General features: G+C 36.2%; 2 protein-coding genes and 1 non-coding gene across 4 annotated transcripts; 2 read left to right on the top strand and 1 right to left on the bottom strand.

Annotated features, from left to right (window-relative positions):
• The first annotated feature begins 44,497 nt into the window (after nt 1-44,497).
• On the top strand, nt 44,498-55,261 carry LOC131033652 (probable receptor-like protein kinase At1g49730). Of its 2 annotated transcripts, none has more exons than XM_057964919.2 (9): nt 44,498-44,904; nt 48,672-49,229; nt 52,205-52,516; nt 52,641-52,902; nt 53,059-53,111; nt 53,207-53,277; nt 53,380-53,469; nt 53,934-54,018; nt 54,118-55,261. In XM_057964919.2, the coding sequence occupies exons 1-9, from the start codon at nt 44,829-44,831 to the stop codon at nt 54,648-54,650; spliced, it is 2,040 nt and encodes a 679-aa protein (XP_057820902.1). In that variant the 5' UTR covers nt 44,498-44,828; the 3' UTR covers nt 54,651-55,261. The 2 variants fall into 2 exon arrangements, with proteins under 2 accessions (XP_057820902.1, XP_057820903.1); XM_057964920.2 differs by having other exon boundaries at nt 44,499-44,904; nt 53,210-53,277.
• Nucleotides 55,262-57,786: 2,525 nt separating this feature from the next.
• On the bottom strand, nt 57,787-66,949 carry LOC131033671 (neutral ceramidase 2). Its single transcript, XM_057964940.2, has 9 exons — nt 66,569-66,949; nt 62,464-62,672; nt 61,555-61,914; nt 60,755-60,983; nt 60,144-60,408; nt 59,544-59,669; nt 59,089-59,152; nt 58,693-58,862; nt 57,787-58,517 (listed from the first exon to the last, which is right to left on the bottom strand). The coding sequence occupies exons 1-9, from the start codon at nt 66,910-66,912 to the stop codon at nt 57,963-57,965; spliced, it is 2,322 nt and encodes a 773-aa protein (XP_057820923.2). The 5' UTR covers nt 66,913-66,949; the 3' UTR covers nt 57,787-57,962.
• LOC131033708 (U6 spliceosomal RNA) lies at nt 59,769-59,874 on the top strand. The gene has a single exon (XR_009103655.2). It is a non-coding gene; the product is annotated as a U6 spliceosomal RNA (small nuclear RNA).
• Nucleotides 66,950-72,089: the final 5,140 nt, after the last annotated feature.

Raw genomic sequence — 72,089 nt, 5'->3', positions numbered from 1 at the left:
ACGTATTGCCAACATTGCAGTCAGCAATACAGTTGGGCTCGACCTCAGACCCATGTCAGCACTTGAAGAGTAATACATTAAATATGTAAAACATTAAAAAAGCAAGTTCACAAGTCCAAAGGAGTGGTTTTAATATATAGAACATGGTCATCACCTGAACTACTCGCAATACCCTGATCATCGCCACCAAGATGATGAGGCCCTATAAATTTTTGTAAAAACAACACATACATATTTTAGTTAATGACATAAAAGAGAAAAAAATATAAACCATTATTGAACTTTTGTTATGACTAAAGCTTTCGTTACTGCTTACTTGCAAGTTTTCCATTGTCGTCAACAATAGTTGCACCCTCTTTGTTATCTCATCAGTCTGAGGGCTTATGGTTGCCAAATCAACAATCTCTTGCCTAATTTTTCTAATATTCTTTTGTACAAATTGCATAGAGTTTGCGCTAAGTGCAATGTCATCAGTGCATAACACTGTCGAGTGCCCCACATCCCTATGGAGGTGCTGAGGTACTGCAGGTTCCTTTCCCTTATCCTGAACATCCGTCTATGAAAAGAATATAATTAACACTATCAAAATTACTTCAAAACACTCAAGAAAATATCATAATGTAACAGTTTGCTTCTATCTAATTTGTACAATTACAATGAGGTTTACCTGCTCCGTAGAAGTGTTGGGACCTACACCCCTATCTGTGCTATGTGGTGGATCCATGTGGCCCTGTGACAAAGAAAAAATATAAAAATGTTAGCGAAATGAAACCAATAGACTTAGCAAAAAAACTTAATAATACAATGGTTTATTGGATTCATTAATTGGAAGTTGGCTTAAATGGTATATATATAGTACGTACCACCCCCATGATAGTAACTTTGTTTGTATCTATACAATTCAAATTATAATCGATTAGCAACTCTTCCCCTACACTTATTGATTTTATCGCACATACAAACACACAATTTCCCTCACGTGCCTCAAATATGCAATTGGGTTGCTTATTAGTTGACCCAGGTCGTGTACTATTTATAAAACCTGCAATATTCCTTGTTGCTTTTGGCCTTCCATCAATGTATACAGCCACTCGTTTACTTTGATCATTATCTTTTTGTTGTATATAATTGGCTGACAGTGCATACCTACACATACTTTTTTTATATCGAACAATCTGCATCCAATCATTATAATTGTAACAAGGTCCAACAAACTCCATCAATTCAGCAACTTTGTTGTAACAGATTTTTATGTTGTCCATGGAAAATAGGCCCAAACCATGTAATGACGAAGGTGCTATGCGATATATCCTCTCATTAACACAAAAATCAGTGTTTATTGGAGGAAGTTCCTGGGGTACACATTGTTTCAGTATATGTTTGTACCTCAAGGGCACCTCAATGTCACCTTTGGTCTCATCATCATAAGAACATGACCCCCCTTGAGCAAGAAAAAATTCCATGCGTTTATTGAATTTTCTTCTAATCTTTTGACCTCTAGTTGATCTCCCTATTTGAGATCTACTACATGTATCACTTTCCTCTTCTATTCCTGCATTTCCCTCACTCGAGGAAGACACATCTGACAAATACCTATTTGGTGATACCTGTGCACCATCAAATGAGAGAGTTAGTTGGTAATGAGAGAGATATTTTGCAAATGAGGGTAATATTGATGAAGAAGTCGGCCATAAAGTTGATGTTGAGATTAAAATTTGAGTAAGTCCAACTGGGGCCTCAAGTGTTGATAACTGTATTAGATTTGTTGCTAATGTTGAGGTTTGAAAAACTGAGGAAGTTTGTTTTTCTTGTAATTTAAAAAATATATATTATTTCTATAAGGTGTATTGACTTATACCTGTCGATCCATGAGACTGTGCAGGATCCTCGTCAAAGGGGTTCAGGATCCTGCACCAACAATTGAGCATCATAAGCATTACATTTGTAATTTGATAAACAATAAATACTACAGTATCATAAGCATCATAAGCATCACATATGTATCATCATATATGTAATTGAGCATCATAAGAATCACATATATATCATCATAAACATGTAATCCATCACATACGTATCATAAATCACCATCCATCACATAGCTAATAAGTAGTCCACGTTCCATAAATAAACACAAAGTTCAAAAAATGTCACATGTATCATCATAAGCATGTAATCCATCACATATGTATTTTAAATCACCATCTATCACATAGCTAGAGGTGCATCATGAATTAATTAAGTAATGGCATTAGAATTCAAAACATATGAATTATTTATGTAACCATATAAGTCAAATCAATTTCTATCAAGATATCAATATTAAATAGATAATATAATAATCGCATCTCATACATTTCATTCATGTCATTGATCTTCTTCTTCATCCAACTCATCATCATGACCATCATGATGATCATCATCATCGTCGTCGTCGTCATCATCTTCGTCATCGTCGTCATCGTCATCACCATCACCGACACCATCACCATCACCATCACCATCACCATCACCATCATCATCATCATCAGCAGCACCATCATCATCATCAGCTTCTTCTTCGTGTACATTTCTGTCAGGAACATCATCGAGTAACTGTCGTTCGTGATCATCATCTATATCATCTTCTACTTCTTCGGTATCTTCTTCTTCCATCACATTATACATTATCAACCTTCCTCTTGGATCATGTCTAACAACAAATGACCAACCCGGTTTATGTGGAACCTCCGAGTAAAATACCTGCTCACATTGACTTGGAAGAACATAGGGCTCATCCCCAACTCGTTCAAATGACATTGTATTAACCATTGTAAATCCATTATCATGTTCGATAACAGTTCTATCAGGATCATTTTTCTTCAGTCGTAGCCTATACCATTTGACGATGAACAAAACTAACTTGAAGGAATTAAAGTCACACTCAAGTATATCATCCAAAATGCCATAGTATCGATTTTAAGACACTTGAGGATGTATGTCGTTTCTAGATGAAATATTGGTCACCTCAAAGACTGCAGTTATCCCAGAATCACAAGTTTTCTTCGTGTCATCCAATTGTTTGATGCGAAATTTATGACCATTGCAGCACATAGCCTTGTGGTGTTTGACCTGCAATATGTCTAACATATTAAAATTATTGCATCATGAGTTGATAAACATACGGGTGATTAATAAAATTATACGTACCTGTTGATCTCTTAAACCATATACTAAATCAATTTCCCTTTGTGTAACATTGGAATCTCCATTACGATGAGCTTCTTTAACCAATGAAGCGACACCATCCCATGTTAATGTGCGACTAGAATGTTGACATCGTTCAATCCACACCATCATCCAATCAAGATTGTTTGCAATATACAAATGTAGCGCATCCCACTCCCGACCAACTGTACAAATAATTAATAGACCACTTACAACTAATTTATTTAGATGAAGAATTAATTTACTACAATAACATCTTATAATTAGCTCTCACTTTCTTCAATCTACCTTTCCCCATCAAGTGCTCCCCTTTGAATTTATTAATGGGGTTGGGATCCCAAATGCGATCTACATGGATTTTTGCTGCAAACTTAGGAAGATATTCAGTAATGTACACCATAATTTGGTATACCATATATCCCTCCACCATAGAACCCTCAGGATGTGCTCTTTGTCGAACCAAAGCCTTCAAAAATTTTAAGTGCCTCTCAACCATCCACATTGACCTAGTGTGTACAGGTCCACACAATTCGATCTCCTCAACTAGGTGTATGAGGTAGTGTTCTTGTGCATTGAAAAAAGTTGAAGGTAGACACTTTTGCATTTCACACAATAGATGAGGGATTTTTCTCTTCCAATATTTTATATCTTCCTTGTGGGTTTCTTTAGATGACAACCACCTAAAAGAGATTGAAGACGCAAAAATATATAAATGAGACTTTACAAAATAATATACAATATATTGCATAACAAGTAAAACAAATGGCAAATATAATATCTATACAACAAATTGAACAAACATCACTACTTACCTCATGTATTTTCCAAGATCATATATGACTTGCTTGATATTATTGTCGAAGTGGTCTGGGAGAGATAGAGGTAGACCATATTGCAACAATTATAAAATGATCTTTTCATTGTTTTCTAACATAATACAATGAAAAGTACATGTGCAGTATACAAATATATAGTAAATACACAAGAACGTGAATTACCTTAATGAAGGTATGCCAATCATGCATTTTCATCCCTGGCCCAAATTCACTCTTCTTTGATATGAGATTGTTTATGTTCGCAGCAAATCCTGTGGGAAATCGAATTTTTCATATGACTTCTTTTATAGAATTGCTTTGCTGCTTCGTTAATAACCAAGGAAGGGCACTTATATTAATCTGATCTCCATTGCTATTTGATTGAATGACATTTTTCATTGCATGATTGGATTCCACAATGTCACTACAAATTTTGACAATTTTTTCTTTGTCATGCCTTCCATCCAATATTTTCCATAATGTCTCTGTTATATTCTTTCCAATATGCATTGTATCAAACAAATGCGCAATTTGTAGCTGCTCGTAGTAAGGCAACCTACTTAATTATTTGGGATAACTTTTTAGTCCCTTTGGAAGGTGGTCATCCATGCCTTGACGAGCTTCAGTGTCATCAATTACATCATCAGTAAACAAAACACGATAGAAAAATTCAAATTCCAAACATAAACCATTAGATGGAATGGCATTACCTTGACGATTAATTCTATTATATTCCAACTTCCATAAGTGAGGAGTCATTCTTCGTGGCTTTGATGTAGTCTCTTCTTTCCCATTGAAAAGATGTTTTTCAGTATTCTGGTACTTATGATTTTTGTGAAGGAAGTGCCTATACTCATCAAACACCTGCTTTCCTAAACTTTTTGAATGACGAGATTTCATCTTTGGACCATAAACTGGACATGCAAATTTTCCCTTTGTTTGAAGACCTACAAGATAATGTATAATTCTATTAAATTTGTTAATTTTTATAATTATAATTATCATGCGCAACTTGAACACTATAACGTACCACAAAAATGTGTTAGCCCTGGGGCATCATGTATTGTCCATACAAGCATTGCATGGAATTGAAATTGTCTTTGTCCTATTGGTCTAGAGATGTCATACATGGTCACACCATTCCATAACTCCAGCAACTCTTCGATAAGAGGCTCAATATATACATTCATATCTTTAACTTGGTACTTGCCTAGTGGAATGAACAAAAACATTACATAATTATTATGACCATTTTACTGCAATATTTATAATTAAATGTAGATGACTATTAAATGATAAAATACCTAGAACAATCATTGCCAACATTATGTGCTCCCTCTTTATTGACATCCATGGAGGAATATTATTGTTGATAACAAAAATAGGCCACACCGAGTAAACAGATCTCAACTCTCCAAATGGATTGACACCGTCCGCTGCCAATGAAAGCCTGAGATTACGAGGTTCTTCTTTAAAGTGTGGCCACTTTTCCTCTATGTCCATAAATGCTAAACCATCCGTAGACATTCGAATAATGTCATCTCGACTTCTATTGTGTGCATGGTAATCCATAAATTGTGTCAAGCTAGTGCACCTGAATAATCGTTGCATACGTGGAATAATGGGAATATAACGAAGAACCTTGCGAGGCACCTTTTTTGTTATTTGATCTGTTCGATATCTACTGATATGACATTCAGGGCATTCTGTTCCAAATTCATGTTGTTTATGATATATAATATGATCATTGGGACAAGCATCTATTATTTGATACTCCATTCCAATATCTTTCATAATGGCAGATAATTCTCGGTATGAGCGAGGTAGAATATTTGATGGTGGTAAGAAAAACTCACCTATCAATCTACAGCAAAAAAAGAAGTTTGAGTTGTTAATATAACGAATATTAATGGTACATGATTCACCATTTATTAATTGTAATGACATGTATGACACACCTTAACATACGTGAGATTGTTATGTTGGATAAACCATTCATAACCTTCAAGTTCACCAACAACAATACATCAAAGAGAAGAGTTGTTTGGGAGCCTTTGTAAAGGGGCTCATATGCCTTCTCAAGAAGAGGTAAATCATGAACATCAAGGTCATCCTGATCATCATGATCAGTTGTGCCAGTACTAAATGTGTCATGGATCAATGTATTTGTACCATCATCTTCAATTGTGTTTTCTAGTGCATGATCGTCATCTTCCATGGGATCATTATCTTCAGCTTTGATATTCACACCTCCATGTTCCTCCACTTGGAAAACCATATTCTTAGGGTTTTGTTGATCCATAACATGTGCTCCAGGGTGCTCCACCTATATAAAATTGATATACATAAATAAACCATGATCATGATCTCATTATCAAGTGATTTCTTATGTATATAAATTGTTAAAACGATATAATGAACAACTTACCAATGGATGATAATCATGTCCCCCTTCAATGTGACCATGCTGCCTACAATGTTTCTTAGTTGTTTTGATTAGAAGTCTTCTAGTCTTTAAGCCCTTACAAATTTTGTAGGGACAATAACATTTCCCATCACCTTTTCTTTTCAAGTTAGACCATAATCTAGCAATTGTCTCCTTATTTTGTTCTTCATTGATATTATCTGACATGGTCTTTCTTCACAGGCAAAAAAATCAGGCTATGGAAACTTCAGTGCAAAAGCTTCACAAAAATTGCAAATCAAACCAAAACCATTTAACTCTTCTTTTTCATCTTAAAATATTGAACTTAATAGAGAACGTATTTAATGTAGCTGATTGTGTGAATTTTTGAGCATTGTGTCTGCAAATTCTTACTAAAAGTTTGCCTGTTGCAGACTTTCTGAGAGACATTTTTGAGTATTCTAAGCAAAGAATTTATTTTAACATACACTTATTCATCCACATTGCAGGGATAACAATACAAGGCTCACATATTGGTCTAAGAGGATGTCATGGTCTCACAAAGTAACCAAGAACCATATGAAATGATGGTCTTGAATCCACACACAACTAGGGAGGATCCATATGATTATGTATGACTTCCCCCTTGTTTGTTTAATGGGATTAGCCTCCAAGACATAGCCGTCAATAATCACTAAGAATGTACAAGTGGAACGTAGCTACCCATACAACAAACACTTACCCCTATCCTCAAATTTTCCCATTGTTTGATTCCTTATATACACTCATCCAAGGTTATCTACGTCGATCTTGGTGAGGAATCACATCACAACAAAGAAGGCAACATTTAAAAATAGCAAGAGTTTCACTAAACTACCAAAGATCATAAATATTGAAAGAAAGAAAAAATAGTACCAACAATAAGTCAAATAAATGTGTTCAATTCCAATAGCAAATCAAACATAGTCACAATAACTACACAATATAGAAAACTCACAATAGTGATTAAACTAATTAAAACAAGATAAAATAAAATTGTTGGCCCATGCAACAAAGATGAGAGATCATCAATAATTGAAGGAAACTTCACAATCCTATTTGCATAATGTCAAAACACATGCAAACATGAAAATCATCATAGCATGACAAAAATCAATCTCCACATGTTGGAACAAAGATATAAATAAGATAATAGGGTAAGAGGAAACCCGTACCAAGAACCACATACCAACTATCGGCAATGCCATCAAGATAAATGTAGGATAGGATACCACTACGAGCCATCCAATGGTCCATTCTATGAGGAGAACTAGGGGATACTATCTTTGAAAGGTGTGGTCAATAGAGATAATCCCTACTAATTCCACAATATGTCACCATAGCTTCTTGAGTTTTCCATTCTTTTGATGAAAATCTCTCAATACAATGTCACTTTGGCGAGGGTGTCGAACCTTCTCTTTCATTTATGAGATGCTTTCTATTATAAAGATATCAACAATGTTATTTGTTATTTTCTGAAGGTAGATTCCACAACCTTTGATACCAACCACTCTACTTTTGCCTATATCTTGGTGGACATTGACATTTCCAAGACTCTAATTGATGCAGAGCCCCAGGCAAGGTGTGGAATAGGTTCTTCTACTCAAACCTCCAACCAAGGACCCTAGCACTTCAAACTGACTTCATGGGGTGTTCAAGACTTGGATATATAGGTTCCATATCACTTCCAACTTGTTTGCTTCTATGCAGGGTTCTATCCCCCCAACACTCCCAATGGCTGCAGGAGACTCACTAGGCCAAATTGGTCCAACTATGGTTGGAACTCTTCCCAATGAAAATGTGACTAAAAATGGTATGATTTGAAGGTTTCAAGGTCAGAGAGACCTTATCCCAGGCTTGGATTGATTTTCTTAAGGTAATTTTGCAAAGTTGTTGTTTTAGAGGCTTACAAGCCCTTGTAGCCCTGCTAGACCAGAATTGTTGTTTTTCTCCCAATCATGACAAAGGAAACATAAGGATTAAAATGGATTTAGACCCCTACCATGGAGTACTAACACATATCCCAAGGGTTCAAGCTGATCAATTATGCAAAGGACCTAACCCTACCCTTGTCTAGTAGGCCTAATAGCCCCAATTAGGTCTATTTTACAAAGAAAGTACCCTTCAAAAGTGTTACCCAAGAAAATTAATGGTATTTAACTCTCAATTACATGGAAAAACTACAAACTACCAAGTTTTAGACCTTGGTGACACCCCAAACTCCAAATATGGAACCTTCTTGTATGCCTTCACTAGGTGGCCACATAGAGTTGCCCACCTTAGTGCATCAAACCCTTGCTCATTTCCACTCCAAACCTGAAAAATTATTTCAAAATATTAAATTAAATTGTTAAACCCTGCTTCTCCTCCAGGGCCATTGAGTGACTAAGAAGGATTAGCAAGTTTTCACCATTTTAATGCCAAAACCTAGGGAACGTTGTCCTAACCCAGCAACTTCTAGTAAATTGCAGATATCTCCACTTCAAGAATGAATAAAGACCTTAGAATAGTATCATTTGAAAGGTGATTCACTCCTCTAACAAATCCCATAATTTTTATGCTTCCATCAGGTCCGTACAGTATGGTACAATGATTATAGCAGCAAAATTGTAGGAAAATCATAGAATTTTATTGCTTTTTTGATGCCAAATCATTACAAACGAGTCAAAAACCCCCAAACGGTTGTTGGAATCATGATTTATATCCTTCCCATCAGTTATCAACCACTTTTTTAACTATGGGAACCATTTGGAAAGAAGTTGCACTTTTTAACCAAAAATGGTTATTAGCAACTTTGACAATTTTTACAATTTTGACATATTTTAACCAAATTTGACACCTATTGAATCCAATGGTATTAGTGTCATTAAAACATGTATAAAACATCCTAAGACACCTAAAAACACCTAAAATACTCAATTCAATACCCCTAGGCCCATATGCCTATGGTGGCTTATCATCCTGCCAAATCCATGACATTGGGTAACAAGGTGGGGTTTATTACCAAAATCAACAAAACAACCCATCTTATTGCAAATATGGATGAATCACATCATTATTCCTTTAAAACTTCATGGTCTTTTTCATGATTGCCTTGGTCATGAGGTGCCCCTACACCACTAATGAGGATGTTGTCTTGATGGTTGAGGATGGGTAGTGGACTTAATCGAAGAGCTATTACCATGGTAGAAGAGTGTGCAAGGAGTCATGCACTCACCTAGTCTATGGAATTGATACAACATACAACATTTTTGGGTAGGCATTCTTCCTCATTGCATGAAGTGACTTTGGTTGAGGATTCCCTCCAGTCTCCTTGATCAAAGGAACTTGGAAATGGTGTCTTGGATGGTTGTTCAAAGAGTTGTTTCAAAATCCCATTGTCAAGCTAAGGGTGTGCGTATTGAAAAAAAGGAAATGACATTGTTTAGGTTGGAAATGACATTGACAAGACTCTAGGCCCTTTCAAATCATCTAGTTTGATCTTTTGCTATTGGTTAGTGGCTATTTTATTGATATTTTGATTAAATTGGGTTTTAGGAGTCTATAACCTAAAACCTATTTACCTTTAATAAAAATCATGAGATCCTAAACACAAATACTTTTCACTTCCCTTCTCTTTCCTGAGCCCCACAATATATAACACTCAAATAACTAACACTACCATTACCGCTTCCCCCACACGTGGGATACACAGTTTTAATCTAATTTGCTAGTGGGATGACTTACAAAGCATAAGAATATAACTACCTTGGGGGATGTGTACCACATGTTAGCATATATATCAACCATTATACATTATAATTGTAACACCCCATTTCTATTGTTGAGATGTAGATCTCAACATCACTAGACTTCAACTATGTATTAGGGGATGCATATGTTGTTCTTGTGTTTTTTGTCTTGGGTGTTGAACAATGTTTTAGCTTCATTGTTTTTTGTGAGTTTTAGTTGTGGTTGTTGTCCTTGCTTTGAATGGTGTGTTTGGACCATCCCCATGTTTCAAGATGAGGTTCCTTAACATGTTGATTGTTGGTGTTCAATATGATTTGAGGTGGCTATGTTATGTTTATATGCCTCGTTTATTTGAATGCTTTAGTTCATAAATGTGCATAAAATTATTTATGTTTTACTAAATGTGTTCGTTGATTATATGATATCTTGATGCATTGAATTATATTTTTATGATGTTGGTCTTGTTGGGTGTTTATGATGTGCTTCAACTATATATGTATTGAATAGGTATTCTTGACATGTGCATTGAGTAGTTATAGGTACATGGTTATTTCTCCACTTGGCTATAGAGGTTTTAAAGAAAAATGCTCTTCAAAAGCGTTCTTTTGAAAATTTAAAATTTTGAGAGATTTGACTCAATTCAATTGTAAAAGCTTGGGAGTGAATTGGATTGAGGATGACAAAGGATTGCTTGATATGTGCGTGGATTCAACTTCATTCATTTTGAGGAAATTACAAGAAAGCCATTTTTTCAAATTTGAAAATGAAGGTAATTGTATTCTTTATCTTTGTATTTGAGTCCTTTTGCATAATGGATGCCATGCTCACCCTTAAGGAAACATTGGAATTCTTTCTTAGAATGAAATTTGAAGCAAATAGAGTAGGATTTAATTTATTTAAAATTTAAAAAAATGACATTTTGTGCCCTCACCATGACAATTTTTTGTTTATTGCTTGAATTAGATGTTCAAATTTTAACCAAAGGGACACTTTGTATTTCTAATTTCAAAATTTCAGAAAATTTGACCTTCATTAATAAAGTTTGCATAAAATTTTTGGTTTTTATGTTTGGAAAAAATCTAAGAAAATTTGAATTTTGCAATTGAATTTGAATGTTGTAGAATGGAAGATTTGAAGACTCCATGATTTTTCATAATATGCCTTTTAAGACTATTGAAAAAATTATTGATCCAAATTTGTGCCACACTTGATGTATTTTAATTCTTGCCTTGTTTTTTGTGCCACACTTGATGTTGTGAGTATGAAGTAAGGACATAGGTGTTAGAGAGAAGTATGTAATAGCTTCCTACATTTGCTAGGGCATAAAGGGGCCTAAGGATATCTTGTGCAGAAATCTCTTAACTAAGTGATAACTAAAGAAAGACATGAGAAATTAAAATGAACCAAGATAACGATGCACTATTATATTTGGAGTGCTCGTATGGACTTGGTATGAGTGTGGAAGACATGCTCGCTCTTGGAGCACTAAGACTTGTATGGTTGAGTAACCTCATCTTCTTTGAGGGGTGTAATTGATTCATCTTGGACAATACTTTAGGCCATTGCAATAAAACTCTTTACCACCTCTCTGGAATCTAGTCCTCTTTCCCATTGAGTTGCATTTGATGAGATATGGTACTCCATCCTTTTTGAGTGACCTTTACATGTAGTGTATGTTGCATGTTTACTCTGTGAAAGATGTGCATATAAGCACTTCAAGATGCAACTTTAATCAAAATTAAGTTGAAACCAGAGTATTATACCCCAATGCAGGAGAATGAGGAGATCGTAGAAGTTCATGATACGATCAAAGCTAAAAGGACAAAATGCCTTTAATGGCCTTTATCCTTCGAACACCCTGCTTGATGAAATCAACATTTAATGATAGATTGCTGTCAGTTTAACTACCTCTACTCCTTTGTGTTCTTTATGTTCTAGGAAAGTGGACCACTGAGTATCAAAGCCGAAAGACGTCCATTTTAAATGTTACTCAAGTCCTAATGACAGGACACAAGGAAACTTGTGACAAATTGAAATATGTAGAGGAGTTTTTAATATAGATAGCTTCACTGCAGAAACTTCAATACAAGCACAAAAATCATCTACAGATAGAGAGGAAGAAACTCAGGAAGAAACAGACGCTTCATACAAGTTTCTATAACCTCCATTACAACTTATACAAGTATTCAACGTGCCCTTTGCATGCAAATCGAAGACGATTTACCAAACAAAATTGAGAATTGATCGCTCTACTGCAGCCAAAAACATTCTAAACCCTTGATAGAAAATTCACCTGGACAAAAGCGAGCCAAAAACCTTACCTTGCTTGTGCAGAGATCGCTTCGACGGGGGGGGGGGGGCAGGGAGGCAAGACGGTCGCCGCTTGCTTCGGTTTGCTTTCAAAATGAAAATGCGTTGTGCTTTTTTTTTAATAAAATGCCCATGGTCGTCGGAATTCCAAAGAACACGGGCATTTAAAAAATAAATAAAAAATCAAATTTTCACACAATGCTCCTTGTCTGTCGGAAACCTCCGTCGGAATTTGACCCCAAATGTATTAGTGTTACAATATTCGCACAATACATTCCATGGCCATGACCTTTTCAATAACCATGATACATTACAAAGAGTTTCTACCTCTTATTTATACAAACCCTAAGGCCTAAACCGATTAGGTCGGCCACCTAAAATATATTACAATAAGATCATTACATAATTCCTTATTACAATGATACACCATGTCATCTTAAGACCAAAACAATAATAACAAATTCATAAATCAGCTTGAAACATCCCGATAACGTGTAGAGTACACGTTAGCATGATACCGGTCCATAACCTAGATAGGTACTAGACCTATTTTGGGTCCACCACTCCAAAGCAATGTCTTCAATCAGTTGAAGCATGATCAAAGAACACCTTCAACATCCTGAAATCCATGAAGAAGCTGCACCAACACTAATTATGCATCCTGTCATGATTCCTCAAAGCCTTAAACCAATGCCGGTAACGGTTTACCAGAGTGTATGATAGCATCCGATTACCAAGCCAATATCAACTGACCAAAACATGCTTATGGAGCATAAAACATACTTCACTGATCCAAACATGTCGGAAGTGTCCAATAGATAGTCTCTTCTGCCAGTAACACTAGATCTTCTACCGGTAACCAAACCTGCTTATCGATAACCAATCATAACAGCTAGTGTTGACATAAATGACAAAACATCAATGCAACATATAATCAATTCATCCATAATGCCAACAAAATGAACATTTGTATTCTATTGAAAGTCAAGACCAAGACCTTTTTTGATGCAAGCAAGGATGAAGGATGGATGAAAGCCATGAAATAAGAACTTGATCAGATTGAGAAAATCATACGTGGGAACTTGTTCCTAGACATACTGACAAACATATTATTGGAACCAAGTGGGTATTCTAGAATAAATTGAATGAAGGATAAGTGACAAGGAACAAAGCCAAATTGGTATGCCAGGGATATTCTCAAGTAGAAGGTATTGATTTTGAGGAGACTTTTGCTTTGGTGGCTAGAATAAAGGCAATCAGATTGTTTCTAACATTTGCTTCTCACAAGGATTTAAAGGTGTATCAAAGGGATGTCTAGTCAACTTTTTTGAACAGAGAACTAGAATAAGAAGTCTATATAGAACAATCTAATGGGTTTCAGTTGGAAAAATATTTGCACATGGTGTGTAGATTGAAAAAGGCATTATATGGTCTAAAGCAGTCCCCCAGGGCTTGATATGATAGGTTCGACAAATATCTACTGCAACAAGGCTTCAAGAAAGGTATTGCAAATAGCAATCTTTTTTTCAAGATTGAGGATGACAAATTATTGATAGTTGTTGTATATGTTTATGATATTATCTTTGAAAGAAATGATGAGGTATGTAAGAGATTTGTAGAGAAAATGCAAAAGGAATTTGAGATGTCAATGATTGGTGAGTTTTATTTCTTTCTTGGCCTTTAAGTTTCCTAGTTAGATGAGGGAATCTTCATTTCTCAAGCATAGTATGTTAAGGAGATGCTGAAAAGATTTGGTATGGAGAATGCTAAATTAGTTGTACCCCCATGGCTACTAGTTGTCACTTGAGCAGGAATGACAAATATCTAGAAGTTGATCACTCACTATAGATATATGATTGGTGGATTGTTGTATTTGACTTCTTCTGTACTCGATATTATGCATCTAGTATGTTTGGTTGCCAAATATCAAACTAATCCTAAGCAATATCATGATAAGGTTGTCATAAGAATATTCAAATACTTGAAAGGAACTCCAAATTATGATCCATGGTACAAAAAGGACAATGATTTTTCTCTGAAAGCTTATATTGATGTTGATAGGGCTAGTTGTGCTTATGAAAAAAGTACCAGTGGAAGTGCATTTTTCTTGGGAGGCAAATTAGTCTTCCGATTTAGTAAGAAGCAACATTCAGTTTTGTTGTCTATGTGAGAAGTAGAATACATTGTTGCCACATCCTGCTACACTCAAGTGATGTGGATGAAGCAAACATTGAAACATGTTAAGGTGATTTATGATGAACCCATTCTTATCATGTGTGATAATACCAGTGCCATAAACATTTCAAATAATTTGGTGATGCATTCAAGGACCAAGCACATTTTTCTCTAGCATCATTTTCTAAGGGAGAAAGTTGTATAGAATGAAGTCAGATAGGAGTATGTGCCCACCAAGGATTAGATTCCAAATATATTCACCAAGGCACTTGCAAAAGATACATTTGAGTATCTCAGACAAAAACTAGGGGTTATTGCCCCTCCTTGTTCTGACTAGATCCATATGTTGGTGCATCTATCCAGTGAGCAATTTCAAGTTACACCATTTTTCCTTTGGGTTGATGTTGATTGATAATCTTAGGGGATCATATAGTTATTCAATTGTTGTTGAAAGGGAAGAATGTAAATTTGAAACAGTGCAAAATAATATGGATGCAAAATTAGCTAAAGACATGTGCCCTATGTCCTTTATGTCAAAGGGGGAAAGATACTACGTGAAAGAGATACTATATTAAAAGGGGGAGTTTGAGATATGAAAAGAGAGAACATTGCATTGTATATGAATATGCATATGCATATGCATATGTATGTGTATATGTATATATAGATATAAATATATATACACACACATACACATACATATGTATATATACATGTACATATTTATACATATATATACGCATACATGTGTGTGTGTATGCATGTACACACACATATGTAAGTATGCATGCATGCATGCATGTACACACACATATGTAAGTATGCATGCATGCATGCATGTATGTATGTATATGTATATGTGTAGCGTCCTAAAATTGCGACACTTGCAATTTCGACTGCATTTCGGTCTTCACGATGGCGACGCAACACACAACCTGAATGGAGACCCCGAAACTTGCTCATGACACCAAAAACTGCATTTTCTTGCACCCTGGCCTGAACCTCCTTTGCACCCTGCTGTCCCGGGAGGTGGGACCAGAGCGCCCAGCGCCCTGGTCCCTGGGTCCTATTTTGGGCCCGGTCTCCTATGGGGTCTCGGGTCTTTTTGTTTGCAATTTGGAAATAATATTTCTTGGTCGGCCTAAGGTCAGAAAAGTCAGTCTTTTAACCCTAATTGACAAGTATATAAACTACATTTTCTTCTTTCATTCGACATGATGGAAAAAGCGTGGAAATTATACTCAAGCATTCAAGCATTCAAGCATTCCTTCAAGCAATTGATCATTTCAAGTCTCCATTCAAGGCTAAGTGTTGCATTCAAGACAAGGATTCAACCATTGAAGAGGAGATCACTTACAACATACTACTACAACATACAACATACAACATCTATACCTTCGCACATAAGGATACGAACATCCTTACAACAAGGTATTAGTACTTGTTTTACATTACAGACATTTACATTTATAGCATTGCTCATTTCTTGGTTAATTCCAAAACCGGGGTTTGACCTAAAGGCAAACCCCTAATCCCTAACCCCCCAATCGTCTTCGCTTTTCTGTGTGTAGGTTGCAGGTACGTGGCTGAAATTGAAGATCTGGAATCCTTGTGCAGAGACGAACAAATTCCCCTTCGTTTCGCGGATTTTTCGGAGGACCGTGGCGCTCGGGCGCCATCGTCCTGGCAACTTTCGCTCAAATTTGCAGGACAACGCCGTATCGACATTTTACTGCTAATTCTAGGTCCGCAGCTTCATACTGTATTCCTATCTCAGTTTATAAGCGAATCTTCATCACTTTCTATGCATTCCTAGCTTAATTCTTCTATCAACATTCTTTACAAAAGAGGGTAGCCTTGCTTTCTTAACCCTTGAAACACATTTAGCATCCAATCTTGCATTGTGTGGGATTGGATCTTGTGGGTTTCAACCCCTCTTTTGAATGTAAAGTCTCTCCCCTAAGTGAAAACCATCAACCCTAGTGAATCTCCCTTCTCTCTCCTTGGAGTTGGAAGAGGGGAGAGCAACTAGGGTTCGATCACGATTTTCCGCTTTACATTTTGGTGAACCCGACGTGAACATCCTTTCTGATTATTCATGGTTAGATCTGAAAATTGGATTCCTTGATTACATTTCCATGTTGATCTTTTGCAAAATTTTAGAGGTTAATTGCATAAAAACCCTAAATTTTCTTTTTAGTAATTAAGCTTGTGAAATGTCTAAATGTTAATGCTTGTTTCAGATCTACCCTTCTATTACAAATTATCAATTCATATCTATGCTTTAATTTTCAAAATTAAGTGGTTAAGTGTCAAAACCCTAATTTTTGAAACCCTCTTGATTCAACCTTTGTCCGACAATTTCACTGATCAAAACATCTCCAAATTAGCTGTAACTTTGGATTCCGCAATAAAATCACAATATCTTTCATCCCTGAAAATTTGGAAAAAAGTTGTGAGGACCGTGTGCACTCCGAGCGCCATCGTCCCCGACATTTTTTCCGAAATTTTGGGAGCTAGGTCTTACTGTATTTTCCTGCTAAAATCCAGAATTTTGGCTGATTTTATCAAATCTAACACCTTCAAAATTACAGTCAAAGTTGGTCTTGTGATTGCTTGGATTAAGGCCTCTAAACATTCAAAAATTGTTGAAATTGAAATTTGTGTCCCACCACCTTACTCTCTACCTTCTTTCAATAACATAACACCTCCATCACAATCTAACACGTCTAATATGAACTCTTCGACTGAAGCGACCATTAACAATCTTGCACAAACTGTCTCTTCTTTATAGCAACAGATTGCCTCTATGAATCAATCTAAGTTTAGTGTGCCCACATTTGATGTTGCGAGTCCACTTTCTCTTGACATTGTTCGAGCTATTCCCCCTAAACATGTTGAAATTCCACATTTGGAGCTTTATAATGGTAAGGGTGATCCTCTAACACATGTTAAGACTTTTCAAACAATATGTACCGATTTTGCTTATGACCAAAGGTTGCTTGCAAAACTGTTTACTAGAACATTAAGAGATAAAGCCCTACAATGGTATTGCTCGTTGCCTTCTTATTTTATTACTTCTTTCGAACAACTTGCAAATGCTTTCATTCAACAATTTCAAAACAATATAAGTCCTAAAGTTACTTTGATTGATTTAATGCATTGTAAACAAGGTGTTAAGGAAAAAGTGACTGATTTCATTGGTAGATATAAGCATTTGTATGCTCAAATTTCTTTTCCAGTGCCTGACAATGATATTCAAAGAATCTTTATTTCTAATTTACAAAAAGATATTCAAGACAAACTTCTGTTTTCTGAGTTTACTTCTTTCCAACAGTTGTGTGCAACTCTTCACAATTATCAACTGACTGTGAGTGAAATGGAACAATCACATCCTATGGCTCCGAGTGATAAGGGTGATAGCAGTCAACAACCATTTGGGAAGTTTAAACCGAATAGAGATTCCATCAAATTCAATGAAAACATCATCAACAACAATGTGAATGCAGCATCAGGTGTGCCTCCTATTTCTAAATTTTTCAAGAAAGAAAGAAAGTATACTCCTTTAAATGAATCATTGCATAGTATTATGAATAAGTTATTGGAACAAAATGTGCTTACTCTTCCTCCTATAAGGCAAATTGATCCTGCAAAGATTACTTCACCTTATTTTGATAACAAAGCTTTTTGTCAATTTCATCGTCAGCCTGGGCATGATACTAAAAAATGTTTTTCTTTAAAGGGTAAAATTCAAGATTTGATTGATAATAATACTATTTTTGTTTCTGGAGTGAATGATAAAGGCAATACATCTGTAGCTCCTCCTAATCAAAATCTTCAGATTTTCACTGATCCATTACCTTCTCATACCTCTAATGCAATTGAGGCTAATGATTCCTCTCTCTCATCTGATGGTCTTGTGTCTATGACTCCGAATGTGATTAACTTTGTAGAGCAGCAAGAAAACCCTAAAGAACCTTCCATCACATTTGATTCTAGTGAAACCATTAGGGCACCTGGTGGTCCTTTATACATAGTTGCAAAAGTCAAGAATACACCTTGTCGTGGAGTGCTTATTGATCCTTCGTGCATGGTTAATGTTATTACTGAAGAATTTCTTTTTACTTTGCAATTGAATCAAGTGATTTATGACAAAACAGATGTGATTGTGAAACTATTTGATGCATTTTCTTCTCCTGCAATTGGTTCTATTACATTGCCTATTGAGGTCCATAACAAATCCCTTGATGTGAACTTTGCTATTATTCCATCTTCCGAACAATTTCATGTGAAGCTTGGCTATCCTTGGCTATCTTCCATGAAAGCTATTGCTTCTCCTATTCATAAGTGTTTGAAATTTCCCCATAATGGTGAAGTTGTTACTGTCAATCATAGTCTCTTTAAACCAGTTGAAAGAACTTCTAGCATTCCTATTGATTACTTTTGGCCTAAACAATTCCAATCTCTTCCTCCGCGAAGTGATCATCTTTTCAAATCTTATCAAAAGTGGAAAACAGATATGATCCTATCTCTAAGTGAACCTAGAACACCTAAACTTGATATTCCTATCATTCTTGAGAAGGAAGTTCTTCCTTTGAAAGATAAAACTAATGTCTTTCCTCAAGAAGATTCCCAACCCGTTCCCATGGATGTGATTATGTCTATGCCTAATAAACCTTCTAAGAGTAGACCTATACCTCCTCGTCATGATGGACTTGGTCTTCTTCCTAAACCAAATATTCCTCCTTTGTATGGAGCAGTCCCTCCTCCTTCTTTTTATAGAGAGAAGAGACCTTCTTCTTCTCCTATTATCCAGCCTAAGAGACCACAACCTAAACACCCAAGTGATAAGGATGAGAACATTCCTCCTCCTCAATCTTCTCCACTTCCTACTAAGACTAGATGAAATCGTTCTGCACGTGAACGCCGATGAAAGCGTCGTCTTAGAGCTCAAGCAGCTGATTCTCAAACTTTGCAATCTCCAAAAACACCTTCAACAAGCATTATTCCATTTTCTCCAAAATCTCCAAAACATAAGATGCATGATGGTCTTGATCCTGTGCGAATTAAAGACCCTATTTTTATAAATCTTGATGATGCTATAGATGAAAATGTTATTCATGATGAAAATGTTACTCCTCTTGCTTTTGATAGTGAATATGAACTTGTTGATATTGATAACCATTTATCTAATGAATTTTCTAAAGCACTTATCCTAGCTCCTAGACAAGAACAGCGTGGCTTGGAACATGAACATAGCCCTTGTTTGGATCTTGTGATAGCTCCATCTGCTGTGTTGGATGTTCCTCCTCTAGCGTGTTCCCTGCCTTCCCGAAACATTGATCAGCAAGATCGGGGGGTAGATGACGTGCTAGACTAGTTACATTAGCATAGCAGATTCTCTCCTCCTCTCTTGTGTTACTTCTTCTATATGTTATTCTCATTCTTCTATTTGTTGTCCTTAGTGTTGTCTACTTGAGGATGATGCAAAGCATTGAGATCTCTTTTGGTCTCTCTCATGTTGACTCAAAAGACACATGTGTTCCCTTCTTCTAGGTGACCTTCCTTGATTGGGGAATGAAGAACAATTATGCATACATACATATGATATACATGAATTATCATACAGCATACTGACCCCGAGGAAAGCGAAGTTACCTTGTGCTTTGTGTTTTGTGTCTATTATCCTTGGGTTTATCTCACACTTGGGGGCTAAAACCTTGCGATAACGTGCTCCTTTCCTTTCTCATTTCTTATGTGTATCACTACGTTAAAACAATCACCCCCGTTGAGGCGTGTGCGATCGCTTTAACGTAGGGGGGCATACACCCTGTCTATCCCTTCAGGATACATGAAAATTTCTTGGAGAACTCAGCTTTGCCTTGAAAATTTTTGGTATTTCTCTTACATGACTCATAGTGAGGGAACATTACTACTGACAGTCATGGTTCTCCCTCGTGATCTTCCCTTTTACTTTGTCAATCGAAGTCGTAAGATCCTTAGTCCACTGGGGCTTGGTGTGTCTTGCCTCCTTGACGTGGTGAAAGCCTTTCAATATTGTTTCCTTGTACTTTACCGGAAGTATGAGCATACATACTCCCGCTAAAGTGGGGGCTAAATGTAGCGTCCTAAAATTGCGACACTTGCAATTTCGACTGCATTTCGGTCTTCACGATGGCGACGCAACACGCAACCTGAATGGAGATCCCGAAACTTGCTCATGACACCAAAAACTGCATTTTCTTGCACCCTGGCTTGAACCTCCTTTGCACCCTGCTGTCCCGGGAGGTGGGACCAGAGCGCCCAGCGCCCTGGTCCCTAGGTCCTATTTTGGGCCCGGTCTCCTATGGGGTCTCGGGTCTTTTTGTTTGCAATTTGGAAATAATATTTCCTGATCGGCCTAAGGTCGGAAAAGTCAGTCTTTTAACCCTAATTGACAAGTATATAAACTACATTTTCCTCTTTCATTCGACATGATGGAAAAAGCATGGAAATTATACTCAAGCATTCAAGCATTCAAGCATTCCTTCAAGCAATTGATCATTTCAAGTCTCCATTCAAGGCTAAGTGTTGCATTCAAGACAAGGATTCAACCATTGAAGAGGAGATCACTTACTACATACTACTACAACATACAACATACAACATCTATACCTTCGCACATAAGGATACAAACATCCTTACAACAAGGTATTAGTACTTGTTTTACATTACAGACATTTACATTTACAGCATTGCTCATTTCTTGGTTAATTCCAAAACCGGGGTTTGACCTAAAAGCAAACCCCTAATCCCTAACCCCCCAATCGTCTTCACTTTTCTGTGTGTAGGTTGCAGGTACGCGGCTGAAATTGAAGATCTGGAATCCTTGTGCAGAGACGAACAGATTCCCCTTCGTTTCGCAGATTTTTCGGAGGACCGTGGCGCTCGGGCGCCATCGTCCTGGCAACTTTCGCTCAAATTTGCAGGACAGCGCCGTATCGACATTTTACTGCTAATTCTAGGTCCGCAGCTTCATACTGTATTCCTATCTCAGTTTATAAGCGAATCTTCGTCACTTTCTATGCATTCCTAGCTTAATTCTTCTATCAACATTCTTTACAAAAGAGGGTAGCCTTGCTTTCTTAACCCTTGAAACACATTTAGCATCCAATCTTGCATTGTGTGGGATTGGATCTTGTGGGTTTCAACCCCTCTTTTGAATGTAAATTCTCTCCCCTAAGTGAAAACCATCAACCCTAGTGAATCTCCCTTCTCTCTCCTTGGAGTTGGAAGAGGGGAGAGCAACTAGGATTCGATCGCGATTTTCCGCTTTACAATATGTATGTGTATGTGTATGTGTATGTGTATGTGTATGTGTATATACACATACACATACGTATATAGATATATGCATATGTACATGTACATACACGCGCACACACACACACACATATCTGTGTGTATATATTTGTATATGTATATGTATATGTATATACATGTATATATATATGTATGTACATATACATATACATACATATATGTACATAGATACATACATATATATACATATATACATACATATATGTATATATGCATATGTATATGTGCACACACACACACACACACACACACACACACATATATATATATATTGTCACGAAGGATTGCGCTTATGATGCTAATTATGAAACCCAACAATCATTTGAAACATGGGAATACTTTTAGGATTGTGGGTATGCCTATCGTTTCACAAGATTGTTGGATTTCATACTTAGTGTCATAGGCGCAATCCTTCGTGACAACAATACATACACACACATGCATGTATATATGTGTTTCTGTGCGTGCGCACGCACACGCACACACGTAGATATATATATATATATCTGTGTGTGTGTGTGTGTGTGTGTGTGTGTGTGTGTTTGTTGTCATTGATGTCAACCTAGTGTCATCACTTTAATCAATAGAAATGGTCAATGTTGTGTCACACTTTTATAAAGGAAACGGTCAATGTTGATTCAACTTTTTAAATTAAATCAATAGAAAGTGAAACATATGCTTTGAATTTTTAAATGATGTAAACTAATAAAATTTATATTCTTTTATCTATTTTATGTTTGTAATTTTAACAATAATTTAAAAAATTATTTGAATGTAGTTTTTTATAAAGTAAACACTAATTTAGTTGCTGATAAAAAGCTTAAATTGAAGTTACACAAGCCACCACACTTTATTTAGTAAATTTTACCTTTTTTTTTTCCTTTTTATTTTTCTGTAAATTGATAACTTGAAACTTCAATGCATGGATATATTTTTTTACTTTTTTTTTATAAATATGTATTTTCAATAAATTTGAAAAGTTGCGTGTGTTGAAATATAACTCTTTCGAATTCCCACCACCTTTTTTATTAATTATTTATCCAAATTAGAAAATAATTATATCGTGTTGACATAGATTCTTTTCTCTACTGTATCATATTTTTTTCAAATTTTTTAAATAAAGTTCAATATTTTTCCTTGACAAGATAATCAACCTTATATTTTAGTGTTGATGACCTACTTTCAATAAAAAAAAAATATAAACTAATTAAAATATTATAAGATATATATTTTGGAAAATTCACTTATAGATCTATAAAACGGTATTTTTGCATTTCAAAAAAATATATTATTTATAAGAGTAGGAATTGTTGAAACATTGAGGGTATGTGCAGGATCATGGTGTGCCAAAACAGGTCCTTAAGTGGCAATGAAATTTCAGAAAAATCAGAGTTATGCAACTTGACATGAAAATTTGAATAAGTTGTGAACATTATTTTTAAAATATGTAAGAAGAGAATATATAGAAAATTGAATGTAGTTTCTAAGCTACTAGTTTTTTTTTGGAAAAAAAAAATCTTATTTGATGAAAATTTCAAATTTCAATGTAGTGGTACTAAAATTTCAGGAAAAAAATAAGAAGTAGACGTATGTCTGACCACCCTAATCAAAATCAAATCTTAATATTTTTTTATAATATTTATAATATAAGTATTAGACTCATGTCTGGATGTGACACATATTTTTTTTTAATTTTTTATGAATTAAATAATTATTTATGATTTTTTTACTACAGCTTTTCAGAAATTTAGAAACTCCTACGTCTGACCACCTTAACTTGGTCAAAACCTTATGAAATTTAATTTTTTTTAATTTTTCCCTATAGTAGACGAAGCATAGGATGTGACGCATGTTTTGGTTTCAAAAAATGTTATACCGTTTGAAAGTTATTAGTGTTTTTCAATCAATATATCAATCAGGACTATTGTCAGAATTCAATTAGAAAATAAATAATAATTATTTACTAAAGTTGAAGTAAGACAAGCCTTATATTGTTGGAAAGCTGGGAATGTCCTTAAAAAACCCTTTTCGTTTTATCAATTTTGGCTACAAAAAAAGTCGTCAACCACTAGTGTAAAGTCTGGAAAACCAGGGAATACTGAAAAACACGTTTTTTCAGTTGACTTTCCGGGCTTGTAACTTCCAAGCCTAATACCAAAGCATTCCTGAGCCAAAATTTGAAATTTGAAAATTTGAGTACAAAAATTTGCGGTCCCCCATGAATTTCCCTTTGCCGCCATTTATGAAGTAAACTGTCACATGGCAGAAATCTGATATCCGATTAAATCGAATATCGGATTTTATTAGTCATATTTTAAAGAGGGAGAGAGAGAGAGAGAGAGAGAGAGAGAGAGGGGGGGGGGGGAGAGAGGGAGAGGGAGAGGGAGAGAAAGAGAGAGAGAGAGGGAGAGAGAGAGAGAGAGGAGGAGAGGGAGAGAGAGAGAGGGAGGGAGAGAGGTAGAGAGAGAGAGAGAGACCATATGACCCCTAACGACACAATTTGGTGTCTTAAGGGGACCTATGGTGTCGTTAGGGGTCATATGGTGTCTTGGGACACCATAGGACCCCTTAAGACACCAAATCATGTCGTTAGGGGTCATATTGTGTCTTACGACCCATAACTATGACCCCTAATGATAGTTATGTGATATGGTGTCCCATGAACCCTTATGACCTCTCAGGACACCATATGACCCCTAATGACACCATATTGGGTCGCTTTGGGTCATATTATGTCCTAAGGGGTCATATTGTGGTCTATGATCCCTTAGGACACCATATGACCCCTAACGACATGATTTGGTGTCTTAAGGGGTCCTATGGTGTCGTTAGGGGTCCTATGGTATTGTTAGGGGTCATATGGTGTCCGTAGGGGTCATATGGTGTCTTGGGACACCATAGGACCCTTTAGGACACAATATGACCCAAAATGACCCAATATGGTGTCATTAGGGGTCATATGGTGTCCTAAGAGGTCATAAGGGTTCATGGGACACCATATGACCCCTATGGACACCATATGACCCCTAATGACACCATTGGACCCCTTAAGACACCAAATCACGTTGTTAGGGGTCATATTGTGTCCTAAGGGGTCCTATGGTGTCCCAAGACACCATAGGACCCCTATGGACACCATATGACCCCTAACGACACCATAGGACCCCTTAAGACACCAAATCATGTTGTTAGGGGTCATATTGTGTCTTACGGGGTCGTAGGACACAATATGACCCCTAACGACACAATTTGGTGTCTTAAGGGGTCTTATGGTGTCACAAGACACCATATGATCCCTAATGACATCATAGGACCCCTTAAGACACCAAATCATAACATTAGGGGTCATATTGTGTCTTACGGGGTCGTAGGACACAATATGACCCCTAACGACATGATTTGGTGTCTTAAGGGGTCCGATGGTGTTGTCAGGGGTCATATGGTGTCCATAGGGGTCATATGGTGTCCCATGAACCCTTATGACCTCTTAGGACACCATATGACCCCTAATGACACCATATTGGGTCGCTTTGGGTCATATTGTGTCGTTAGTTGTCATATTGTGTCTTAAGGGGTCCTATGGTGTCCCAAGACACCATGACACCTATGGACACCATATGACCCCTAACGACACCATAGGACCCCTTAAGACACCAAATCATGCTGTTAGGGGTCATATTGTGTCCTACGAACCCGTACGACACAATATGATACCTAACAATATTATTTGGTGTCTTGAGGGGTCCTATAGTGTCGTTAGGGGTCATATGGTGTCTTGGGACACCATAGGACCCCTTAAGACAACATATGACCCCTAATGACACCATATTAGGTCGCTTTGGGTCATATTGTGTCGTTAGGGGTCATATTGTGTCTTAAGGGGTCTTATGGTGTCCCAAGACACCATATGACCCCTATGGACACCATATGACCCCTAACGACACCATAGGACCCCTTAAGACACCAAATCATGTCGTTAGGGGTCATATTGTGTCCTACAACCCCCTATGACACAATATGATCCCTAACGATATGATTTGGTGTCTTAAGGGGTCATATGGTGTCGTTAGGGGTCATATGGTGTCCATAGGGGTCATATGGTGTCTTGGGACACCATAGGACCCCATAAGACACCATATGACCCCTAATGACACCATATTGGGTTGCTTTGGGTCATATTGTGTCGTTAGGGGTCATATTGTGTCTTAAGGGGTCCTATGGTGTCCCAAGACACCATATGACCCCTATGGACACCATATGACCCCTAACGACACCATAGAACCCCTTAAGACACCAAATCATGTCGTTAGGGGTCGTATTGTGTCGTACGACCCCGTACGACACAATATGATCCCTAACGATATGATTTGGTGTCTTAAGGGGTCCTATGGTGTCGTTAGGGGTCATATGGTGTCCATAGGGGTCATATGGTGTCTTGGGACACCATAGGACCCCTTAAGACACAATATGACCCCTAATGACACCATATTGGGTCGCTTTGGGTCATATTGTGTCGTTAGGGGTCATATTGTGTCTTAAGGGGTCCCAAGACACTATATGACCCCTAACGACACCATAGGACCCCTTAAGACACCAAATCATGTCGTTAGGGGTCATATTGTGTCCTACGGGTCATAGGACACAATATGACCCCTAACGACATGATTTGGTGTCTTAAGGGGTCCTATGGTGTCGTTAGGGGTCATATAGTGTCCATAGGGGTCATATGGTGTCTTGGGACACTATAGGACCCCTTAAGACACAATATGACCCAAAGCGAACCAATATGGTGTCATTAGGGGTCATATGGTGTCCTAAGAGGTCATAAGGGTTCATGGGACACCATATGACCCCTAACGACACCATCAGACCCTTTAAGACACCAAATCATGTCGTTAGGGGTCATATTGTGTCCTAAGGGGTCCTATGGTATCCCAAGACACCATATGACCCCTATGGACACCATATGACCCCTAACGACACCATAGGACCCCTTAAGACACCAAATCATGTCGTTAGGGGTGGTATTGTGTCTTACGGGGTCATAGGACACAATATGACTCCTAACGACATAATTTGGTGTCTTAAGGGGTCTTATGGTGTCACAAGACACCATATGATCCCTAACGACACCATAGGAACCCTTAAGACACCAAATCATAACATTAGGGGTCATATTGTGTCTTACGGGGTCGTAGGACACAGTATGACCCCTAAAGACATGATTTGGTGTCTTAAGGGGTCCAATGGTGTCGTTAGGGGTCATATGGTGTCCATAGGGGTCATATGGTGTCCCATGAACCCTTATGACCTCTTAGGACACCGTATGACCCCTAATGACACCATATTGGGTCGCTTTGGGTCATATTGTGTCATTATGGGTCGTATTGTGTCTTAAGGGGTCCTATGGTGTCCCAAGACACCATATGACCCCTATGGACACCATATGACCCCTAACGACACCATAGGACCCCTTAAGACACCAAATCATGTCGTTAGGGGTCATATTGTGTCCTACGACCCCGTACGACACAATATGATCCCTAACGATATTATTTGGTGTCTTAAGGGGTCCTATGGTGTCGTTAGGGGTCATATGGTGTCCATAGGGGTCATATGGTGTCTTGGGACACCATAGGACCCCTTAAGACACCATATGACCCCTAATGACACCGTATTGGGTCACTTTGGGTCATAATGTGTCGTTAGGGGTCATATGGTGTCTTGGGACACCATAGGACCCCTTAAGACACAATACGACCCCTAATGACACAATATGACCCAAAGCGACCCAATATGGTGTCATTAGGGGTCATACGGTGTCCTAAGAGGTCATAAGGGTTCATGGGACACCATATGACCCCTATGGACACCATATGACCCCTAACGACACCATTGGACCCCTTAAGACACCAAATCATGTCTTTAGGGGTCATATTGTGTCCTACGACCCCGTAAGACACAATATGACCCCTAATGTTATGATTTGGTGTCTTAAGGGTTCCTATGGTGTCGTTAGGGATCATATGGTGTCCATAGGGGTCATATGGTGTCTTGGGACACCATAGGACCCCTTAAGACACCATATGACCCCTAATGACACCGTATTGGGTCGCTTTGGGTCATAATGTGTCGTTAGGGGTCATATTGTGTCTTAAGGGGTCCTATGGTGTCCCAAGACACCATATGACCCCTATGGACACCATACGACCCCTAACAACACCATAGGACCCCTCAAGACACCAAATCATGTCATTAGGGGTCATATTGTGTCCTACGACCCCGTACGACACAATATAATCCCTAACGATATGATTTGGTATCTTAAGGGGTCATATGGTGTCGTTAGGGGTCATATGGTGTCTAGGGACACCATAGGACCCCTTAAGACACCATATGACCCCTAATGACACCATATTGGGTCCCTTTGGGTCATATTGTGTCATTAGGGGTCATATTGTGTCTTAAGGGGTCCTATGGTGTCCCAAGACACCATATGACCCCTAACGACACCATAGGACCCCTAACAACACCATAGGACCCCTTAAGACACCAAATCATGTCGTTAGGGGTCATATTGTGTCCTACGACCCTGTACGACACAATATGATCCCTAACGATATGATTTGGTGTCTTAAGGGGTCCTATGGTGTCCATAGGGGTCATATGGTGTCTTGGGACACCATAGGACCCCTTAAGACACCATATGACCCCTAATGACACCATATTGGGTCGCTTTGGGTCATATTGTGTCGTTAGGGGTCATATTGTGTCTTAAGGGGTCCTATGGTGTCCCAAGACACTATATGACCCCTAACGACACCATAGGACCCCTTAAGACACCAAATCATGTCGTTAGGGACCATATTGTGTCGTACGGGGTCGTAGGACACAATATGACCCCTAACGACATGATTTGGTGTCTTAAGGGGTCTTATGGTATCGTTAGGGGTCATATGGTGTCCATAGGGATCATATGGTGTCTTGGGACACCATAGGACCCCTTAAGACACAATATGACCCCTTAGGACACAATATGACCCAAAGTGACCCAATATGGTGTCATTAGGGGTCATATGGTGTCCTAAGAGGTCATAAGGGTTCATGGGACACCATATGACCCCTATGGACACCATATGACCCCTAACGACACCATCGGACCCCTTAAGACACCAAATCATGTCGATAGGGGTCATATTGTGTGTGTGTGTGTCTCTCTCTCTCTCTCCTCCTCTATCTCTCTCTCTCTCTCTCTCTCTCTCTCTCTCTCTCTCTCTCTCCCTCTCCTTCTCTCTCTCTCTCTATCACTCTCCTCCTCTCTCTCTCCCTCTCTCCCTCTCCTCCTCCTCTCTCTCTCTCTAAAATATGACCAATAAAATCCAATATCCGATTTAATCGGATATCTACCATGTGGCAATTTAGTTCGTAAATGGCGGCAACGGGAATTTTTTTTTGGGACCACATATTTTTGTACTAAAATCGGATATCCGATTTTGGTACTAAAAACAAAAAAAAAAAGGGTTTGTGGGCCATTCTGTTGATTCCAAGGGCCGACAGTCTGGGTCCTATGTTTTCTGTCGACGATCACGGGGTTGCAGACAGCTAGAGACAAATTAGTGCTTTTGGGAGATTCTTAAAGTGAAAACTTACATTGTCAATCACGAAGGAGCATATGTGTGGAGGGAAATGGGGAGTAGTAGTCGTCGAAAGTCTAAACGCAAAAGAAAACTTTCAAATGACCAAGTTGAAGTGTATAGAGAAAGAGATAGAGAATGTCATAGGAGGAGAAGACAAGGTATGTTAAATATTGCTAATGTTACTTCAACTGAAGAGGAAATTGAAATTGAAAATGTGCCACAAGTTATTGAAAATGAAAATGTAGATTTTGAAAGTGAAAATATTGAAAATGTTGAAAGTGATAATGAAAATGCTCAACATGTGGAAAATGTGCCACAAGTTATTGAAAATGAAAATGTAGATTTTGAAAGTGAAAATATTGAAAATTTTGAAAATGTTGAAAGTGATAATGAAAATGCTCAACATGTGGAAAATTTTGACATAGGAGGTGAAAATGTGGAAAACTTTAACATTGAAGGTGGAATTGCCTCACCAAGTGAACCATATGTAACATCTAATTACTTTAGAAATGAAGACCCTCTCATGGATGAAAGACAAATTCCAAATCCAAGACCTTCAAGAACCCCAAAATGGTTATTTGAAATCGATGAGAACATTATTGCGAATCTTGAAGGCAAGAGGTCAACAAGAACCGTTCGGTTGTGGGCTACAAAACTTTTCAACCAAAATTTTAGCAATAAGACATTGACCGAGCAATGCCAACTCTTTGTTCAATTTCTAAAGATGATAAAGATGAGACCATTGCTAAACAAATTGAAGATTCGTATGAACAAGAAAACAGAGAGAAATTCTATTATTGCAAAAAATCTATTTGACGCTCTCAATTCTATTGGAAAGAATACCAAAGAAAGAGATAAGAGAGCCGCTCGAAGAGTGATTACAACCTCCTTAGTAAGCCATCAATTGAGGAAGGCTCGTCAAATGAGACAAACTTGTGTTGATTTTTACATAAATCGTAAAACTTTGGATAGAGCACTTGCACGAAGACAAAGACTTGACGATCCACTTCAACAAGATACATGGGCATTTGGTGGGAAGCTTCCACGTGTTGATAGAAAGTTGACTGACAATGTGAAGGAAGAGATTCAACAATTTTGGCACTCTAATTCTAGAGTGTCACCCAATGTAAAGGACGTTTTGAAATTAAGAATCGGCAACCGAGACCGCACACCGCATCCCAAACATTTATTGGAATCAAGCCAAACAATGTTGTACAAATTTTTTTGTGAATTACATCCAACTTTGCAAATATCACAAAGGGCCTTTGAATCTTTGAAACCATTTTATTGTGTTCCTCTTAAGATTCGCAATACCTATTGTTGCAAGTACCATGTGGAGTTTTCAATGTACCATGAACTTTTATGTCATATTCGTTCTACGATGCATACTAATGAGATGTTGCAGGAGTGTGGTGCAATGTTATTTCCGAGATCATCAAGAGACTTGCAAGATCCATTTTTATGCCCTAGAGATGATGGCTGCTATTTCTATAGAAATTATTGTTTGAATGAGAAGTGCTCAGAATGCGTTGGGTTGTCAAAGTTTGTTTCATGTTTTCATGAGGGCAGCGAACACGAGTTTGGAAATAATTATGTTGAGAAAAAAAGATACGAGACAGTGAAATATACTGTGAAGAGTGGAGGTGAAGGTTCTAGATGTGAATTAGTCTTAAGAGAAGTGAGTATTGCTGATTTTATTTTGGATTTTAAGGAAAATCTTTTCTACAAGTATGCAAGGCACACCCATAGGTCTCAGTGGTTGGATCAACAGTTCAGGATGTGTAAGAACTCTTTCCCGATTGGCACTATTGTATCGGTGGTTGATTTTGCAGAGAACTATACATTGCAACCACAGAATGAGGTACAGTCTCAGTACTACAATTCAGTCCAGATTGCTATTTTTGTTCACATTACATATAGACATGCTCCTGATTGTACAGAAGAGGACAGGAAGATAATCAGGGAGTATCATTTTTATATGAGCGATGATAGATCACACTCCTCCAAGTATGTGCAACATTCTTTCGAGAATTTTTTTGAGTTCTTGCATGAGAAAGATATTGCAATTGACCGACATATAATATGGTCAGATAACTGTATGGGTCAATTCAAGAATGCGCATATGTTTTATTGGTTGAGTAGAATGCATGTGGAGAGGCGTATACCTCATATTTGGTGTTTTTTTTAGGCGGGGCATGGGAAGGGAGAGCATGATGGAGCAGGTGCATGTTTGAAGAGAGCTCTAGTTAAGGAGCAATTGAGGAGTTCAGGTGCAAATTTCTCTGATGCACGTTCTATTGTTGATTGGTGTAGTTTAGCATTGTCACATGGAGGTACTCTTGATTTAGCAGTGAGCAGATTCTTTTGGTTGGTTGAGGAGGGAACAATGGGAGATAGATTGGATTGTCAAACAATTAAAGATTCTTCAAAGATGCATTCATTTCTCAGCTCAAATGCAAGTACATGGACCATTTGGACACGAGCGTTGGCTTGCTTTTGTCAGAGTTGTCTTCGGTGTGATTGGGATCAGTGTGAGTCAAGTGAGTGGGTTGATACGTGGGTTCCCCACTATCTAACTCCTTTATCTCAAACAATATCCTTGTCAAACGATGACATGGAAAGTTCACTTGAGTATGATCGTCTATCAGATCTTGTACAACCAGGACATGTTTTTGCAGTTGTTGCACCGCAAGGGAATGAAGAGAGATCAGAATATTGGTTGGCACGATGTGTACAGGGAAAACAAAAGCTAACACAACTAGTGACAGATGATGATGGGTTCACATATCCTACAGGTTCAGTTGTTGTTGTGGGAACTTGGTTGTGAACATACATGATTAGAAAGAATGGCATACCTGCATTTGAAGACTATGAGAGACACAAAACCATTATAATGTATTCACACCTTATTATAGCTACAAATGTCAAGTTGTTGAAGCATCAAGCAAAACCGAAGACCAAAGAGCTATGGACAGTGACTACTACTGATCATGAAGAAATAATGGATGCTCTTAAACAAAGAGATGACCCTTCAGGCACACTTGAGTAGTAGGTCTTTAATGGTGCCTTATTTTTTTATCATGCATTTCATTTCAAACAATTATCATTAAACCTTAATGTTCAAGTTTGTTACGTGTATATTAAGGATGTGTTCAAAATGCAGGTCTATTGATGAATGTTTTTTTTTGGCAACACGGTTTTTGCATGCACATAGTGAGTACACTCGATATAATTGGAAGGGATGTATTTTTGCAACACGACTTATTATCATGCATTTGATGAGCTTTACAATTTTTGTTATTAGAGAACACTATTTGATAATTTTTTATGATATAATTATCACATAACCTTTATGCTCATGAAGGTATTTTTTGATGATATACAACAGTATCACATTACGATTTTTGCATCAACATAGTGGGTTCTATTGATATAATTCGAAGGGACGTATTTTTATGGTATATGATCCCACCTTTTCATTTATTATCGTGCATTTCAGTTGAAGTGATTATCATAAATCCGTTATGTTCATCCATGCATTTTATGTGTAGACTAACAATTCTTAAAAGTACAGGTTCATGCTAGATTATTCGTTGTTGACGAGACCCTCTCTTGGTGATGGTACATATTCCTTTGTGCATTAATGAGATTAAATTGTGGGTCTTGTTGTATTTATTATCATGAAGATGATTCAAATGCATGTGGCCTAGACACATCTACAGTGGATCAAATTGTCATGACAGATGATCTATTGAATCAAACATTTGACATTGATAGTCAGGTAAATAGGTTAATGTTGGGCCTTCAACATCAACACCTACTAGTCAAAGTGGTCATCGAACTTTCACTCAGGTAACCTTGTCTATTTTTATTCATTAATGGTTTATAAAATAAAGTCAGTTAGATTTTGGCAGTTGAATAACATTGTTTCATTTTCAGATGCTGACATCAGATGCACCTAATATTCTCTCCACAATGGAGCATGGTGTTCTCTAGCAGTAGCATCTTTGATGCTTTTGACAGTAGTATGAGTCAGATTAATAAATTTCTAATTTGATGCTTCCCACAGGGCTTTGCAACTTCATATTGTGAGTGTGCCCCTGTTACAAATGAATTGTACTTTAATCGACATAGATGGTCTATGATGGCTTTTTTGTAAGACTATATGGTTTTATTACATATATTGTACTTTAATCGACATATAACAATATCCAAGTGGTGGTTGGCATGAGCTTGAATATGGTAAGTTGTATGCATCTTGAAGTTGAATATCATATGTTGTATACATCTTGAAGTTGAACTTTGATTAGACTTTGTCAACATTTGATGAATCATAAATGTCATTTTATTATTGATCTTGTGAGTGTGAGGTGTAGGAATAAATACCAATTACTTTGAAAGTCATGGATGGTTGTCCTCATATGATAACCACCAGATGGTTGTGCCTTATGAAGAAAAGCTGAACAGATAATAACTAATTGAGAACATCAATTCAAATCCATAATCTAGAGGATACTAATAACAAATCTTTGTATATTTATTTTTTCTAATAATGAAACAGGTACAACTGTATTGAGATAAAATGAAGCTTTTCTCTCATATGAAGATGTCACATTGGCAAATTGGTCTTTATTATAATACACAAGACATAAGTAAAATCAAAATGCTCTCAGGGTACAATTTTGGACTTGAACCATATTGTATAAATCTCAAGGCTTCAACTTGATTATCATTAAAGGTTTCTGATTGTTTACAAAATATCCCTTCATATCCCTTCATGGATGTCACATGCGTAGGGTATGACCCCGAGCGTCGGATCGAGTGGGGGGGGGGGGGGGGCAAAGCAGGAGCATGCGTAGGGTAATTATGCCTAAATGGACATGTCAGAGCCAACGGTTTGTCATCGCGACGAGCTGAACGAGAAATCGACCAGGCGACAACATTCGATTGAGTGAGATTGACGATTTTTTCGCCAACTAAAAAATTGCTGCCCTAATAAAACCATAGGGCAACTTGAAATACCGAGATAGGCTTTTGTAGGGACCCCTCTCGTGGCCTTGTAGGTTCAAATGGATCGTTCGCAGGTGCCACATATTCCGAGTTAGGGCCTGTCAAAGTTTGACAATTTTGAGCACTTAGGGCGCTCAAGGGACGACGCCGGTAGGGTATGACCCCAAGCGTTCGATCGAGTGGGGGGGAAAAATAGGAGCATGCGTAGGGTAATTATACCTAAATGGACATGTCGAAGCCGACGGTTCATCATCGCGACGAGCTAAATGAGAAATCGACCAGGCGACAACATTCCATTGAGTGAGACTGATGATTTTTTCGCCAACCGAAAAATTGCTGCCCTAATAAAACTGTAGGGCAACTTGAAATACTGAGATAGGCTTTTGTAGGGACCCCTCTCATGGCCCCGTAGGTTCAAACAGATCGTTCGCAGGTGCCACATATTTTGAGTTAGGGCCCGTCAAAGTTTGACAGTTTTGAGCACTTAGGGCGCTCAAGGGACGACGCCGGTAGGGTATGACCTCGAGCGTTCGATCGAGTGGGGGGGAAAAATAGGAGAATGCGTACGGTAATTATGCCTAACTGGACATGTTGGAGCCAACGGTTCATCATTGCGACAAGCTGAACGAGAAATCGACTAGGCGACAACATTCCATTGAGTGAGACTAACGATTTTTTCGCCAACCGAAAAATTGCTGCCCTAATAAAATCGTAGGGCAAATTGAAATACCGAGATAGGCTTTTGTAGGGACCCCTCTCATGGCCCCGTAGGTTCAAATGGATCATTCGCAAGTGCCACAGATTCCGAGTTAGGGCCCGTCAAAGTTTGACAATTTTGAGCACTTAGGGCACTCAAGGGACGACATTGGTAGGGTATGACCCTGAGCGTTCGATCGAGTGGGGGGGAAAAATAGGAGCATGCATAGGGTAATTATGCCTAATTGGACATGTCGGAGTCGACGGTTCGTCATCGCGACGAGCTAAATGAGAAATCGACTAGGCGACAACATTCCATTGAGTGAGACTGACGATTTTTTTGCCAATCGAAAAATTGCTGCCCTAATAAAACCGTAGGGCAACTTGAAATACTGAGATGGGCTTTTGTAGGGACCCCTCTCATGGCCTCGTAGGTTCAAATGGATCATTCGTAGGTGCCACAGATTCCGAGTTAAGGCCCATCAAAGTTTGACAATTTTGAGCACTTAGGGCGCTCAAGGGACGACGCTGGTAGGGTATGACCCCGAGTGTTCGATCGAGTGGGGGGGGGCAAAATAGGAGCATGCGTAGGGTAATTATGCCTAACTGGACATGTCAGAGCCGATGGTTCATCATCGCGACGAGCTGAACGAGAAATCGACTAGGCGACAACATTCCATTGAGGGAGACTGACGATTTTTTCGCCAGCCGAAAAATTGCTGCCCAAATAAAACCATAGGGAAAATTGAAATACCGAGATAGGATTTTGTAGGGACCCCTCTCATGGCCCGGTAGGTTCAAACGGATCGTTCGCAGGTGCCACAGATTCCGAGTTAGGGCCCGTCAAAGTTTGACAATTTTGAGCACTTAGGGCGCTCAAGGGACGACACTGGTAGGGTATGACCTCGAGCGTTCGATCGAGTGGGGGGCAAAATAGGAGCATGCGTAGGGTAATTATGCCTAACTGGACATGTCAGAGCTGACGGTTCATCATCGTGATGAGCTAAACGAGAAATTGGCCATGCGACAACATTCCATTGAGTGAGACTGATGATTTTTCGCCAACCGAAAAATTGCTGCCCTAATAAAACCGTAGGGAAACTTGAAAAACCGAGATAGGCTTTTGTAGGGACCCCTCTTGTGGCCCCGTAGGTTCAAATGGATCGTTCGTAGGTGCCACAGATTCTGAGTTAGGGCCCGTCAAAGTTTGACAATTTTGAGCACTTAGGGCGCTCAAGGGACGACGCCGGTAGGGTATGACCTCGAGCGTTCGATCGAGTGGGGGGGCAAAACAGGAGCATGCGTAGGGTATTGTTCATTAAATGAATTGTATTGTTTATGAATTGTATTGTTCATTGAATGAATTTTATTGTATTGTTGATTAAATGAATTGTATTGTTCATTAAATAAATTGTATTGTATTGTTCATTAAATGAATTATATTGTTCATTATAAAAACAACACTTACGATGAAATGAAATGAATTGTATTGTTCATTAAATAGCCATTATTAACCATTGTTAATTATTGGAATGAAGATTAAATATTTCCATGATAACACCACACACAGATGAGCAACAATTTATATGATCGAATATCAACTTCTGTATATATAAAAATGTCGAATGATTACAAATGTATGTCCATACACAAATACGGCATAAACACCAACTGAAACAAAATGTATGTCTAAATACGTGAATGTATGTCCATATACAAAATATACATGCCAACTAGACATGTAAGCATCCCAAAACTATCTATAACATCCTAAGCTGCTGATGGATCATCAAAATCGATCCTCTTCGCTGCACTGCTCGGCTCTGAAGGATCCTGCACAAGAAAAACAAACCACGATTAATATTAGTTATATTGTATAATTCACATTCGAAAAGTTAACATAAAAATGAACTATTTAATTGAACTATTCATGTTTACCCCATCTCCACGTTTTCTCTTCAGCTTTGCAGGACTCTTGATGTATGTCTTTGGTAGAGGAGGTATGTTTTGAATATTTTCATAAACAACCTACATATGTTTAGAAACATGACATTGATACAAGTTAGCATATAATTGCCACTGATAATAACAAATTATATCTACTAATCAAAAAAAAAAAAAACACACATCTACTCGAGGCATCTCTTCTTCTTCTTCAGGTATACTGGGTGTAGTCATCAAGGATGTGAAGCCAAGAGTTCTCTATATATATACACAACAAGTATATGAAACTATCAATCTATGTCTAGACATGTATAATCACTATAAGTTATTTAAACTATTCATTCAATCATATTTGCATTCAATTACCTTTCCCTTGTCTCCAATTGCACTACCAGATCCTAGATCACACTGCACCGCACTCGTGCTGCTTGTCTCCTACAAGAGTAAAATAAGATATACATGCAAGTTACTACATAATCTAATTAATACAAATATAAATGATGAGCATGTATGTACAATAAAATACAAACGACTAGGTGCAATAATATATGTACCATCAAGCTATCAAGGCCAAACGAAATGGCCAACAAGGTGCCCTCCTGAATCTGTCTCAACTCATCCTCGGTCATCAACTGTTAAATAGACCATGTAAATAAAAATTAGTACTTAAATTATCTAATTTATAAATATTTAATTAAAATATAACATGAATTGTGAAAACACAAATCTTACCAATACATCATCAATGTATGATGACGGTGCCTCCTCGCTTCTAGCATGTGATGACTCCTCAGGGTATCCTCCAGTTTGTGTAATAACCTCTGGTGCATCATGCATCTCATGCACCTCGTAATCTGCATTGTCCACAACAAGATCAACGGGCTGTCCAACTAGACCCAAGCATACGTGCCCACACATGACACAACTATGGGGCACGCATATGTGTGGAGCCGAGGATGACGTGTCACCGGCACCAGATGCACCACTACCATCAAGAGTAGGTTGAGCTACTGACGCAACCTGAGAAACCAAAAGGCTACTCAAAGAGTGAATAGCCGATATGGTCCGTGAAGCCGCCTCACAAATGATATCAGGATGCTGAACCGCAAGTGGGGGATCAACAGGAGGAGGGGGGACATATGGGCCCTAGACTACTCTGACTGCCCCAGGTCTATTTTGGGGCATACCTAAACCTACACCCTGGAAAGGTTGGATGTCAAAGTAGTTCACATGTTTCTGTAAAACAAACTCAGCATACAATTTTTTTATGAAATAGAAGGGGATATCAAGATTGTTGTTGGGTGGTTTGTTGAAAACCATCCACCAACGATCCCAAAAGTTTTTCACAATCCCATCATTTGTGCACCATTTGATAGAAAGTTTTGTTTTTTTGGGATCTACAGGCCGACCAATATGGGGATTGACAAACAATGAGGCGATTTCGGCTTTGGATATCTCAAGATCCTTGATATCCTTATACAACAAGCCATCTGCATATTTTTCCTTCGTAGAATCTCGCCACAAAAGGGCGGCATCGTGCTCCTCAGTCATGGTTTCCATACTTTTTACGATCGACGTGAGAGGATCAAACAATGGGTTTAGACGAGGGATCCTATGATATACTTCTGCAATCCCCCTCAATTCATTCAAATTTTGTGCAATCAAATCTTGAATTGAGGGGGGGTTTGGCAAATGAGGGTTTGGTTGTTGCAGTTGTGGTTGGTCAGTGTTTTCATTGTTATCTCCCATTTTTAACCTAATTGAATGTAAACAATTAAATTTAGTTAACAAATTTAAACAATTAGGTATTTGATTTTTAAAAAACCTAGTTTTCATGAAAAAAAACCATATTTTCAATGAAAAATCAAATAAACATTCACAAAAAATATAAAAAATGAATGAAAATGATTCAAAACGACAAAATTCTTACCTCTAAATCAAATTTTTAGCAATTTTTTGTCAAAAAACCAGATATCGGATGGAGTGGATATCGGATTTTGACAAATTCGCGCGACCCGTGAGTTAAAAATGACTCATGGGACTGTCGCTGTCTAAATATAAAAGTCTCAAAAATCGGATATCCGATAAAATCGGATATCCGATTTCAACACTTAAATTATTTTTAAATAACATATATAATATAATAATATATTATATATATTATAATATAATATAATATTATATTATATTATATTATATTATATTATATTATATTATATTATATTATATATAACATAATATAATATTATATTATATATAATATAATACAATATTATATAATATATAATATAATATAATATTATATAATATAATATAATATAATATAATATTATATTATATATAATATAATACATATTATATAATACGTAACATATAATATATATTTTAAATTAAAATTACAAATAAAAATCGGATATCCGATATTCGATTTGCATACGTAATTACCAGGCCAAGGTGTACTGACACCTAGGCCAAGCAAAAAGTCAACACGGATTTTCGTGTTTTTAGGTGAGTGAGGAAGGCTATTTTTTTCACATCGCCACTTTTTGGCCCCCCTTGATCCTGCACTAACCCGTGAGTTTTTTTAATTTTTTTGTTTGTTTGGTATTTATACCCAAAGTGGTATAAAATATACATTTAGTAGATATTTCCAATTGGAAAAGTTGTGGCCCATATATAACTTAGCTATAATGAATCTATATAGACCATATGTTTGACTAAAATTAATTTTTAGGTAGAATTACTTCAATTTATTTGTACTGATAAGTTAGCTTGAAACGTGACAATTTACTATGCGCGCGCACACACACACACACATATTTGTTGTCATTGATGATATGGTAAATGGTTGGATATATTGAGGAAGTTGTATGAAGTGATGGTGAAGCTGTATGTTCATGTTTGTTAGTGTATGAGGAGATCGTTGGTAGCTAATTCTTAGTTGTTGTCATTATGATTTGTATGACTAGTATAAATAGATTGATATAGAAAACAAATAGATATTGGTTACAAATAGTTTGTGGATTTCCACCTTCTTGGCGTCTGATGTCTACACTTAGTATGATATGCTGATATAGTTGATGATGTTGACAATGTGGTTGATTGCAAATATAACATGATGATGTTTAGATGACTTGAGATATTAAGATGAGGATTAGATGCATGAAAATAAAATGGAGATATTGTACTAAGTGAGAAGATGATGTTTATGGGACGTTTTGGTCTTTGGAAGGTTGTTAAAGCAAGTTAGTATAGAAGTATAAATTTATGTTCATTTAGAAGAATGCTCTACATTCCTCCACATTTGATGATATGGTCTCGTGGAATTGAACATAATGTTTATGATTTGTGAAAATTTTACTCCTATCCTTTCAAGTCCTCGGTGTTGCAGCTAATGAGGTCGGTGATTGCAATTGGCTGACAATTTGGTTGTTTGTTAAAATTGGTTAAAAAAAGGCTCTACATTTCTCCGCATTGATGTTTCAAATGTTGTGGCTTGGAGGACATGCTTATAACATTCATGTTGTGTCTCAATTTAATTTTCACAAGTTAGTGCTATCTGTAAGAGATGACAATGATGTTATGTGCATAATTGATTTCTTTGGTTCGTTGGAATGTAGTGTTTTGTATTAGTTGTGTTTTGCTAGAGTGATATTGACATGGAAAGAAGAAAGAAGGCTTTAAGAATTCTTTTGTAAGTTCAAGGAATGTCTTAGTGTGCTTCACATGATGCTAGATGTTTTGTTTGATGATGTATTGTGACTAAAATATGTGGTTCAAGGCAACTTCTTTGATCTGATCAATAGGAGTTGTTTTTTATCTTGTGATGAATCCTTGGGTGTCTCTACTTTTGTTGAAGTTTGTATTGCATTGATTTTGGGTCCTACCCTTGGTGTGTGGGGATCCACATTGGGCTCGTTTATTTGGAAGATATGTTTTGGGTTGACTAGTGATGTGCTGCTCATTGTATCTACATGTTACCTTATTATTGACCTTGGAAGATGTGTGATAGTGTGTGAATTTTTTCTAAAATAGAGATATGATGTATTTAGGTCCCCTCTATCTCCTAGATTGGACCACTTTCACCATAATTATGTTTTTGGTGGTTGATTTGATAGGACCTATGTTTGTCCTTTGCCCTGGCCAACCTAGTTGACATTTGCATTAAAGAACATGGTATATATAGAAGATCAAATTGATGCTGATGGTGTGGATGTGTGTGGATCTATATGAGTGTTGTGCCTACATGATAATATTATTTGCAAAGTTAGTGATGTGAAGTCGTGACATAGAAAGTGTGTGGTGATTGTTGTGGAGTTGGTTGCTCGAGACAAAGATTCAAGGACAACTTCATGTACTAGGAGATTTTCAGAGGCTATTTTGTTGAAGGCCTATTCATTTTGATTCATATTTTCATGTACCTTGCTTGGAGATAGCGAGTCTTCTCAACAAGTTTTGTATCTTTCTTTGAGGTAGTGCATCTCGGCCTTCAAGTCCATTGTATCTTGCCCTGGGATAATGCATCTCTGCCTACAAGTCCTCCAGGGAGTGGTGCACTTCCTTGGTAGCGAGCCTAAAATAATATTGTAATCTTTTCATATGTTTTGAGTTGACTCTCATCGTTGTTTTTTCTAGTTTGGGTTTTCCACGTAAATTTGGGGTTCTCTTGTGCATGGGGATTCATTGTTTTTATCTTTCATTGCCGTTGATAAGGTTAAGGTTAAATTGATAGTGACTTGAAAAATAAATTTTAAGTATTTGGTTCAAATTGATTCAACCGCCCCTCTTAGTCCTAAGGTGTGTTCAACAGTCAACACATCTTTGAAAAAGGAGACACTTAAAAGAAACTATCTCCAAGGTCGAAATAAACATATGGGTTTGCACCTTTAATAGAGTCTTCAATACACTAAGAACCCTTGAAATATTGGAGAACAATTTTGGATTCCAAAGCTTCAATTGCACTTTCCTAGAGTGAAGACCTACTCTCCAAGGAAATAGAATACATCGTCTTGAGAAAAGTATGAAACTTATCAAAATAACAAGGATAACTAGGAGATAATGCTTGAGAATGGGTAATGTATCCTTCATCTTGGGTTCAATTAAATCCAAGAGGGTGTTCCTAGAGGTCTCTTTAAAATAAAAATTAAAGAGAATTGAGATAACCACAATCAGGCCAATCAATAGTTATATGTAATTCACGATGAACCCTATAGTTTTTCACTAAATTAGGTACTTGCTACTATAAGATGACTTACAAGACCTACTATTATAATATCTGTACAAGTGAATCTAGTTAATAATGTATACACATGTGTAATAGAAGAAATATAGTACCATGATCCCTTATTAGTTTATTTGTTTAAGCTTGCATAAAATTTGACACAAGTTACATTACTAGATCATGTGAGCTTGTAAAATCCAATAACTAATCCTATACTACGTAGAAGATGTGATTAAATTGAAAGTTATTTGGCCTCTCACAATGTAAAATAGTTCTACTCCATTAAGTAATAGAGTCATAACTTGAAAGGAAGAAGATAACACACTTGAAAACCATAAATGGATCTAGATTTGCATATGCATACATATAAGAAAGTACAAGTTATCTACAACTAGCTATGCTTTAGATTCTCCACTATACAACAACAACACATGTAATAAGAAAAGATCATTAGAAAATAGGTTATTATGGATTGTAATATTGCCATACACTAATCTACTCAAAATATTGGGCCAAAAAATGTGACAAGAGTGAAGTAATATCCAGACTCAAAGAAAGATCATTAGAAAATAGGTTATTATGAATTGTAATATTGTCATACACTAATCTACTCATTATATTCAACCAAAAAATGTGACAAGAGTGAAGTAATATCCAGACTCAAAGATTCCCCTTTAAGCATTGCAAACATCTTAGAGATATTCAATTACATACACACTCTTGCTTTAATCACCTTCCTCCATTTTACATAGCATCTTCTTCCCCTTACAAAAACTGATTCGCATCATTACGTAAACTAACTTGTGACACTAAGGCTAGAAAATTGGCTCATAGACCAACCTAGATTACATCTTTCATCCATTCATGCATGCATAGTAGTACAAAACCAACATGACATGGGCAAACATGACAAATTTTGAAACACTACTCTTAGCTTTATAAATAGATAAAATTTTAACTTAAAATCTACTACAATATCACAATTGGATATTAGTACAACAATGTGTATATATATTAGATTCGTCTAAATTGAATTTAAGAAAAATATTATTTATCTTTACAATTACACATTTTTTATATTTTATTTATTATTTTAAATTAACAATCTTATAAACAACTCACTTTAACAATTTAAAAAAAATTAAACTTTGAAAAGAATTATATAATTTTTTTATTATACATCTAGATAAAATATTATTCTTGTGTGTACAACTATTGGGGTAGCAATGTATATGCATTGGAGTATTTCATAATAATAATTTGTCTTATCACAAATATAAAAGGTGAACACAATAAATACCTTGTTTTTCTCCTTGAAAGGCGAGAGATTTTCCAAAGATTTTAGTGTTCAACAATTGGTCCCTTTATGTTCAATATAAGTTGTATTTTATATAATAATATGTTGTTTTTATAAAAACAAATAATTTTTTGTGTTTGACTATTGGTTTTTTGGTGTTGGATATAAAAGTTAGAGATAACACACACTTATGATTACTAATAGGCATTTGGTTCATTTAAGTTGCATATAAGTTATATTTTACATAAAAATACAAAATTGTATTAATTATAAATATTATTTTTTTATTCAACTACTAGGAATTTTTAGACTAAGTTTTGATCGAATCTTTAAAAAGTCATTTTTCTTCAAACCTTAGTTGTAGATAGTTAAATACCCATTTTAGATTTCTAAAAAAAACGAAAATCTTACAATATTAACATGTAGCAATTAATTAAAAATCAGAATTATAATCGCTCCATAACCCTCGCCATTTATAAACTCCAATGACGACCCTCCTACACCCACTCCAAAAAACAAATTCAAACTACACTAACAATTTTTTTAAATTTTCAAATTGCTTGGTAGGTATCTATGATTATCATCGTCAACTTCAACATCTGTTTCATTTCAATTCAGTTTTCGCATTCATCCAAAAGCAGTTGCGCCTCCCAAAAAATAAATAAATCAAAAATGTTCTAAAGATTAGTTAGGCTAAAAAAAAAAAAATCAGTCCAGACTGTCAGTCTGTACACAAACCAAACAAGCATTTTGCGGGAATTGTGCACAAATTTGAATTCATTCATCCATTAAAAAATGCTGAAAGCACACATAGGTATCTGTTTATTTTCAGAAAGAAAATAGGAAGCGATTCATTTTTCAGTCCAGTACTGTTAAAAAATATTTCCACCAAACAAGGAAAAAATTTGGTGGAAGGAAACATTCTGTCGGATAACAATAACAGCTTCCAGTGAATGAATGAATAAATCTTTGTTTAAAAATGCATGGCTTAACCCATTTCACGTTGCTGATATTCAGTCTGCAAACTGCTATTGTTATTGCCAGTGCCATCACAGGTATGTTGTATATAGAATAGCTAGCTACACAGTTAGAAATATAGTAGAATATATTTTAATGAAGTGAAAGAGTTCCTTTTCATTACATGCTACATTGGGAGAAAAACCTCAGCCGTTTGTAGGATTATAGTTAGATGATCATTTGTATATATGACTAAAGTTAATGGGCGGAGCTTGAAAGTATATATACAGTGTAGTATGATGTTCCATGTTAAAGGTTATGCAGATTTTAAAAAGTCTATTGGGAACTAATGGGAAGAATTGGATATATATAGTTTGTTTATAACTTCTAATGTGATGTAAGAAGAGAAGATTCATTTATCTTTCTTTGCATTGTCATGACAGTGTAACAAATGTGGTGTATGTACAGCATTATGATATTGTATGTTAAGAGTTTTTCTAGACTGCAGGAGACCCAGTTGTTTGTTTTTGCCGAGCCAGATGTTAAGGTGTGTACACAATGAGAACTAATGGGTAGAACTTGAGATATTTAGCTTGATCATATAGATTGTCATGAAATGCAAGATGTGATATCAGATTAGAAGATTCACTTGAGTTCAGCTTTTCAATGTTTTAGTTTAATGGTGCTTTAGAAGCTCCTTAGAAAAGTTGGATAATGTTTTGGAGCTTAGATTAGTTGGATGGAACTACACCCACTTACTGCTTTTGTGCTGAGCACACTTGGGGCTTACATACGCTCACGTTCTAAAATTAAATAAAGAAATATAATAAATAACGATTAGAGTGCTTTAATCAAGCATCAGAGCCCTGTAATAACACAGGAAAACAAAAGATTTAATTATTCATTCTGGGTTTCATCCCTAGTGTTCTCCTTGTGTAAATATGATAGCTTGACCTACGCAAGGTGGCCAGGTTTACATGATTCACCAAAGGAGATGGTTAACGAGGAGTTAAACAGGCCAAAAACTTTGTTAATTTGGAAGCAAGCTTTGGGGTACAAGTCACTGGGTTGGTGTGTTAACATCATGCTTTGCTATGGTTCTAACATTGCTAGTGGTTTATGTCTTGTCCGCTTTCTCTAGTTTTTGGTTGTTACCCATGCAATGCCTGTCATTTAAACTACAGTGACATGCAGCGATAAGATTTTGCTCCCAAATCAACATTAATACTCCCTTCGTTAACATTGAAACAGTGATTGAAGCCAAAGATAGAGAGAAGATGTACATAAACAAGGAGTAGCAGACTGTAGTAATAAAACATAGATTATTGAATATTTATTGTGGCTTTAGTTGCTAATGACGAGACCTAGGTTCCTCCCCGTACGTATGACTTACAACCTCCTCGAGGCCTTTAGAACCAAGAGTGACTTACTTGTTTGCCAAAATGTATGCCACTTTATTAGTTTCTCTGGTGTAACACTAATTGAAGGTAATCTATTTGAACTGATAAAGGAGCATAAAGACCTCTTCCAACACCAATTTTGACCTCCAGCAAGAAACGGAATTGATTTCAAGGAATTTATTATCAGCATAGGGCCTCCTTTAACGTAAATGTGCTTGATAGCATTGCTGAAGCAAAGAGCTAGAACTTTAACTGCTGTGCCAGGCTGCCAGCCCATAAAATTGCTGGTTCCTCTAGGATTACCAAGAGCATGAGCACAAACAACGCTTCCTTTATACTTTTACCATCTCTAAGGGCAATCGAGTGCCTTCCAGCCCCGGGTTGCTTTTGAATGCATCATCAAAGACTTGTCTAAACTTTAAACTGACTCAATCTTGGGGGTTTACATATCACCTCGGCTATTAGTAAAAGATCCATGCAAACACTATTTAGTTGAGGTGGTTATCAATTTTGATTTCCAAAACTTACTCAGCCTCAGCGATATTATGTTATGTCATAATCTCATTATATCAGTTATTATTAGCAATGTAGCATTTCATTAAAAACTCAACCATGATAATGGGATTGGGATGCTTGCATAATTCTTGTTCATCGAGTTGTTCTTCACACTTGTGATGGTCAATCCTTCCTCTTCTCCCAATAAATATAATGCATTGCGTTCTATGAGTTGTTCAGGCAAGAAATTGTCACTGTTCGGCCTGGCTGGGATTGGACATAACTGAAGGGAAGCCTCCCTTTTTAGTGTGAAGTGCTCTTTGGGAACAAGTCTAGTCAAATAATTTATAATCTTGATATCTATAATTATTAACACATGTTTTTTACTCCTTATTCGCGAGGAATGGAGAGGCACACCGTGTCTCAAAGGTGTAGATAATGGTCTCAAAATTCTTGGACATATGATCCTGTTTCTGGCTTAGAACGGTGCAGGTCTGTGCTCCACGGGGCCCATACCCTGCCTTGGTACCCCTGTCCCCATCGTCAAAATGTTTCAGGGACTCGGGGACTTGTGGAGTTGGGGTTCTACTGCCTAAGACAGTCCCTTATACTATCAGTGATTCAAAGTCGAGCTGTGATTTTGGTACAGACCTATCAATTGCATCTGCTAATTAGGGACATCAATATATTTTCTTTGTTTTTGTCATTTTACAGTTGAAACTTGGAGTCTCTGAGCATTTTGTTATAATTCTTGTATAATATATATGCACATTGACAATGAAAGCATTTGAATTTTGTTAATTTGTTTGTCAATGCTCACGTGAAATCTCAGTTCAAGTCTAATATTATGTATTAAGCTTCTATAATGTCTATGATGAATGCTTTAACAATGTTCTGATATGAATATTTGAAATTTCTTTATATTTTAAAAAATTTCTCTATTTTCTAATAGCTGTCCCCTACCGTCCCCTAAAAAATGGCCCAAAAGTACCCTGTACCAAAAACACGTCCCACTGTCCCCTGTCACCCTATCCCCCAAACTTGGTGGAGCATATATCATATATGCATGTAGTTGTTTGGATGTATGGATAGGCCTTTTGAAAAGAATTGGAACACATGCTAAAGTGATGCCTGCAGATCATCAAGGACTGAAGTTTTTTGATGAGATCACAGGTTTCTTGACTGTTTTTTATTCCCAGAATAACGATGAGAAATGCATGGGATCTGTCATGTTTGTATAGCCACTAATGCCCAAAATCAAAATGTTACCATAGTAAAGCTACAACTACAACCAATATTTTAAGATATTAATTCATAAATAATTTAATTTCTTCACTGTATTATCAAATATAGACATTTTTTCCCCAAAAGTTCACCAAAGTCAAAATAATATTTTTTGGAGGTACAAGATTAACTTCATGGTTTTCATGTTTATTTAGTTTACTCTTAAGACCATTATAATTCCACTGTGAACTATTGGTTGGCCTCATTACTTTGCACAAGGCTTTATGCGAAGTTTAATATTAGTGTCCTATCCCATATCGAGCTTGAGCTGTAACATTAAAAATTTTACTCTTCAAAATTTTATTATTATTTCTTTATATTTTTTGAATAATGAGAAGCCATGCCGTTCTAAACTCAGGGTAGTCACTATTATGAAAGATGTTTACATAGTTCTGTAATAATTTCAATGAAAATCCTTGAACTTTTCTGGAAGAAAGTATGAAGTGCATGTTGGGCTTATAAATATGCTGAATTAAAGATGCTTCGTTTTAGATTTGATCTATGTTTGTTTCTATCCCTTTAAATTTTCAAGTTGAACGCAAGCAGTCCCAAACTAAGCTTATTACAACAGGCTCCCAAATATTATGCTACAAAATGTAGACAGGCTAACATAGACATTGTAAATGATTATTTGCCTATTGCAAAAAGAAAACACTTACGTTTTATCAATGTGTAATAATTTGCAGGTGGTTCTGGTTGTCCTCTTGAATTTAACCACTTCAATTTTACAGAAGCTGTTTCTGCATGTTCTGAGCAAGACAGAGGAAGATGCTGTCGCTATTTGAATGCTTTAGTTGGAATTTCTATAGCTCAATATGCGAATAGGACAGGTCAGTTGGGAGTTCCTTCAGAATCTTCTGAGACTTGCATAAGTTCTATATCTGATGCCTTTAAGGTCAGTGGGCTTTCATCAAATGCAACAGCATTATGTGGCTTAGGCACAAGGATCCCTGTGAATTTTCAATGTGCGAACCTTACAACTATTCAAGAGATGGAGCAGACCTCAAAGTTCAAAGAAGTATCACTCAATTGCATGAATTCTGTTTCATCACTTAGCACTTGTAGGAAGTGTTTGAATGCAACTACAGTATTTCTTCACCGCCTGGTTGGTGCAGAAGATCACATGGCTTTGAGCACATGTAGGGATGCTACCTTTGTTGCCATTGCAAGCTACGGTGATTCAGAGTTTACAATCGACAGGGCAAGCTGTTTTTTTGGTCTTTCAGGTCTTCATGTTATACCAGGTAGCCCAATTTATAAGTTGGTCTTTAGCAGGTGATTGCTTGTTTTACTTTTGTAATTTTTATTTGCTAAAACTTGGGTTTTGGAGTCATAGCAAACTCTTTTGGTGTTTTATTTTTTGCATCCTTCATTAATATCTCTGTTTAAACAAATAAAAGTTCCAACCAGTCAACAATGGGATCTTCTCCTCTGAATCATTATCATTTCAAATCTTGCAATTTCTAATGGTTTAAACCTCGAGGTCAACTTCTATTGACAGAAAGGCTTTATAGAATATTGATAGATGTGAATACCTGGAACTCCAACAATATTTTTTTCTTTAATTATAAAAATTGACCTTAGCTATCTAGTTTTACCTGAGTTTTCTGAAACAATAAATTTTCTTGCCCTAGATTTGAACTACTGCTTTCAGAAGATGTTCCTATAGTTTAATTTTCATGGTATGCCAAAAGCATTCTTGCTCCCTATTACCTGATTAATTTAATTTCAAATTTGCTTTGTTACATGTGCATATACTGTTATAGAATCATATATATGATACATGTGGAAGGTTAGATACCTTGAAAGTATATTATCATAAGATGTATAGGAAATAATACGTTCTTCAAAATCTTGACATTTTTTGTTTTCCAAATCTTGTTTCTGCAGTTCCTTAATTATCTAGAATTTGAATCATGCTTCATTCCTCAGCATTTTGTAGTTTTTATATCGTAGATGCATAGAACAAAGAAAACAAAACTAAAGAGAGTTTCATTATAGCAATCTTTTGTGTAATAGTTGTTGCTTCAATTCCTAATTCTATTTCTAACTGATTTATTTTTGTCTTGGCTGTTTGAGAAATAACTTATGTTCCAATGTGTTTTGGGGATGGGAAGAGCAGGATGGCAGGGAATATGTTTTGGGGATGGCAGTTTGGGGCCCAGTTTTTGAGGGTAGCAGTACATATATACTTATAGGGATACTCAAATTTCTATAAATTTAACTATACATGACATCAAAATTAAGACAGTGACAGCAGTATAGCAGCAATAAAAATTTATCAGCAATAAATATATCATGACGGCAGTATATATCATTAAGACAGAGACAGCAAGAAATAAAATTTTGTAAAACTTAGACAGTTACATTAGTATAACAGCAATAAATATATCACGATTCAGATTCATAGCTAAGTTTATTTTGGGTGGAGAATTCCATAGGATCCTTGGAGGAGGTTTTCTCCACATTAACAGATTTCAGAGCTGTCCATGTGGGGTTTGCTTGACAGGCCTAAGGCCCGTGCACAGGAATAGTTCACTCATCTGGTCGGTGATATGCTCTAGCAACATACAAGCAGAATAAGTTCCTCAATAGCCAAGATTTGGTTTTCAATAGTTGTTAGTCTAGAATTCTGCTATTGTTGGTCACAGCAAAGAAGTAATTGATCAAACATCTTCCATAATTGAATTTGAATGGCTTTTTCTCCTCCCTAACAATAGGGCTAAAGTGGTAATTATTTTTTATTTTGGTGGCACCTCTATGTTCCACAGGGACACGTTTCTGGCCCTGAAACCAGCATCCCCCTTCCACATTGTGTTTCTGAGATGGCAGGACAGCAAGAGACATCCCTAGCCATCCCTAAATTTACCCAAAACCTTGAAATGTCCTCAAAATAGCACAGAATGTTTGGAAATGTCTGCAAGACATTTGACTTGACTGTACTTGGGACAGCCAGGGATGTTTGAGACATCCCTGGACCGCCCTGGGGACATCTAGTCACTACCATTTACTGTTGAACTGGTAGTTTCATAAACAATGGGTATGTATTTATCTGTTTTTGGCCCTGGAACACCATCATCTTCTGTGGATGTATGGCTTTAAGTTTTGGTACACCTTGGTTTGTGAATAATCATGTTGTCTCATTTAGTGGCTTTAATTTTTGGTACACCTTGGTATGTGAATAATCACGTTGCCTCATTTACTGGCAGCTTTTTGATGAGTAAATTATTAAGCGTTTTTTGTTTTATGGTACATTTCTCCTATTTTGTTACTGTACAGAGTTCACAATTTAAGAGCTGAGCAGGTGAATTGTATTAATCACATTTTTTCCATCTGATCTAAGTGGAATAGAAGAACAATCTCACTGTTTTTTGGAGGAAAACAACTGGTGTAATTCAGCATTGAAAAATATTCAGTTTCACCTATTTTTTAATGAGTCTTTGATGATGAAATGGAAGCCTCCGGATTTTTTTACGACTTAATAGTAATATTACATTTTAATCTCCCATATTGATAAATGAATAGTGTATAAATCTTGAAGACCTAAGTAGAAAAGTGGTGAAAATCATTCAGATGCTCTTCAAAGACGTGTGAAATGAATTCACTTGTGGAAAGTTTACTGGCTGTGAGGAAAAATTGGGTGAACTGTATTATGTTAGACAACTTGAACTATTGTCAAAATCTTGTAATCTTTGTTTTTGTTATCATGGATCAGATGAAAGAGCAAGCCAAGCAAGTGTTAGATGCCTTAACTGGTAATTCCACGTGGTTCAACTGAAATTCTGACTATTCAGAACTCATGCCTCTAAATATCATCTGAACATTAATTAATTAGAGAGAGTTTGATGTATTCATGGTCAACCCAAAAATGGCAGTTGCAAAATGTGGACGAAGGTATAGTAGCTCCTCTAGTTGTTACCTTCAATAAATCTGAAATGAATTTGAGTTTCGCTTGTGTGGCTTGTAGAAGAAAATTTCAGTGGCAACTTTAAAAGTTGAAGCCTGCAAGGACTACTATATTATCTGATGCTTGTTTTATGGGGTTGTTTTTAATTGTTTTTGGGTTTCTGCCTATTTATTCCTCATGTAATGTTGGAATAGAATTTAACCTTATAAACATGTGAAAAATATCAGAACACTAAGGATACTGCCTTAGACAAACACAGAATTGGGAATAAGCTTGAAGCCTTTCTGATAATAACTTGCCTTGTGTGCACAGATGCATCATCATTTTCCAAGCCACCATCGGAGGCATTTTTCCCCAAAATATCTTCCACACCAGTCTTCTCTCCAGCGTATGCACCTCTCGGTGTATCTTCCCTCGGGAAGAGTCACTCCACCTATCATTTGACATTGATTCCAAGAGTTGGACTCGGAATTACAGGAGTGGCCTGTACACTCTTAATTTTCCTGATACTTCTTATTTGTAGAAAAAGAAAAGAGTTGGAGAATTCTGGAAAGCCTACCATATTCATGTTGAATAAGATATCAAGCTCACAGCCCCGCTGGAAACTGCACAAATGGAGAAGAGGTCAATCTTGTTGCCTCTCTCTATATTGGTTGAGTCTCGTTCTCCATACATGTACTAATTCTGGTACTCCACATTGATAAAATTGACTTGTGTGCTGAATTGCAAAGCTCTATTGTTATCACAGGTCCATCAGCGATGTTCAGACGATTTAGCAACAAAGAGATCCAAAAGGCTACAAATGATTTCTTTACCATTATTGGCAAGGGAGGATTTGGAACCGTATATAAAGCTCAATTTGAAAATGGGTTTGTTGCTGCAGTAAAGCGAATGAACAAAATCTCTGAACAAGGGGAGGAAGAATTTTGTAAGGAGATGGAACTTTTGGGACGGTTGCATCATCGTCATCTTGTTACACTCAAGGGATTTTGTGCGGAGCAACAAGAGAGGTATCTGTCTCCTAGCTATGGGTTCCCTTTTTTTGTGTAGCTACAGAATAAATTATAGAAATGCAAAACTTGGCATTTGGGTGGATGAGTACTATAAGGTTGTGTGTGTTTCTTCTCACAATATGGCTGATAATGAATTGATAATATACTTGCCAGGTTCCTTGTGTATGAATACATGGAAAATGGGAGTTTGAAAAACCATCTTCATGGTGAGTTTTTTTAATGATTTTTCAACAGGGGATATTGAGAAGAAATAAACTTTTTTCTCTTCTCGCACTTTGATCAAATACAATTATTTTCTCAGCAGATTCCTCAAAACCCTCTTTGAGTTGGCAGACCAGGATTCAGATTGCTGTAGATGTAGCCACTGCTTTGGTGAGTTTCAGAGGTTCTAGTAAATCTCTAGATTATGTTTGAGTACGTGCTCCTGCTCTCTGGATGAACTATTTCATCATTCATTGTGTCATGTCTGTGCAGGAATATCTTCATTTTTATTGTGATCCCCCTTTATGCCATAGAGACATCAAATCTAGCAACATTTTATTGGATGAAAACTTTGTTGCAAAGGTAATGAAAATATATTTTATGTCATTTTAATCTGTGATTCTAAGTGAGTGTTCTCTGGTTCATTTTGCTTCCTTGAATAAACAGACATAGAGAAATACAATATCTAACCACAAGCAAACATAAGTTGCAAGTAATTCTGTATACATATATCAAAGCAAGTTGAATAGACAGAAGTATATACCCATCATTTCAGCATTCAGATAGAAGAATAAGCTTTTCTTGAGAAATTAAAGAGTTATTCCAGTCTCGTATCTTATTGGAGGGCTACTATGTATTCTCTGACATAATGACATTAGACTGCTAGTGGTGGGATGATAGTTGGTAAGAAGGCCCTCAGCTAATCTAAAATAAAAAGCAACATGATCAACCCCTTATTTAAACATACTAGATTGTTTTTGGACTAATCATAAAAAAATATATGGGGCAAAAAACTACCATATGCTAACATTGATGAACTGCTGCAGGTGGCAGATTTTGGTCTTGCCCATGCTGCACCAAGTGGAGCAAATAATTTTGAGCCAATCAATACTGATGTCCGTGGAACTCCTGGTATCCTTTTATCCCTGAAGAATATTGCAGGGTCTTGGGGAGTGTTAAAAAGATATTTTCTTAATAAGATTTTGCTTATATTTGCTGCCATGAATGCAGGGTACATGGACCCTGAGTATGTGATTACTCAGGAGCTGACAGAGAAGAGTGATATCTACAGTTATGGAGTGTTGCTTCTGGAGCTTATCACTGCTAGGAGAGCAGTACATGAAAGAAAGAACCTTGTAGAATGGGCCCAGACATACATTGCTACATGTTCTAGATTGCCTGAAATTGTAGATCCTAATTTGGCTGATAACTACAACTTTGAAGAGCTTCAGAGCCTTGTCAGTGTTGTAAAATTGTGTACCCAGAGAGAAGGCAAAGCAAGACCTTCCATAAAGCAAGTTCTGAGACTTCTATATGACAAATTGGACACAGCCAGTTGTAATCTCATGATTGCTGCTCGAAGTGAAGATTTCACAAACAAGGGAAATACACAAAGAGTGAGATCTGCAAATGGAATCGACCTTAGTGGTGATTTAAGGTGCTTGCAATCTTCTCCCAGCACCTCTAGGTCTTATTGCAGCAGAAGCTTTCTTCTTGAATCAGGTTCACCACGTTCTCCTATTTCTGCTCCTGTTTCTGCATAAGACTGCAACTAAGCAGAATAAGATCTCCAGATATTGATGCAAGTCAACATTCTTGAGGTAGCCATGGTCAACTCCCCAACATTGTGCCACACACTTTATCGTTGTTGCAATTGTCAAATTTTCACAATTTTGATAAAACTGTCCTGATGAAATGTGTTCTAAGTTCTAACGAATATGAAACCTGAATTCATTTTTGGATTTGCAATTTTGACTTGGCTTCTTGTTCAAGCAAGCCTGTCATTGAAACTAAACAAGATTTAGCTAAAACTTTGACTAGTTCAAAGTCTACATATCTCAATGACTTTGTCTAAAATTCATGAGTTTCAGAAAGCTCATGAGGAGAGAATGTCATTTCCCAATCAATGGATCTCCGTTCACAAAATGTTTTATCTTTGTTTCAAGCTATGGTACACTGTTCATGGAGTTTGGACACTACACATTTGAGTCCCGGAGCTTTTGTACCATAGGCTATGTGAAACTCAAGTGGAAGCCTATTAGAATTTTGATATGTATCTGACTATTTAGAATTTAGTTGTACATAGTCTTTTGTCTACTTTAATGTTTCTAAAGTGAGTTTTTCACAGAATGAAAATTCCAAAATGTTTTTGTGAGATTTTTTAGTTTCAGGGTTGAGTAGACTTTTTGGTTTGGTAAGTTTCTGAGTTGTGTGCTTAACTGCAAAGTAGGCCCTTTCAGTTTTGAAACAATCATTATCAGGTGCGAATAAGATGCAACTTGGAACAAGAGTACACAGTTCCAATCCAGTCATTTCAAGCTATCAATATTCAGGCACGTTCTGTTAAAACCAAAATCTTGATTTGTGGGGTTGAAATTTGTTGTATACATATGCATCATAAATTTGTTTTGATTTGTCTAACCCTTAAATTTTACCACCATTTGTCCCCCTAATCTCCTTACAGCATAAGTATAGTCTGGTTTAGGTTGAAGACTAAAATTGTGAATGAGCCTGCATGCGTGAAAGGGGCAATTTTGATGACTGTCATGTCTTCTCATATAAATATTTTTACATGTTGCCAAAAAAGGATCTTTGAAGGATGTTTGTTTTCCTGATAAATTGTAGGTTTCTTACAGATTTTCAGGTAAAACCCTGATATTTAGATTTCTTAAATTAGATATGTTGTTATATCCTCAGACCTTTGAAAAGATGATTGTACCTGACCTTTGAGAATGATTAAACTCCCAAATTTATATCAAATATAAGTGACAAGCATTCTACAAGGCCATGTTCTCTAAGTGTATGCATAATTGTAGGGAATAAAATTACATAACTTGTACATTTATTGTTCTCTTTTACGTCATTTTGTGTGGGTGTTGTAAATGTATAGTATTAGCTCCCAATTTAATTTTTTGGGCACATTAGCTGACCCTAATCCTGGACCATCACTCATATATGCTGAATCCATCAATTTAGATCAGGAGTGGCCTGTTGTAAATTTCCCAATTTTTCTTCTTCCCTAGACTAGGTCACACACAGTTCTAACTTCTATCCATTGAACAAAACTCTGCATGTTGGTTTAGTCCTCCAGTTTTGAATTTCAAATCTCTTGCTTTCACACCAACTGTCCCAATTATGGCTGTTACCCGTTGGCTCGTGCACCAAGGGTCTCAAGTTGTGTATCTTGAATGTGTATTCAAGAATATCCTTCTAGGTCATTTTAATTATCAATAGATTATCAAATGTTAGGAAAAAGCATTCACATTTGCACCTGTGAATGGAGGAAACCAAAATCTGTCTGCCACCTTATAGATTAAGATCCAGAAATTTCCAAAATCCAACAATGGAGTACCTGCAACGAAAATAAAACATTCGAATGTACTAATCTAGCACACAGGGATTCAATCATAAATTTAACTCCATTGCTTTCCTATCTATCATGATCTTGCACACTAATGACTTTGCTCTCAGATTTTTAACATAATGCACAAGAGGCTATGAAAGAATGCAAATCGGTTGATTGAAAGTGATGGTCAAAATGAGGATTTGCAAAACTAAGTGTGAAAAAGATCTCAATGTGACGTTACGACAATAAAATTTCAAGAAGCGAGAGCTCAATCCGAGAGGGGCAAATGAATTTATAAGCATCCTCATGAAGAAAGTTTATTGTGGGAAGAATATGGGACAAAAGGAAGGTATTTGGAGATAAATGTTATCCCACATTCATTGAGTGAATGTAATTAGGAGGGGATGAAAGAGATAAATAGAGTGGGTTTGTGAAAGGATTAATGAATATGTGTGTGTGAACTGGTGAAGATTAGGAATTCATAAGAATGAATTTATTATTAGAATGGATTTATGAAAGAAGAGTTTAATGAATTGATTAAAATTAGAGAAATATTAAATGATATCCATTTAACCAATAGAACAATTATGATAATGTATGAGAACATTGTATTGAATTTTTTTATGTGTCTACAGCATCGAGTCACAAGCGCATCATTCTCAGCTCAATCTCAGTTGCATCAGCATTCTTGCATTCTCTTCTTGGTGTGTTTTTAATCATCTATGACAGAGTTTGATTACTATCATTAAGGAAGTCAATGGTCTACCCCGTCTATAGTATATGCCAAAAGGTGCTTTACAGTGCCACTAATTTTCAAATTCAAGTACAAACATAGGCGAACAGATTCTGCAGATCTTGAAAGCGAAATTCAGGAGCGGACAGGAGCAAAGTGTTCAAGGATAGAGCCATGGGCATGGCCTAATTCCAGGCCTCAAAAAGTGGAGAATATCTTTAACTTAGGTTCCTTATCACCGATCTAATTTCAGATCATAGTTCAAATTTCTTGTCACAGTGTTTCAGCCAGTTAAAGTTGTCAAAGTTAATGTATCACCATAAACAAGGTAAGATCTATTTCCGTCTTAATCATTTCAATTACTTTTGCCTCAACTCACTCAAATTTCTGTTTACAGTTATTATTCACAGCTCCCTTCAAAATTCTAAAATTTAACTCAGTTAAGGTTTTGTCCTTAGATTCCTCTGTGTGGTGTATTTTATTTCCCTACCATTTAATATATATATTCAAATGTAATATTCCATTTTTTCTTTTTCTTTTGTAAGTTTAAGCTATATTCATAAGAAAATCACTTGAGATGAGAGTACAACCATTTTTTTTAATGTTCAAGATATGTTCGTCTTATATGCACCAAAATGATTTAAGACAAGCAAACATGAAATTCAGCACCATGCAGCCCCTTCACGAGCCACTTTGTGGTTGAGCCACATAATGAGGTTTATGATCTACACAAATCTAAATTGTAGATGCTCAGTTAAGTGACTTGAAGCAGCTACTTTATTTTGAAATAGAAAATGTACTAGATGTGCCAGTGAAATATTGAATGACAGGGTGTTGACCTTGGATGCTTGCTGCACCAAAATGCCTTATTCTGTATGTACCGATAACTGCAGAAACTGGTACTGACCATTGAATTGTGGCAACACCGTAAAATGTATCATTTTTCTGTGCCCACTTGAAGAATACACTAAAATCATCATCATCATATGCAGGGATCCACTTTCTACTGCCATCATAAAATTCAACCACAGAGAATGTGCCTTCTGTGAGAAGGTCATTTCTTGGATTTCCTGACCAGAAAGTAGCAGAAACTGTATCCCCTATTTTGTATGAAGTCTCTGATACATCTTCTTTGACATCACCAAAATTTGTAGTGGATGGTATCTTATCAGGAGAAACAGGCCCCAATGAGTCATGTTGATCTGCTAATAGGTCTGGGGGAGATTGACCATTATCAGGAATGCTATTTCCCTGTGCCATTGCTTTTGCCAACTTTCTGAACTCTTGGATATAAGCAGACAGAGTGTGTGGGCCATACAAAGTGGAAGCTCCCTGTCAATGTCACCAATAGAAGTTATTTTCTTCCAACAGTTGAGTTGAGTACATGGAGTTCATATCAAGTGCATTTCCTTATGACCTGCCAGCTATCTAATGTTATCTGGCAGAACTACGTTATCGTCTACAGCATAGTACATCTCAAGAAATGTAAGCTCAAGGACAAATCTACCTCATATCGTTGTGCTTGATATTCTTCATAAGTGGTAATATATTGAGAGTATGTGTTGGTAAGCCCTGCAATTACGATGTAAGTATCATCATTGTATTCACCATTTCCATTTGCAATGAGCGTCCCTTTCACTGCTGCTCGTAGTCGCCTACCAGCCATAGTTGTGAACTCTGAGTAAAGACAAGTCACATGATCATGGTTATGGTAGTGGTTGGTAGGAAGTGCTTTGGAATAAAGATTTTAATTTGATTTGGCTTTCTTTTTTCTGTAGGAGAATTTGTTCTATGCTTCTATAAAGCTATAGATGACCCATTTTCTTATCATTAACATTTTGATATAATCATATCTCAACATGTAGCCTAATAGAAAAGTATATGATAGTGAAAGCTTACATACCTCCTGGCACAGAAAGTATGATGAACTGACCAATTCTTAGAATTTGAATTGGAAGGATAGCAGGCTGCATGAACAATTTTTTTTATACATATTCACCAAATTAGTAAACAATGGTATTTGCAGCCATCTTAATTAATCAATTTAAACAACATGTGGAAAGTCATTTTTGAATTCATTATGTAGTCCTAGATATATCAGCTACGAGGATTATACTTTCATGCTTATGTTTATATCGTTGATCAATTTAACCTATCAAAGTTTGTCATTATTACAAATATCAACATGGATCCCTTATGTTTAATTTAGCATTATTTTTTGCTTCCTTGGACATTGTTTTCAATCTGTTAGGTCTCAAACGGTTCACCTTATGGCCAGCTAGTGCTAAAGTGAAATCAACCATTCTCTTCTTATAGCCTAATAAAAGAGTCACCTGAGGAATTATAACAATACATTACCGCCCATGGAATTGTATCGAACATTTCTCCAGTATCAAGCAAAACTGATTTTGGCTTTTGACAATTAATTTGCTCTTTTGTAGGTTTCTTCAGTCCATCTCTGATAATTCTCCATTTTTCACTAATCTGACACAACAGAATGATATTAACTTTATAGTTAGTATAACTGCATAAATAAAATAGCAGTACAACAAATTCAGAGTACTGGTAATGGGGTACTTTGCTGTACTGGTAATGTAGACTTCCAATAAAATTGAAACAGTACAAAGAAGATTAGCATGATCCTGGGAATGAATGATTTGCACAAAAGTCAGAAATATTCCAAAAGTTTCTATCTTTGAAGATATAAGTAGATTGGCATCTTTGAGGGTATAGATGGATTGGCAAGACCCAGTTTGATTCGGCACTTGTGCAGGTTAGGACTGGATCTAAAAAGTCTTCATTATCATTTTAATCTTTTTAAATTGGTTTCTGTAATCCGCTATTTATTATTTGCGAATAGTAACAGTACATTTCATATAATGAGTGACAAATTTTATATGGTTGATAGTCAATATGGTATGCTTTGTTTCTACTACAATAGGCATTGCTTTATTTTACCTTAGTATCACCCTGCTTGAAGTCAGAATCTCCAGGACCATCAGTGGTACCTGCGGCAAAACCAGGTCCCAGTGCTGCAGGGCATGTTGTGACCATTTTTTCTTGATTATCTGTAAGCTTCACTGGAATGTTAGTAAAGTTAAGGTACACATGACGGTAATCTATTCTTCCTGATAACTTTTCTTTTGCACTGGTGAAAAGATCAATAGCCTGTTTGAACTGTCTGTCAGCAATTATCCTTGTGCTTTCAAAATCATTTGGGTAGCTGCAAAATGACAGATGAGCAGGATTACTATAAAATGTTAAAAACACTTGTTCCAGGCTTCTAAAAGTAAATATTAACCTCTGTTTTGGGTACTTACTGCCATCTCTTATTTGGGGATTCCTTTTACATTATACAACTATATTTACCACTATGAAATAAAAACACTGATAAAAAATTACTGCTAAATGTTCTCACTTGTTACTATAAGCCACTAGAATGGTAATTGAAAACATGAACAAAACATGTCCCAGGGTAACCCAATGGAAAGACAGATGAAAACATGAAAAAGTACACATATATGTATTAAACTCAGACCCGACTAGTAGGGAAGGAAGATGCAAATTACCCTGGTCCTTGGCCAATGCATAATTGATTATCACCATCACAAGTGCTGGTATTGAAGTCACATGGCAATCCTGTGTCTGCACAAAATGCTCCCTTCACATTGGGACTGACATCACCTACATTTGATTGACAAAATGCAGCAACAAAGGTTGTCATTTTTGAGTTACGGACACGGTACTTCGTACTAGATGACTTGCTGCATGGTTTTCCTCCTGTTTTTGTAATTCTAGCTGCAATGCAATGACGAAATGTCAATTTGGAAAACAAAGCATAGAGATTTCCATGAGAAGACATTTTATATCCAAGTTTCCAAAGTCTCACTTTTGGATTATATTTTCTAAACCAATCATATAGCCTGTGTATAATCTTATATGTCTTGACTTTTCTCAACCTACTAAATGCGTGTATGCGATAGATCAACCTTTTAAATTAGAAAGGTTGACCCATAACTTGCCCTCTACCTTTAATAAACGGATTGTAAAGTTATACGGTAGTACATCAAGACTCTACACAGGCTAGAAAAGCTTCTATAAACTTTCCACAGGGATGAGGTGTGAGCCCAGAAAATCAAAATGCAAAGCTTAACAGCACAGTTTCATCAGAAATGATTAAAGAACACACTTTTCTCATATTATGAGCAAAGAACATGTTCAAAAATTGTGGACATTAATTTTCACCTCAAAAGGCCTTTAGTTTGTATGATAAACCTTTTAGTCTGCATATAATATAGACAATCAATTGCCTTGACTAACATGCCTACAGTTGATTGGATGAGATGAAAATGCATCAAATTTTACATACCTGCAATTGATTTGATGCTTGATTTTGTTTTCTGTGAGTGTATACTGCTTGATGGGTTAGACTCAGTGGTTGAATTTTGTGCCGATGATGAATAGGTATGTGCTTGCTGCATATACCAGTCCTCCATAAATCGTGCTGCGGCTCCTTTGTTATCACCACTGATAAGTCTGTTGTGGCGACTCATTGAGGTCCCATGTGTAGGAAACCAATTAAAACTACCAACAGGAACCGAATGAGAATCTACAAACTTTAGCAGTGTCATGTCTGTGTCAACATTGTGTTTGTACTTTTCTCGTTCCTCTGCTGGATTTCTTAAGTATGCACTTGGACTTCGGCTAATTCCAGCATTAAGCAATTCACCTGCAAATCTTATAACCCATCATGTCATTTCACTTCTTTGGGAGTGCTTCTATGTCACATCAACCTTGACAAACATGGAAGCACACTAATGGTTCCAAACACTTATGTGTGCACTCACCCTATTTGGTTCATAGTGTTTGCTTCTTAAAAGAGGTGTTAGAATGGTTAAAGAAAGTGTTCATTTCGAAGAAGCAGATGTTACCAGAATTGCATGATGGAAGATTTCTAAATTTAACGGCAAAGTTTTTAATTAAAACTAATATGGTTTCATTGTTCCGGGAAATTGAAAACTGCCACAAAGCACACAAGCACCCTCTCAAAGAGATTTTAGTTCTGGAGAGGGGGATACTAAAACATTTACGTAGGGATTTGTATCCCAAAGTCATTGCTTTTGGATTGGTGAGCTTTATATTCTTGAAATAATGCATCTAGAATCTACACTAATAAAATTTGCACTTGATCAGAAATCAATAAATGAATTTTACAGCTTCTAAACAAATGGCCAAGAACATTTGGTTTTGGAAATCTTTTGAAGTTTAAAATATGTACCTTTGTTAACAAAAATAGAGCCAGGCCTCAAGTTCTCATGAGCTTTTACAATGCTTTGCTCGACACCATCCACAATAGCATTGAGGGATTGATTGAGAAATCCGAGAGTTGCAAGTGAGTAAAACCAATACTGAAAGTAACCTCCAGGACCAGAATGTGTGTGGATGCCACTTATAGCCACATTCTTCTCATTGTATAAGTCTCCGTATCTATTTCAAAAGCAACATAGACAACAATAATGTTTACAGTTGAGACATTAATGTATCAGTCAAAACAAACTAAGTAAAACATGGCCTGTAGTCTTGTATGAGGCAACTTCATAAAAAATTTAACAAATAGTCAAATCCTATACGTAACTTAGTTCATGAAATTAAAGCTACTGAATTGACTCACAATAGTTATATGATGCAGGAGCATCACGGATAATGGATTCTATTTTTGAAATTGACAGCTTGTGGGATGTCAGATGGGCATTAGATGGGGGCAGTGCCTGTTTTTAAAACTTTATTTTTAGCACTGTTGGCTGGTGTAGGGACATGGACAGATATTTAATTTGTTTTCAGAGGTGTTTCAACCTATTTTTAGTTAAAAAGGAGAGGGCTGTAGATATGAAAAGGGGATGTTATGAGATTTTCTGATATGAAGATTAGACTTGGAATCATAGTTTTGGTGTCTGAAAAGGAGTCTTTGGCATTGCAAGAAGATATAGTTTTGTATTAGGTCTGGCTGTCAGTTTGTTGGGAAATATTAGAATTGTTAGTAAATCTTTGTAGTAGGTTTTGTCTTGTTTCGATTAAGTGAATTTTCAGCTCATTTATCTGATCATATGAGGAGATATGGAGTGATGTATGCCTTATTAGTTCAATAAAATGTCATCAAGATTTTAAGGTGTAAATATGTTTTTGTTTAAATTTTGTGTTTGGCTGCCTTTCATTGGGTACCTGGTCTTTGCCCAGGTCAGCTTCACACCTTGTAAGGCCTCCCTCATCATTTTCATATGCTAAATTGGACACTGCAAATGATGAACGAGGAAGATTTGGTTCACTTGGAGCTTGATCATGAGGTTTAATCTTAGGAGTACAAAACTTAAACGATACATAAAGCAAATGGAAAGAAATTCCCTGGTTACCTTCCAAAAAAGGGTCTTAATCACTAAATTGGCATGTGACTGGCCATTACTAGAAAAACAATATTTACGTTTTCCCCTTTTCATGTTACTGGCATAGTTCACAGTCGTTTGTTGACATGATGGCACAGATATATAACTTGCTGTAGGCATTCTATGGTGGACAAGGTTAAAGATAACTTACAAGACATAAGAATCCAGAATCACCTCACAGTTACCACTTTCTTTTTAAATGCAAGTTTCCACACATTCTTATGACATTGTTATTCAAGATTCTGTCATCCTAGAAGGATTCTATATCGCAATAATTTTAATATAAACTTTTTGTTCTAGTATATTAAGCAGAAAGATTGAAAGCGGTTTCAAGAATATAAAAGGCATTGATCAATAGGATGATAAGATGTGGTGGAAATCCAATTTCAAAATAAAGGGAATCATTCAATACAAAAGTGAACCCTTTAGCAACGGGTTGATTTACAGTTGTCTGTCTTTTATATCTGTCTGAGACAAACATAAAAGATAGTGGAGATTATCTAATTTACTGTAAAACATAAAAAATATCTATATGAGATAAAATACATAAAAGATTGTGGACATAATCTAATTTACTGTAAAACTTAATGCAATTTAATAAAATTTAATGAAGCTTGACCAAACATACTTTGAGTCAACAATTGAAGAATTTCCTAACAAGTTTGCTGTGGAAACATAGCTAAAATACTAGTTGCTTGTCATTTTGTCATCTCATGCTTTGTTGCTAGGAAGAAATAAATGAACATTGTAAGCATAAGGACAAATTCTATTCGAGCATAGTTATTTGAAAATGCAAAAACATCTAATTGAATAGCCTTGTGTTCTCTAAGGGTTTCTGGAGAATGGGATATTTGATTGATCATACATCTTGGTTATAGTAATCTCTTAGATGATCCAATAATTAGGATGTCCTATTAAATGTGGATTTCATTGATGTCATGGAAGATCAAAACTGTTAGTTTTGTAAATTTAAAGACGGGATTGTAATACATGATTAAGTGCTCATATAGTAAATAAAATAGAGAAATGCGTTTATTCCGTCACTTTATATTCAATGGTGTATACCAGTAATTGAATTTTAAAAGAATAGCCATGATTAAAAGTTGAACAAATGATTAGCTTAATAAATTTACTTTGTTAAATTTGTCCATTTGATCTTAAATGATGATAACTAATTTTTTCATTGCACCTGAATTTTAATTTATGAAATATAGGAAGAATTCTGTAGCACATCAAGATTGATGAATTTCTTATTAATAAAGTAGTGTTGTGGCTTCATTTGTTATCTTTGATCTATAGCTCATGTTTATTCCATTCCACCATAATGGTGAAAGAGAAATCCATTAGCTATAAAATTAGAATACTAATATGAATGCGATTTATCCTCATATTAATAGTTCAAAATAAGTGAATTTGACTCACAAGGAATGACTTTTAGCTATTCATGCAGGACAACAACAACTAGAACAATGTCTATTGAAAAAATTTAAGAGACCAAAACTTCATTGCATTCATGTCGAAATTTATGTGTTAGGTAACCTAGATCATAGTATCCACTTCCTCTCATACTATGAGACTTTAGGCTCTTAAAGTGAGCTGATTGTGCTAGTTAAAGTTGCACTAAGTGTTTCATTAAATAGTTTAGATCCTTGCATCAACTAAAGGAATGGAGGTGTAAACTTTTTCTTTTTCTTTTCTTTCTTAGAATGGGCTTCCTTATAGTTATGTTATTAGTTTTATGCATATATTGTTGCTTGCAAGAATGAAAAATGGGAGATACATAAAAATAAAATATAAAATGATACTTTGAAAGCAAAAGTCTCAAAGAATCTATGAACTTTATTTATTTAGAAAAGGAAAACATTAAAAATTTTCTTCTTCAATTTAATTTTTTTTTTCACTACTATATAAGCTATACAATTATTTATGTTTTTTAAAGTGATACAAAATATGTTTAATAAAAATCAACATGAAAACAAAAATTAGATCAATTTGAAAACTATTGCAAGATATCTATCCTAAAGTAGAAAGATACCAATTCTTGCTATATTTCTACTATAGATTATGTAATTCTTTTGTTCTCTAAAACAGTATAACATATATTTTTTGAAGAAATAAAAACAAAAGCACATTAATGAAAACTAAAGCTATTGGAAAACTACTCCAAACAAATCATACACTGAAGTAAAAAAATTACACATTATTTTCAAATATAATCTCTTTATCTTTATCTAATACGATTTAAGAAACTTTCTAAAATGATGTAAAATGTATTTTTTGAAAAATCTAAAACTACATGATAATAAGAACACAAGCTATTTAAAAACTATTATAAAACAGTTTATATTGATAAAATTCAACATTTTATTTTATAACACATACTTTCTCATTCTCCACTCTAAGAAAAACCAAAATAACAACAAAAACAAAACCAGAAGAAAACTATCCTAGGTACTGAACACTATATTCAGTTACACAATCTCCTCCCTCTCTTTAACATTGGTTATGCAATTCTTTGTTCTCCAAATATATAATACATTTACTGTTATAAAGAGAAAAAATATCACGACAATCAGAACAGTCCTATTTTAACTGTACATAAAATAGGCATCATAAACTATAATGATAACAATTACAATTTATTTCATTGCACAATCTTTTTATATTTTCCATTATAAATATAGAAAATGTAAATTTTTTCATATTAAAATCAATATCAACAAAAAAAAATTATGCATATTAATTGGTATAAATTTTTCATAGCTCATGAATAATAATTTTAATTGACATTGATGAATCACTCACACTTTTAATTTTTAATTGACATTGATGAATCACTGTGAGTGATTTGAAGCATAGATTAAAAAAATGCATACACAATCTAACCAAAAGCTTGCATCTATTATGCACATTTGACATTAAAAAAATAAAATTGATTTGATATACCTATGCTTGAGTCTTTGTAATACTTGTAGTGTCACCAACTGTGATGCCATGCAAGCATCCATGTTCACAAACACTACTCTGTTACCACCATCACTCTTATCTGTTTCTTGTTCTGCAACAATGAAGGCCCTGGCTCTAAGTCTGAAATGAATCCCAGCAGCCCTCTGTTCAAATATGTTGCCATAGCCCATCATCACAACATCTGCAGCAGGCCCAGTGATATCATAGCTTCCAACTCCAATAAGATAATTTGCATCCTCAGAGGACCCCAAACAAAAGAAGCCATTCAAACAGACTGAGACTATCATGAACAATAAACACTTTGAGAAAACTAAGCTCTCCATGATGATGTATCAGAAGAATTCTGTTTTTCAAATCATTGATCAGATTGAACCTTCTTATTATGCATCTTAGACCCAAAAACCTGAAAGAAAAATCTTGTCTGATATAGAACTAAGATCTAATTTCATTACCAATTTATAATTGTTAGTGGGGTGTATTGCTTAAATCTTCCAATGCAAGAATTTTTACGTGCATGGTTCCTACCGTCAGATTGATGTAGACAGGATTAAGAACTTCATCGTCGGTGTGATTATATTGTGCAGACAGAAAATATGAGTTGGCAAATACCAAAAGTATTTATTGTTTATTTGGAATATATGATTCCTAGAGAAAGTCCTTGACGAGAAACAATGTGAGCAGGTAAATGCTATTAGAAAATAGTGGCTATCCTCGCCTTCACAATGGGAAAAATCGTCATACTAAAATATACTTTAGCTTTTTCTCCACTTGGGTATAATTAATGTTATATAAATATTAAAATCTTTCTAGGTACTCTGTAGATTAATTAAATATATAATTTTTTTAAAAGGAAAATAGGAAATGATGTTCTGATATTGGAATTCTTGGGTAGATGGTTACTCTTATGGATATGTCTCTACTATGATATTTCTAGTGAGATAGGGGGCGTTTGGTGACTCTATGGATATGTCTCTATTGATGGTATTTCTAGTTACGTAGGGGCGCCCTCTATGGTCACTATCTAGTGAGCACCCTTACTAGTCACAACCAAGTCGAATATTAATTAAGATTAATAATATAAAATTTTCATAATTAATTGTATTAATATACATAAATATTGTGTAATATTTTTTAACATCAATGTTTCAAATCATACTACTTAGTATGGTCTTGAAATATGGATGTTAAAAAATGTTACATAGTGAAAATCTATGTATATTAATAACAAGAATTATTGATTACATTCTATTTGTATTTCACAATATTTCACATTTATAATATTTGTGTCAAGAAAAATGAGTTTTTAAAAATGTAATTTAGATAAATTGAAGGTATGCATATAAATAAGTACAAACTAATTTAGGTTATATAATGATATTTTGGATTTTAATTTAAGTGCACATGTTGTTTTAGGAAATGACATAAGAGGGAGGGGAGTACTTAGCTCGACAATTGAACAATGAAGACTTTGGAATATTTTGCTTCTCTGGTCCAAAAGTACAATCTCTTTGTTTGATAATGTCTTAGGTTTTGTGTTAATTATCTACTATGTCAAAGGAACATGTTTGTGAGTCTAGTACAAGCTTGTAGTAATGGATTAGTACACTATCCATTACTACACTAAGTTTTGATTCATCTTGTACAAATGAAATTCTACTTTGTTTGTCGTCTAATGTATTAGTGCTTGCTATGCTCCAAGACGTCGAGAATAGCAACATTTAAAAATACTTGTAACAGGGAAATAAGTTCTCGTAGATCAACCCCCAATTGGTGCATATAGATCAAAGGCAATAAATAAACATCCTAGAATGCATATTCATTACTCTATTTAGCACGCCAACTCCAATTGTTTTGTTATTGTTAATCTTTAATGTTATAGGATGAGAGATTATGCTTCAATGTGACATCCTTAATGTGAAATGAGTACAATTAAATGCCTTCAAATGCTAGCACATAGCACCAAGTCACAAAAGTGAGTTGACTTTGGGCAAGAAAGGTAAAGGGGCTAGTTGGACTAGTTTGAAATTTGAAATGAAAAAAAGGGGAGAGTCAAGTCTATGAGTACGGGGTTGATTCCATGATTGAAAAAATGATCTCAATTAAGAATGGATAAATAATAACTATATTTGGGTAGGTATATATATAAGTGCAACAAATGAGGGAATCAAGTATTGTAATGAGAGTATATGAGCATGCAAATAGGGAGTATATGCGTGGGAATGGGTGCGTATAGAAATGAATAAGGGATAGGGAATGAGACAAAATTATCAGAAGATTGCATCATTTAACACTATGTATACATATTAAGAAATTTCCTCAAAACAACACGAAACTAAATAGGAAGTGGTGCAAGTATGCTAATTTCACAATCACATTTTGCCCCAGTTTTCAGGCATGTGTGATTTCTAAATTGACAAAACATCTCAAAATATGTAGTACTCACAAACACACATGTTAAACAAATATTTATATATCAAAAGGTATCATCGTGGAGTCCATATAAAGCAATATCAAAGGATGTGTTTAAAACAATGGCCTTGGGATAACATGATACACAAAGTGTAACACATGTCATGAGATATCAATTCATGTAGTCATGGTGTTGAATCTTGCATCACTTATCACTAGTTGGAAGTTCAATGTAACATTGCTAGTGAGAATATATGCTCCCTTCAACTGGTTGTATCTATATGATGCAAATAATTGAAGGAGAGGGAAAATCATACATGAAAGTAAATGTAATCTAAAGATGAGCATGTTATCATGCAAAGTGATAACAATAAGAAATGCATCATGTTAAAAGCATCTAAACTTATATCATTATTAAGAATGTTTGGATTAGAGATAGCACTCAGGAAGACAAGTTACCTACAATATGAGCATGTAAAAGTACTAAAGTGACCCTCAATGGCTAAGAATACTAGTGTAAGTATCTAGAAGGTGTTGTGCACCTCGTATAAAAACTATTTTATATTTTGTATTATTTATTTTCATGTCTATGTGGGGATCCACACATTGAGATTGAGTAATATGGTTAGTGCAGGATCTTGATGGGCCAAACTAACCTCTAAGAGGCAATTAAATCACACAAAAATTTCCTCTGTTAATGGGGTTAGGAAGGTTGATATTCCTTCCAATCATATAATTGGAGTATAGTGGATGACTCTAGAGACATGGTGGGTTAAAGTGAATTTTGATGGAGCCTCGAGAAGGAACCCGAGACCAAGTGGTGTGGGGTGTATGGCACAAGATCACAATGGGACAATCCTTGTTTAAAGAATAATGCACCTTGGGGAGGCCACAAACAATCTTGTAGAGTTCAAGGTTGCTCTCATGGGAGTGAAATTGGGAATAGAGCTAAAGGTAAGCTATCTACACCTCAAAGGGGATTCTTTGATCACCATTAATGCCATTAGGAAAAATATAACACCTAATTGGAAGTTTGATTATTGGTTTTGTAGCATCCTAAATTCTACTCCCTTACAATTTTGATTGCATTTGGGTCATCACCTCAACGTTTGCACTCCTAGGCTTGATGAGGACTTGATTTTGTTCATACCATGCAATTTTGACTTCATATTGACCTTATACATCATTTGAGCCCTTTGTTCTAGTCCTAAAATGGGGTAGGACTAGGGCATGGCACCTTGGTCCTCATTGGGACCAGGGCACCACACCTTGGTCCTCCCAATTAGGAGCCCTCTTTGGTCCCATTGGCCATCTTAAAAAATGAGTGAGAAATTTAGCCCTGTGTCGACCCATGTCAAAAAATTAAAGTTTTTTGACTGACAAGTATAATAAGGCTTTCTCCTCCCATTTGGACATCACACATACGTATCCAACAATCATATTGGTCAATCAATTCAAGCAATCAAGCATTCAAGTCAAGTGAGCAAATGATTAGTCTTCCTTCAAGCATAAGAGCAACAATAAGGTCAAGATTCAAGCATTGGAGTTGACATTCATGTTCCACATTGTTGAAAACATGATAAAACCCTAATTTTATGTGGAGACAAACAAAAATTCACAAAGAGATATATCATTTGTTTTTTCCAGTCATTATTCAACATCTCCCTCAAAAGGAGAACATTTCCATTACAACAATTCAACTATCTTTCATTTCTATTTCATGGTTAATTCCAAAACTGGGGTTTGACTTAGGCAAACCCCTATTCCCAACCTATTTCCCTTTCTTTCTATGTATAGGAAACAGGTACAAAGCTGCGATCTTTAGAATAAGCATTATTCATAGTGATGAACTGATCCCCCATTGGAGTGCAAAAAGTTCAGAGGAGCAAGGCATAGGCGAAATGGTCCCTGCTTTTTAGGAGCTTTTTCTGGGAATAGGTCCGAATCGGCTAACACTTCTCAGATCCAGGTTCGTGGCTTAGTCCGACACTTGTAGCTTACTATTTTTGCATTTTTACCCTAATTTCAATTCAAATTGCAAAAGAGGTTTATCCATCAAAACCCCCAATCCAATCAAATTTCCTAGTCCCAATCCTTGCTGATTTGTGACTAGATCTATTGGATTGGAACTCTCCTTTGAATGTGTTGGTCCCCAAGTAAAAATTAGCTGTTTTCATATATCTAAGGGTGAAAACCCTAATTTTTCACCAACACAGGCTCAAACCGATTTGAGAATTATTGAATCACTTCTAGGATTTTAAATTGACATGTCTATAGGGAAGGAAATGGGTGCGTCGATGATCTAGCCAAGATGGAAACTGATATGGCAATCTAACAAAAGTTGTGTTGGATGGTATTAAAAGTTGGCATACATAGATTGAGTTGGTAGACACTATGAGAATTGGATGGGGTCAATGGTACTGGAGTTGGGTAATGATGAATGAGGTATTTTTTGGCATTCACTAATTATGAGTGGCACACCTATGTGACGATGGACGGTGTGTATTGGTGCCAGCTCACAAAGGGTAAATGGGCTTGTGAAGGACAAATATTAATGGCTGGAATTAATGCTAGTGTGGGAACTCAATTTCCTTACAACCAAATGGATAATGAGAGATTCAATGAGATTATTTGGTGTAGGTGGCATGATTATATGGTGTGGTGACTTGTATTCTGAGCAAGCAAGCAGAACTTGCAATTCTTTATTTACTCTCATTGGTGACTTGTGGTGAATCATCTTTTCTGAAATTGAGAGTTGTGTTGTGGGCTTAATATGGATACTCCCATAAGTGGTGTCCAACAAGCAACATATGATTTTTTGGGGGGAGATTTATGAGAAGAGGCTCAAGGCTATTATAAATTCATCCCATTGTCTGGTCATTTATGTGGTGACAGTTATACTTGGGGAGGATTTTCTCAATGCCTACCACATGCATCGTGTCAATATGAACATACCCACTATGTTCGTGGCAACTATGCTACAAGCTAGAGAGATGAAGGATGCAGTAAAGCTCTTGTGCAGGAATGTTTCCAAAAGTGCATTTCTTAGTGAAATGAAGATTGTTCTGGATAATGTGAGTAGTAATTTGCA

The sequence above is a fragment of the Cryptomeria japonica genome, chromosome 5, assembly GCF_030272615.1.
Source record: "Cryptomeria japonica chromosome 5, Sugi_1.0, whole genome shotgun sequence".
Lineage (NCBI taxonomy): Eukaryota > Viridiplantae > Streptophyta > Pinopsida > Cupressales > Cupressaceae > Cryptomeria > Cryptomeria japonica.
The sequence above is the reverse complement of the archived record's forward strand: the minus strand, read 5'-3'. Positions and strand labels throughout refer to the sequence as shown.

Bases quoted from the DNA above. Each gene is read 5' to 3' on its own strand.
- LOC131033652 (XM_057964919.2), top strand. From the start codon at position 44,829: ATGCATGGCTTAACCCATTTCACGTTGCTGATATTCAGTCTGCAAACT. The intron at 52,517-52,640 runs GTCAATCTTGTT...TTGTTATCACAG, and splicing joins ACTGCACAAATGGAGAAGAG to GTCCATCAGCGATGTTCAGA. The intron at 53,112-53,206 runs GTGAGTTTTTTT...TTATTTTCTCAG, and splicing joins TTTGAAAAACCATCTTCATG to CAGATTCCTCAAAACCCTCT.
- LOC131033671 (XM_057964940.2), bottom strand. From the start codon at position 66,912: ATGGAGAGCTTAGTTTTCTCAAAGTGTTTATTGTTCATGATAGTCTCA. The intron at 60,984-61,554 runs GTATGTAAAATT...ATTGCATTGCAG, and splicing joins AAGCATCAAATCAATTGCAG to CTAGAATTACAAAAACAGGA. The intron at 58,518-58,692 runs GTAGATTTGTCC...TGACATTGACAG, and splicing joins ATCAAGCACAACGATATGAG to GGAGCTTCCACTTTGTATGG.